The sequence below is a fragment of the Rhinopithecus roxellana genome, chromosome 10, assembly GCF_007565055.1.
Source record: "Rhinopithecus roxellana isolate Shanxi Qingling chromosome 10, ASM756505v1, whole genome shotgun sequence".
NCBI classification, from domain to species: Eukaryota; Metazoa; Chordata; class Mammalia; order Primates; family Cercopithecidae; genus Rhinopithecus; species Rhinopithecus roxellana.
Window position 1 is genome coordinate 92,423,181 of NC_044558.1, and position 64,777 is coordinate 92,487,957.

General features: G+C 50.5%; 2 protein-coding genes across 3 annotated transcripts; one reads left to right on the forward strand and one right to left on the reverse strand.

Moving 5' to 3' along the window:
• Nucleotides 1–1,342: 1,342 nt before the first annotated feature.
• On the forward strand, nt 1,343–12,633 carry SDS (serine dehydratase). 2 transcript variants are annotated; one of them, XM_030939888.1, is made up of 9 exons: nt 1,352–1,461; nt 5,145–5,195; nt 5,337–5,491; nt 5,879–5,918; nt 6,151–6,290; nt 6,391–6,482; nt 7,607–7,834; nt 11,083–11,207; nt 11,929–12,633. In XM_030939888.1, exons 2-9 carry the CDS (start codon nt 5,189–5,191, stop codon nt 12,135–12,137), a joined length of 996 nt encoding a protein of 331 aa, XP_030795748.1. In that variant the 5' UTR covers nt 1,352–1,461; nt 5,145–5,188; the 3' UTR covers nt 12,138–12,633. The 2 variants fall into 2 exon arrangements, with proteins under 2 accessions (XP_010367071.1, XP_030795748.1); XM_010368769.2 differs by lacking the exon at nt 5,145–5,195 and having other exon boundaries at nt 1,343–1,461.
• A 4,484-nt stretch (nt 12,634–17,117) lies between these two features.
• Nucleotides 17,118–44,769, reverse strand: PLBD2 (phospholipase B domain containing 2). Its single transcript, XM_010368773.2, has 12 exons — nt 44,448–44,769; nt 36,025–36,118; nt 32,125–32,283; nt 30,394–30,494; nt 29,970–30,184; nt 24,407–24,504; nt 21,917–22,077; nt 21,236–21,331; nt 20,898–20,969; nt 19,437–19,589; nt 18,622–18,784; nt 17,118–18,054 (listed from the first exon to the last, which is right to left on the reverse strand). Exons 1-12 carry the CDS (start codon nt 44,735–44,737, stop codon nt 17,887–17,889), a joined length of 1,770 nt encoding a protein of 589 aa, XP_010367075.2. The 5' UTR covers nt 44,738–44,769; the 3' UTR covers nt 17,118–17,886.
• Nucleotides 44,770–64,777: the final 20,008 nt, after the last annotated feature.

A 64,777-nucleotide genomic window follows, 5' to 3' on the forward strand; every position in this document is an offset into this window, starting at 1 on the left:
TAGCTCAAGGCCGGCGCGATGGCTCACGCCTGTAATCCCAGCACTCTAGGAGGCCGAGGCAGGTGGATCACTTGAGGTCAGGAGTTCAAGACCAGCCTGGCTAACGTGGTGAAACCCCATCTCTACTAAAAGTACAAAAAATTAGCCGGGTGTGGTGGCACATGCCTATACTCCCAGTTACTTGGGGGGTTGAAACAGGAGAATCGCTTGAACCCAGGAGATGGAGGTTGCAGTGAGCTGAGATCATGCCATTGCACTCCAGCCTGAGTGACAGAGCAAGACCCTGTCTCAAAGGAAAAAAAAAAAAAAAAAAGCTCAAGCTGGTACCAAGCACCAATAGGAAATTAGTCAAAGGTCAGGGCCACCTCCACCCAGCGTCCCTTTCATGAGTCTCCAATCTGTAAGTCAAAAAGAATCAAAAAGATTGAGACAGGTCTCAATCCATTTAGAAGTTTGTTTTGCCAAGGTTAAGAACGCATCTGGGAGACAGGTCTGTGCTTTTCTCCAGACATGACTTTAGGGTGTCAGTATTTAAACGAGAAAAGCAAGCTGGAGGGGAAAGAAGGAAGGTATGGTCACATTACCAAATCCACAGTTTGCAAGAGAAGAGGGGCAGATAGGGAAATAGTCAATTATGTATTTGTCTTGATCTCAATAAATCGTGGCTTACATAAGATAAGGTGAACATAGAGTAGCGACCTGTGGGGATATTTAACCTTTTTTGTTGTTGTTGTTGCTGCAAAGGCTAGAGTACAGTGGCGAGATCTCCTCTCACTGCAACCTCTACCTGCCAGGTTCAAGCAATTCTTGTGCCTCAGCCTCCTGAGTAGCACGTGCCACCACACCCCGCTGATTTTTGTATTTTTAGTAGAGATGGGGTTTCACCATGTTGGCCAGGCTGGTCTCGATCTCCTGACCTCAGGTGATCCACCCTCCTCGGCCTCCCAAAATGCCAGGCCAATATTTAACCTTTCATCTGATGCTATCTGCTTAGGAACTAAAGGATAGGCAGTTTCTTGCATGACTCAGCTTTTAGCTTAATTTTTTTTCTTTTCGTATAGTGAGTTGGGGTCCCAGTTTTTTATTTTTCTTTCACAAAACTGAGGACAGAAAGAGGAAGTGGAAAGAGGGAGGAGGAATGGGTTGTGGGAAAGGCAGGAGGAAGCTGCCAAAGAAGAAAGCTTGGCCAGATTCCCCCTCCCTTCTGAGAGCCCCAGTGGCCTCGAGCCAGGGGGGTGGATCCTGGCGGCGAGGAGGGAGGGTGTAGCCAGCCCCAGGGTCCCATTGGCTGCCCGGAGGTGCCAGGGGAATAAAGCCCAGGACTGGGTAGCCCCTGGGACCATTCAGAAGACTGCCCACCGGTCCTCAGCCCCCTCTCTTTGTGGACTATCTACTCAGTTGATCCCTCCCTCCCTCGCTGGCTTGGCTCTGTTTGCTGCTCAGACCCATCACCTTTGTCGGGTAAGTGGCCCCATCCTCAGTCCCACCTCAGGACTGGAGTGTCCTGGGCTAGCCTGTGGTTTCCCAGGGGAACAGAGAGGCATAGAAAGAGTCCATCAAGGCTGGGCATGGTGGCAGATGTCCATAATCCCAACACTTTGGAAGGCTGAGGCGGGAGGGTTGCTTGAGGCCACAAGTTCAAGACTGAGCTGGGCAACAGAGTGAGACCCCCGTCTCTACAAAAAAAAAAAAAACTTTTTTTTTTTTGAGACAGAGATCTCACTCTGTCACCCAGGCTGAAGTACAATGGCACAATCTGGGCTCACTGCAACCTCCGCCTCCTGGGTTCAAGCAATTCTCCTGCCTCAGCCTCCCGAGTAGCTGGGACTACAGGTGTGTGCCACCACGCCTGGCTAATTTTTGTATTTTTAGTAGAGATGGGATTTCACCATGTTGGCCAGGCTGGTCTCGAACTCCTGACCTAAAAAAAGAATTTAATTAGTAGAGTGTGGTGGTGCACGCCTGTAGTCCCAGCTACTGGGGAGGCTGAGTTGGGAGGATCGCTTTAGGCCAAGAGGTCGAGGCTGCAGCGAGCAATGATTGCACCCCTGCACTCCAGCCTGGGTGACACAGCAAGACCTTGTCTCAAATTTTTTAAAAAGAGCCAGTTGGGCCTAAACACTGTCTGAGTTTGTGTCCAGTTCTGTGCCTCAGCTTCCACATCTGTAGAATGGGGATGAGTGTAGCGCCTTCCTCCTCAGGTGGTTGTGGGGGTGAAAGGATGACCTGCACTTAAGGTGCCTAGCCCAGATTTCATAACAGTTCATACCGGCTGAATGCTTACTGCGAACCAAGTGAGAGGCAAGGCGGCTTCCGACTGCCGAAGTCGGGTGGGCAGACAGCAGCTTCAGGGCCTCCCTCCTCCTCTCCAGGCACAATGTCTTCTGAAGTCTTCTGATCCTTGGGGCAGGGTGGGACTGGCAGGCTGGATGCGGTTAACGGATGCTCGCTTCACGGAAAGCCGTGGCAGAGAAGGGGCTGCCTGCAGAGGGAGCCCTGGCCTTTTACCTGAAGATATCCCACGGCACCGCCTGGGACAAATGGTGCCCCAAATCCACCTGAAAAGGGTCTCCGTGGCCGGCTCCTCCGACTCCCACCCCGGTTGTCCCTGAGGCCAGGCCTTGGTGACCTACACCGGCCTTTAATGTCAAGTCAGTCAGAACTGGGTCCAGTGGCTCACGCCTGTAATCCCAGCACTTGGGAGGCTGAGGCAGGTGGATCACTTGAGGTCAGGAGTTCGAGACCAGCCTGGCCAACATGGTGAAACCCTGTCTCCATTAAAAATGCAAAAATTAGTCGGGCGTGCTGGTGCACGTCTGTGATCCCAGCTACTCGGGAGGCTGAGGCAGGAGAACCGCTTGAACCCAGAAGGTGGAGGTTGCAGTGAGCTGAAATCACACCACTGCACTCCAGCCTGGGCGACAGAGGGAGATTCTCTACAAATAAATAAATAAAAACCAGGATCCCATTGTTTGGGGATTAAGCTCCAGGAGCTGAAAGTTCATTCCGATTTGGGGACATCCTGTTTTGAAGTGTGCCCCAGTCTCTGACTTTTATTCAAGAGATCCAGCAGAGAGAGGGTATCTGTTCAAGTTCCCCTCCCAGGCCCCGAATGTCAGTTAATTCAGATAGAAAAGGGGTGACCTAGTTAGGGAATGCTAAGGCTGGTGGGGCAGTTGGGATCTCCACCCCTTATTCTCCCTCTGACCAAGGGATGTCTGGCTCATTCTGGGACGGGGGGATGGATGTCCAGTTCAGGAGTGCCCGGGACAGGGGGCTGGATAAGGAGGCATTGGAGATGGGTCTCTGGCTAGCCACCCTTGCCTGGCCTTCTGAGATGGTGGCAGGAGGGGGGATGGTGGCGGGAGGGGGAACCAGAACACCCCTCAGCCAACGCCTGCTGATCTCTTCTGGCCGGGCCCAAGTTGAAGAGAATCAAATCCGCCCTGGGACTCTCAGCGGAAGGTGGGGGAGATGGAAAGGTTGGGTGGGTAGATGTGGCTGTGGCTAGACCCCAGGCTACCCCAACTGCTTCATCCCCGAGAGCCCATCCCAGAAGTGGGAGCCTGAGCCACGCCCATGGGTCTCAGAGAGAGCCTGAGCCCTGGAGCCAACTGCTCCTGGGTGAGTTCAAATCCTGCCTCCCTGCCTCACTCACAGTGTGACTTTGGGCAAATTATGTTAATAGTCTGCTTCCTGTTGCTGTGTACCAAACTACCCAAAATGTGACTTAAAACAACAGCAAGCCAGGTGCTGTGGCTCATGCCTGTAATCCCAATAGTTTGGGAGGCTTAGGCGGGCAGATCGCTTGAGACCAGGAGTTGGAGACCAGCCTGGCCAACATAGCAAGACCCCACCTCTACCAGAATAAATAAATAAATAAATAAATAAATAAATAAAATTTAAAAGTTAAGTGATTAGTCAATGATAGAATAATTATGACAAAATTAGTAATTATGAAAGAGCTTTTCCTGAGTATTGGGCTTCCCAAAAGTTAGGGTTGTCTTTTTTTTAAATAAATATTTATTGAACATCTACTATGAGTCAGGCATTCTGCTGGGTCCTGGGATCGTCCATTTAAGCCAAGATACTTGGAATTGCATGTCAGAAGAGCCAGCTGCCAGGTTTTTTTTTTTTTTAATGTATGCATTTAAGTAAGTAATAGAGGCACATGGTAAAACATTCAGACCGTGCAAAAGGTGGGTGCTATGATCCCGAGGGCCAGCTCTCCTCAAAAGCCCCACCCTGGCCAGTCTGTCATGCGGTTTTCCAAGATGCTCTGTGCACATGGAAACATGTGAACAACAACAACAACAAAATTCAAATAAAAAAATTTAAAAACTAAAAGAAACGTGGACTATATGTGTGCGTGTGGATGGATTGTGTGTGTGGGGATGGATAAGTGTGTGTGTGGATGGATCGTGAGTGGTGGATGGATTGTATGTGGGGGTGGATCATGTGTGTGTGGATGGAGTATGTGTGTGTGGATGGAGTATGTGTGTGTGGATATGTGTGTGGGTGTCCCTGGATTTTTGCATAGATAGATAGCCTTTTTTTTTTTTTTTTTGGAGAAGCAGTCTAACTCTGTTGCCCAGGATGAACTGCAGTGGCTCGATCTTGGCTCATTACAACCTCCACCTCCCAGGTTCAAGTGATGCTCCTGCCTCAGCCTCCTGAGTATCTGGGATTACAGGCGCCTGCCACCATGCCTGGCTAATTCTTTTTTTTCTTCTTCCTCTTTTTTTTTTATCAAGACAGAGTCTTGCTCTGTTGCCCAGGCAGGAGTGCAATGGTGCGATCTTGCTCATTGCAACCTCCGCCTCCTGGGTTCAAGTAAGTGATACTCCTTTCTCAGCCTCCTAAGGAGCTGGGATTACAGGCACACACCACCATGCCCAGCTAATTTTTTGTATTTTTAGTAGAGATGGGGTTTCACCATGTTGGTTAGGCTAGTCTCGAAATTCTGACCTTGTGACCCACCTACCTCGGCCTCCCTAAGTGCTGGGATTACAGGCATGAGCCACTGTGCCCAGCCTCACCTCATGCATTTTGAAAGCTACAAGGTTTGAGTGTTATCTCTTCAGCCTCCCAGCAAATGTGTGAGAAGTCAGGAGTGGAAGGTGATACCTGTCCCCATTTTACAGATGACAGAGCTGAGGCCAAAGCGTGATTACCTGTCTGCTGTCACATGGCGAGTAGGTGGCCCACTTGCGATTAGAGCCCAGGTCTCCAGGATGCTGTCTGATCTGAGCCCTTGCTTGGCTTGCTGGGAAGCGAAGGAAGGGATCACTCTGGCCGGCTCTCCTAACCCTCTGGGTTTCCTTCGTTTCTGCCAGTCATGATGTCCGGAGAACCCCTGCACGTGAGGACCCCCATCCGTGACAGCATGGCCCTGTCCAAAGTGGCCGGCACCAGCGTCTACCTCAAGATGGACAGTGCCCAGCCTTCCGGCTCCTTCAAGATCCGGGGCATTGGGCACTTCTGCAAGAGGGTATGGGACCGGGTCAGCATCATCTAGACAGGGGTGGCAGGTCCTCCTTTCTCACCAGGGCAGGGCCAGTGCTGTGTGAAATTAAAGTCATTGTGGGATAAGCCTACTGACTCCCCACAATGACTGAGCGTCCACCATTAGGGCTTCCTCTGGTTGAGGGGTGCCCCTCCAGGAGGGTCCCTCAGGACTGATCCCAGAGCCATCAGTCACCTGTTTTCCTCCACCCCTTCCTGAGCCGGTCTCTTTGGAGAGGGGAGGTGCAGTCTCAGACAAGGGTAGAACGAATTCCGAGTGAAGGAAAGGTCTGGCAGGTATTCCAGGTGGACAGGAAGAGCACAGGCAATGACTGGGAGGTGGGCCTGAGTGCCTCTCCTGTTGTCTCCACAGTGGGCCAAGCAAGGCTGTGCACATTTTGTCTGCTCCTCGGGTAAGTGACCTGCTTCCCCATCCTGTCCTCTGCTGTGTGTCCTGGGGTCAGGTACTCCGCTTCTCTGAGCCCTGGTTTCCCCAGCAATGTGCCAGTGTTTTCAATGGCCAGCAGTCACCCAGGGTGGGGAGGTGAGGGGGGAACTCCAGAGCCCCCAGTAGAGGGCAAGCAGTCCTGCCTGGGCTCCCAGATGCTCCCGTACTGACACCCTCTCCACCCCTGACCCTGGCAGCGGGAAATGCAGGCATGGCGGCTGCATATGCAGCCAGGCAACTGGGCATCCCCGCCACCATCGTTGTGCCCAGCACCACACCCGCTCTCACCATTGAGCGCCTCAAGAATGAAGGTGCCACAGTCAAGGTGGTGGGTGAGGTGAGTGCCGACCCAGGGCAGGGCAGAGAGAGGGTACCTGGTGGCTGAGCAGGGTCCCCCCTGTGCCTCACCCCCTCCCATCTCCCCTGTGGTTTTGCAGTTATTGGATGAAGCCTTCGAGCTGGCCAAGGCCCTAGCGAAGAACAACCCAGGCTGGGTCTACATTCCCCCCTTTGACGACCCCCTCATCTGGTATGTGGAGTTCACAGTCACTCGGTGGGGGTGGCAGCCACTACCCTATATCACTGGGCAGGCATTGCTATGATGCACATCATCACATCCTCATGCACAGCAGCTGCACATGTGTGCACACACCACCATGTAGAAGCACACTGAGGCGGGGCACAGTGGCTCACACCCGTAATCCCAGAATTTGGGAGGCCAAGGTGGGAGGATCACTTGAGGTCAGCAGTTTGAGACCAGTCTGGCCAACATGGTGAAACCCCATCTCTACTAAAAATACAAAAATTACCCGGGCGTGGTAACACATGCCTGTAATCCCAGTTACCAGGGAGGCTGAGGCAGGAGAATCGCTTGAACCTAGGAGGTGGAGGTTGCAGTGAGCCAAGATCGCACCACTGCACTCCAGCCTGGGTAAGAGAGTGAGACTCCATCTCAAAAAAAAAAAAAAAAGAAAGAAAGAAGAAACACACATGTTCACATGTTACACCCAGGTGCAGCAGCAGGTGCACACACATGTGCACCAAATGCCCATTCTCCATGTCTGCACACACAACACACCCAAGGCTGAACATGCAAGCACGCAGGTGTCCAAGTGTCAGCAGTTGAGTCCTCCTGGAAGCAGACCCAGGGACAAAGGTTTCAGGGAAAGGAGTTTATTTGGGAGGCGATTCAGTGGGGGAGTGGGGGAGTGAGCCAGGGAAGGAAGAGGGCTTGCTTTTTTCTTTTTCTATCATCCAGCCCAAAATGTCAGGAAGGGGACTTTCAGGGGCAGGTGGCCACTGTGGGTGGCTGGAGCTTAATCCCTTGGGGACCCTGGGAGCCAGTATAGAAGGTGGGCCACAGTTTCCCTCTCCCTGGGAGAAGGAGCAGGGGAGTTTGTATGCCGACCCGTGGCCGTTGGTTGAGGGCTCCTCTAAGGGACTGCCATCTCCTGACTCTGTTTGCAGATAGCTCAGGTGGCCACAGAAAGTCCTCAGGTAGAGACACAGATGCTGGCAGCTGGAAGCCGAGGTGGCGGGTGGGGAGGGAAGTAGCTCCAGGTCCCATCAGCTGGGATGAGGCCGGTGCAAACCTGAGCTGGTGTCTCCAGGAAGCCTGGCCCTGACCCGCCACCCCCTCTCCCCACCCTCCAGGGAAGGCCACGCTTCCATCGTGAAAGAGCTGAAGGAGGCACTGTGGGAAAAGCCGGGGGCCATCGCACTGTCGGTGGGCGGTGGGGGCCTGCTGTGTGGAGTGGTCCAGGGGCTGCAGGAGGTGGGCTGGGGGGACGTGCCTGTCATCGCCATGGAGACCTTTGGCGCCCACAGCTTCCACGCCGCCACCACCGCAGGCAAGCTCGTCTCCCTGCCCAAGATCACCAGGTGAGCAGCTGGGGTGCCTCCCTCAGGTGTCCAGCAAGCACTGGGGAGTCCCCTTTAGGTCTGGCTTCGAGATAGATCCTGATGTTAGCCTGTTTTACAGACGAGGAAATGGAGGCTTTGATCACTTGCCCAGGGTCACATCCAGTGAGTGGTACAGCTTGGACTCAAGCCCAAGTCTGTGTGACTCCACCATGTCACACTTCCTCACATGAAAAGCCTCATATGAGGCTGGGCACAGTGACTTGTGCCTGTAATCCCAGCACTTTAGGTGACTGAGGCAGGAAGATCACTTGAGGTGGAGTTCAAGACCAGCCTGAGCAACATAGATTCCCACCTCTAAAAAAAGTTGTTTTTTTGTTTTTGTTTCTGTTTTGTTTTGTTTTTTAACTAACTGGGCGTGGTAGCACACACCCATAGTCCCAGGTATTCAGAAGGCTAAGGTGGGAAGATTGCTTAAGCCCAGGAGCTGATGCTGCAGTGAGCCATGATCATGCCAGTGCACACCAGCCTGGGTGACAGAGCAAGACCCTGTCTAGAAACAAAGAAAAAGGGAGGAAGGAAGGGGGGGGAAGGAAGGAAGGAAGGAAGGAAGGAAGGAAGGAAGGAAGGAAGGAAGGAAGGAGGGAGGGAGGGAGGGAGGGGGAGGGAGGGAGGGAGGGAAGGAGGAAGGAAGGGAAAGGAAAGGAAGAGAAAAGGAAAAAGAAAGAAAGAAAGAAAGAAAGAAAGAAAGACAGGAAAGAAAGAAAGAAAGAAAGAAAGAAGAAAGAAGAAAGAAAGAAAGAAGAAGAAAGAAAGAAAGAAAGAAAGAAAGAAAAGGAAGGGAGGGAGGGAGGGAGAGAGGGAGGGAGAAAGAAGGAAAGAAACAGAAAGAAAGAGAGAAAGAAAGAAGGAAAGAAAGAAAAAGAAAGAGAAAGAAAGAATAAAAGAAGAGAGGGAGGGAGGCAGGAAGGAAGGAAGGAAGGGAGGGAGGGAGGGAGGGAGGGAGGGAGGGAGGCAGGCAGGCCTCATAGGAATCATTTACTGAGTCCTCTGTGGCAAGGTTTTACATACCTCATTACTTTGCCAACTATTTACTGAGCCCCTATTGTGTGCAAGACACTGGCTGATCTGGGGAGAGAGTGGCGCATAAACCCAAGTCTTGCTCCTAAGGAGTTCATATCCAAGCCCCAAACCTTTGATAGATAGTTTTTGTTTGTTTGTATGTTTGTTTGTTTGTTTTGAGACGGAGTTTTGCTCTCGTTGCCCAAGCTGGAGTGCAATGGCATGTGCAAGTGCCAGTTGGAGTGCAAGTGCCATGACACTTGGCTAATTTTGTATTTTTAGTAAAAATGGGGTTTTACTGTGTTAGCCAGGCTAGTCTCAAACTCCTGACCTCAGGTGATCTGCCTACCTCAGCCTCCCAAAGTGCTGGGATTAAAGGCATGAGCCACCACACCTGACCGATAGATAGTATTTAATTAGGATTAGGCCTTGGCCCCATTACACAGAAGCCCCAAATAACAGTGGCTTAGATGAGATTGAACTTCACCATGAAAAGTCAGGTCCCCGGGTCCATTGAGTTTGTTTCCCCATTATCCTTAGCATGTAGCCTTTTGGTCCAAAATGGTTGCCTGAGTGCCAGCTATCACACCCACATTCCATGTGGTAGGGAGGGGGAAGCAAGGGCAGAAGGCTATGCTCCAACCTTCAAAGACAGACACAACACTTCCACTTACCTTTTGTTGGCCTGAACGTAGTCACATGGCCACATTCAGCTGCCAGAGAGGCTGAGAAATGTCTTTATAACAGGTGATCATATGTGCAGCTAGAAAAGACACCAGGGCAGACAACAGTCTCCACTACAGATAGGGAAGACTGAATCCAGCCAGATAAGAACTTCTTCCGGCTTTCTGAGCCTGGCATCTGGAGCTTCTGTGTCCCACACTGTAGGGACTGAAGACGTCATGGCTGAGTGCCTACTGTAAACCACGTGCTACTGAGGGTTGAGGTGGCCGAGGCCCTCAAGATGCTCCTGGGGAAGGGAGAGGGGGCAGTTGAGCTGGGAACAGAGCCAGTAGTCACCCCAGGGGGCTGGGGACAGCGCCAACACATTGGTTACCAGCGCAGGTCTTGAAGTTATACAGATCCTGCTTGCAGCCCCAGCTCCAGCACTCCCTAGGTGTGTGACCTTGGGCAAATGACTGTACACTCTCTGCCTCAGTTTCCCCTACCCAAAATCAAACCAATTAACAACAACAGGGTTCTTGTGTGAATTCAATAATGCTTGTAAAGTGCTTGGCACCTAATGCTTTCTCAAAAAGTAGTTGGGGCGCTTGTTACTATAGGGGAGTACCATTTGAGAATTCCACATAGGGCGGTGGGACTCAGTACTCTCCCGGGAGGACTCCTTGGAGGAGGTGGCCTTAATCCTGAGCCTTGAAGGACAGAGCAGGATGTGGGCAGGCAGAGTGGTGCTAAGCCTTATGAGGGTTAACCAGGTAGAGGTTGCAACCTGGAGCAAAGGCAGGGAGTCCTATCGGGGAACAACAAGGGTCCTCTTAGGCATTTGCTCCTGACTTAGTGTTGATCAGAATATGATGCTCTGCCAAGGCAGGAGGATCACTTGAGCCCAGGAGTTCAAGGCCAGCCTGGGGTTGGGCATGGCGGCTCATGCCTGTAATCCCAGCACTTTGGGAGGCCAAGGTGGGTGGATCACCTGAGGTCAGGAGTTTGAAGCCAGCCTGGTCAACATGGTGAAACCCCATCTCTACTAAAAATACAAAAATTAGCCAGGCGTGGTTGGGCACCTGTAGTCCCAGCGACTCGGGAGGCTGAGGCAGGAGAATTGCTTGAACCCAGGAGGCAGAGATTGCAGTGAGCCGAGATTGCACCACTGCACACTCCAGCCTGGGCAACAGAGCAAGACTCCACGAAAAAAAAAAAAAAAAAAAAAAAAAAAAAAAAAAACCAAAAATAACCATCCTGGGCAACATAGTGACACCCCCCAGTCTGAAAAAAATTAAAAATAGTGATAATAAAGAATATACTATGTGGTGCCAATTCAAACGCTCTCACATTAGAAGACCCCACTTGGTTGGGGGATCCCTGAGGCTTTTCAGGGCTTTGCGGCTGCAGAGGTGACACCTGTCCCCCTTGCCCAAGGATTCATTGCCTTCTCCATCTCACATCCATCTCCTTCTCTCCCTCCCTGCCCCCATCTCTCCTGTTTCCCCCACTCCCATCCTCTTCTGGGTTCCCACTTCTCTCAGTGTTGCCAAGGCCCTGGGTGTGAAGACTGTGGGGGCTCAGGCCCTGAAGCTGTTTCAGGAACACCCCATTTTCTCTGAAGTTATCTCGGACCAGGAGGCTGTGGCCGCCATTGAGAAGTTTGTGGGTATGTGCCAGGTCCTCTCGTGACCTGACCTGCTGACTCAGGAGCTAAGTGGCTGTCCACTTGGTGTGCCACTGGGGATCCCACTCACCCCAAATTTTCTCCACAGTTCTGTCTTCCATCTCTCTCTAGAACCTTCCATTAACGGAAGGTAATACAATGCAGTGTAGACATAGAAGAGCAAAAACCACACATAATAGAAAAGTAAGCCTGATAACCATAGCAGCAGAAAACAGTATTTAAAATCATGCTTCTGGGTTTTCTGGTAGCCAAAGTAAAAAAGGAAAACATGGGGCTCAGAGTTGGATTCATTCAGAGGTGGGTCTGTAACTAGGTTGGACTCTTTCTGGGTTCAGTCTAGGGCAGGGATGGCAAAAAAGAGAGAAAAAAATAGTACCATTTATGCTTCTGTACCTGCTGCACACTTGGCTAATCAACCATGGAACTCTTGCTCAGATGATGCCTCAGAATTCTTCTCAACACAGTGCTCACACAACCACACTCATTCTATCAGTGTTAGCACTCATAATGAAACCCAGGCCCTGGCTCAGGCTTGGAAGGGCCAATTCAGGGTGATAACGGGATGTTTGGTCCAGGACCTGCGTCTGCAGCCAGGGCTGAGAGCTGATTGGCTCAGTATTCCCAAGTCCTGCCAATGGCCTGTCAGCTCCTGTGCACCCTGGGAAACTCAGGCCATGCCCCTGTCACTCCCCTTCTCTGGCAGATGATGAGAAGATCCTGGTGGAGCCCGCCTGCGGGGCAGCCCTGGCTGCTGTCTACAGCCACGTGATCCAGAAGCTCCAACGGGAGGGGAATCTCCAAGCCCCGCTGCCATCCCTCGTGGTCATCGTCTGTGGGGGCAGCAACATCAGCCTGGCCCAGCTGCGGGCGCTCAAGGAACAGCTGGGCATGACAAATGGGTTGCCCAAGTGATGACGGACCCCTTACCGATCTGTCCTCTCCTAGCCAAGGAGACCCCGGAGGGGCTGGAGTTTTATCCAGCGCCTCGATGTATGTTTGGTTGAGCGCTTGTGGCCCGGGTGCAAGTTAACTTCTTGTTATCAGGAGCCCACTATACAGATGCCAAAGGTCGGCAGTCAATGAGGCTATGAACTGGACCTTTTTGGTATCTGTGTGACTGCTCTGTGCCCAACCTTAGCCAACTTGCTGGCGTGACAAGTGCCCACAAGTAACACACCAGGTCCCCAGAGGAGGGTGGACGGGACAGACCTGAATCACAGCAGTGAGGAATTCCTCGAAGCTGTGACCCTGCCCGAGAACTTGTTCCCAGGGAAGGTAAACAGGGCCACCATCCAGGGTTGAGGAACCATCTCAGCCATCCTCCCAGGAAGCCCACCCCTGACCCTTACAAATTTTTCTAATGTGCAAACTTTTTCATTGAAAAAATAAAATATATTTATGAAACAAAGATCCTGTGCGTTTTCCCATCATCAGCTGTCTTCCTTCCTGCTTTCCTTCCTTAGAAGGAAGACCTTGGGGTCTTCTAATAAGCAGACCCCAAGTCTGCTCTCAGCCCCAGTTCTCAACTGGGGCCCCAGAGTTAGGCCAGGAGCCTGACTCCAGCTGGTCTTGTGTGCCAGGAGAGGGGCATCCCTGTACCACAGGAAGCAGGTGTCTAAACAAGAGGGACTTGGGGTAGGACAAAGGCTGCCTCCGCCGAAGGCAGAAGCAGCTGAGGCGGCCAACTTCATTCTGATAGGAAGTCCTTCCTGGTAAGTCGAATTATTTCATCACAGACCCAATGGAAGTAAAGAAGTGAGGCCCCCTCCCCAGGGGGTGTGTGAGCTGACACTGGACAGCCATCTCTGGGAGAGGGAAGGGGTGGTTGGACTTGAAGTCAATGTCATGCAAACCCTCCTCAAACATGGAACCATCTCTTCCAACGAAAGAATGTGCTGAAGCCCATATCATACTTCAAAGAAGAATTACTGGAGCTGGCTCCAGAGCATGAAGGGAACCCCACCCTCAGGGCACTTTTTGGATGACCCCAAGTTCAAACTGAAGTTTAAGGGTCACTCAGAGCCGGGCACAGTGGCTCATGCCTGTAATCGTAGCACTTTGGGAGGCCAAAGCAGGCGGATCACTTGAGGCCAGGAGTTCGAGACCAACCTGGCCAACATGGTGAAACCCCGTCTCTACTAAAAATACAAAAATTAGCCAGGCGTGGTGGTGTCCACCTGTAATCCCAGCTACTCCGGAGGCTGAGACAAGAGAATCGCTTGAACCCACAAGGCAGAGGTTGCAGTGAATGAGATTGCGCCACTGCACTCCAGCCTGGGCAAAAAAAGTGAGACTCTGTCTTTAAAAAAAAAAAAAAAAAAATCACACAGATCTGAGTGATCAAAGCCTGCCTGGAATAGGACTGCCTCCAGCTTCCACTGTCCAGCCTGGGCACGAAGCCCCCAAAAGGGGTGAGGCAGACACCTCTGCCTGCTAGAGGAGGCACCAGGGCACTGTGGGCAGGGGCTGACCGGCTGGCCAGAGCCTTACCCTTCAGGGAGGCAGCAGCAATAGAGGTGCCTACAGCAGCCATCTTAAAGCTGAGGATTGTGGGAAACTCAGTGCTCAGAGTCAAGTGGCACTGCCTTCACAGCTGCCTCTGGAAAGGTGGGTCCCGCCTTTGCTGAGCTAGCTGATGTCCCAGTTGGGGACCATCTGCATGACCACCCCCCTATGCTCTGTGCAGAGTCAGCCTGGCTTCATGACCACCCCCACCTCCTGGAAAACAGAAAGCAGCCGGAATCATTCTAGGGAATAAGAAAGTGATCCTGGGTGAGCACCACCACCTGGGTGTCCACTCGCTCATCTGTAAAATGGGTCTCCCGGAAGCCCCAGCCTCAGGAGTGGCTGTGAAGATTCAGTGGCTGGAGCACAGTAGGTGTGGCCTGTTTCACCAAGGCCTGCACTATCACAAGGAGATGGGGAAGGCAGGCTGGGCTCCAATCCTGGCTCTGATGGGCCCAGGTCTTCAGACTTTGGGCACATTACCTCCCTGCCCCAAGCCTGCTTCCTCATCTGTAAAACATAAATGATAACCGCAGCCTCTCCCAACAGGGCTGTCCTGAGAAGTAAGAGAGACTCAGGTATGAAAACACTCTGAAGAACTGGGAAATGTACCAACAGAAAGTTAGTTTTTAAAACCACAAGTTGGCCAGGCATGGTGGCTCATGCCTGTAATCCCAGCACTTTGGGAGGCTGAGGCGGGAGGATTGCTTGAGCCCAGGAGTTCAAGACCAGCCTAGCTGGCACAGTGAGACTCTGTCTCTACAAAAAGGAAAAATAACTTGAACCCGGAGGCAGAGGTTGCAGTGAGCCAGGATTACGCCACTACACTCCAGTCTGGCGACAGAGCGAGACTCCGTCTCAAAAAAATAATAAAAAGGAAAATAAAATAAGATAAAACCACAAGTCAATTCCCAACCCCATACCCCAACCTTGCTTTATTTTCTCCACGCGTTTACCAGCACTGACACACTGCATATTTCATTATTTTTTTTTTACTATCTCCCCAATGTAAACTTCACAAAAGCAGGGACGCTTTTGTCCCTTTTGTTATAAAGTATCCCCTGGACCTCATAACAGTGCCTGGCATGTACTAGGGGTTCAATAAGTGTTTGCTAATGAAGAGATGCTGACTGCATGAGGCCCTGTGTGGGCTGCATCACATCCCCCAGGGAAACGCTACTCACACCATTACCCCATTTCACAGATGAGGTAATTGAGGCTCAGAGAGGTTGAGTCCATAGCTAGCTAGTAAGAGGTGGAGACAGAATTCAAACCCAAGTTTCTGACTCCAGGGCTGTGTGCTTTCCTCTCTCCAAGCACACAACACTGGGAGAGTCTTGTCTCCAAGGCAGGCTGCATGAGATCAGACAGGGAGACAGCCTTTTTTTGTATCAGTCTGTACACCACAATATGGCTTAGGAAGGTCTTGGTGGTTAACAAGGCTCCCAAATAGGACCCAGAACATAGGTGCTCCATAAACATCTGGATGAATGAATGGATGGATGGATATGAATGAATGGATGGTTATGAATGAATCTGCACAGATGCGTGTGTGGATGAATGGGTGATAAATGAATAGGTAGGTGGATGGATGGATGGGTGGGTGGGTAGATGAATGGATGGATGGATGGATGGATGGATGAATGGAGTGAGTGAGTGGATGGATGGGTATATAGGTGATAAATGGATAGGTGGATGGATGAGTGAATGGGTGGATGGGTAGACGGATGGAAAATGAACAGATGGAAATGGTTGGATGGGTGGATAAATGGTTGGAAGGATGGATGGATGGGTGAGTGTGTAGATGGATGATAAATGGATAGGTAGGTAGATGGATGAGTGAATGTGTGGGTAGATGGATGAGTGAATGTGTGGGTAGATGGATGGAAAATGAACAGATGGAAATGGTTGGATGGGTGGATAAATGGTTAGAAGGATGGATGGATGGATGGATGGATGGATGGATGGATGGATGGGTGAGTGGGTGGGCAGATGGGTAGATGGGTGATAAATGGATAGGTAGGTGGAGGAGTGAATGGGTGAACGGGTAGATGGATGGAAAATGAACAGATGAAAATGGTTGGATTGATGGTTGGATGGGTGATTGGATGGATGGATTGATGGGTGGATGGGTGACAAATAGGTAGGTGAATGGGTGGATAGGTGAGTGGGTAGATGACTGGGTGGGTGGATGGATGGATGGATGGGTTGGTGGATGGGTGGATGGATAGGTAGTTGGATGGGTGGGTGGATGGATGGGTGGGTGGATGGATGGGTGGGTGGATGAATGGGTGGGTGGATGAATGGGTGGGTGGATGAATGGGTGGGTGGATGAATGGGTGGGTGGATGAATGGGTGGGTGGATGAATGGGTGGGTGGATGAATGGGTGGGTGGATAAATGGGTGGGTAGATAAATGGGTGGGTAGATAAATGGGTGGGTAGATAAATGGGTGGGTAGATAAATGGGTGGGTAGATAAATGGGTGGGTGGATGGGTAATAAATAGATAGGTAAGAACTTCATAAGCCATGCTGTGGTGTACAGATCAATACATAAAAAGCTCTCTCCCTGTCTGATCTCATTGGTGGATGGATGAGTGAATGGCTGGATGAATAAATGGGTGGGTGGGTAAATGGATGGAAAATGGACAGATGAGGCCAGGCACGGGGGCTCACACCTGTAATCCCAGCACTTTGGGAGGCCGAGATGGGCGGATCACCTGAGGTCAGGAGTTCAAGACCAGCCTGACCAACATGGTGAAACCCTGTCTCTACTAAAAATACAAAATTAGCCACGCATGGTGGCTCATGCCTGTAACCCCAGCTACTCGGGAAGCTAAGGCAGGAGAATCACTTGAACCCGGGAAGCAGAAGTTGCAGTGAGCAGAGATTGCGCCATTGCACTCCAGCCTGGGCAACAGAGTGAAACTCCCTAAGAAAGAAAAGAAAAAAAGAAAAGGAAGGGAAAGGAAGGGAAAGGAAGGGAAAGGAAGGGAAAGGAAGGGAAAGGAAGGGAAAGGAAGGGAAAGGAAAGAAAGAAAATGGACAGATGGAGAGGCTGAATGGTTGGCTGGATGGGTGGATGGGTGGATGGGTGGGTGGATGGGTGGATGGGTGGGTGGATGGGTGGATGGGTGGGTGGGTGGGTGGATGGTGAGGTGGATGGATGATAAATGGATAGGTAGGTGGATGGACGGATGGAAGATGGATGGGTGGGTGGGAGGCTGTGCAGATGGATGGCGGGTGAGTATGCTGGCAGATGGATAGAAGGACAGACAGAGGGCTGTACAGGAGGCTGCATGGGGGATGATGGCACAGAACCCAAACCTGAGAGGAAAAAAGGCGCTGACCCCGGCTTCCCTGCCACCCCAAGAAGCACAGCACGGGGCCAGAGCCACTCTTGTTTAATGGTGGCACAGCCTGCAGCCTGGTTCCTCCATCAGGGCGCTGTGGGCACGGCCCTGAGGTGAGGGACAGGCCTGGGGTGGGGTGGGGTGGGGGCCTTAGGCAGAAGCATGGGGGCTGACCCTCTGCCTGACATGGAGAGAGGACATTCAGAACCCTCCAGCCACAGATGGCCAGAAACTTTGGTTTGTGTTTGTTTTCAAGTTTCTGTCCTCAAGGAAGCTGTCCAGAAAGGGAGTCGAAGGGACTGCTTCCTGAGGGAGCAGAGGGGCCAGAGCTGGGAGGAGCAACGCCAGCCGGAGACAATGCCCAGACAAAACTCACCAGCTCCAGGGCCACCCGTGGGAATGCAGCTGGGAGGAGGTGCTGGAAAAGGCTCCTCCCACCCCCATGGGAGCCCCAGAGTCTGACCCCAGGACCTTCCCAAGCCCCCAGGAAGGAGAAGCACGAGGAAGGGGTCCCAGAGGTGGGAATGAGATCGAGAGAGCAGCAGCAGGAAACAGAGAAACAGAGAGTGGGAGATGCAGGGTGGGCAGAGGAGACTCCGCGGTATCCACCCACCTCAGGGAAGAGAGGGAGTCAGTTCTGAGCCCCATCAGGTTCGTGCCCCACCCTAGGAGGAGATGATTCAGACCCCAGATCAGAGAACAAAGCCCCCAGAAGGGGCTGGGGTTGGAGGTCCGGTGGCCTTGAGACGGGGTGGCCCTGCCGAGGGTCAGCAGGGGTGAAAGCAGCAGAGCAGGGACAGAGCCTCAGTCCCACGAAACCTTGACAGGCGCAAACTTCCAGAGGTCTGGCTGGCCCATGTGCAGCAGGCCACTGAAGGGCGAAGTACTCCACTGGAACGGGGGCACCTGGTCCCACGTGGGACCGCTGGCAGCCAGCAGGCCCAGGATCCTGGCCAGCGACATGCTGGTCACCTGGGGACAGGGCAGAGCCGCAGCTGATTAGGCGCCCTGGCTTGCCCCAATCCAGGCGCCCAGCCTCCTACCCTGACCTTGACCCCACAGCCCAATTCGTTACTGTCACACTTTTTTTTTTGAGTCTCTGCTCTGTCACCCAGCCTGGAGTGCAGTGACATGATCTCAGCTCACTGCAACCTCTGCCTCCCGGGTTCAAGCAATTATCATGCCTCAGTCTCCTGAGTAGCTGGCATTACAGATGCCCGCCACCATGCCCGGCTAATTTTTGTATTATTAGTAGAGATGGGTTTTCACCATATGGGCCAGGCTGATCTCAAACTCCTGACCTCAAGTGATCTGCCCACCTGGGCCTCCCAAAGTGCTGGGATTACAGGTGTGAGCCACCATGCCCAACCCATACTGTCACCTTTACTGTGACCCCAACCACAGCCCAATTCCGACTGTGATTCCTGCCCCGCCATCAGCTTTGCCCCAACCTGTCTCCTCCCCCAAACTGGTGATGGTGACTCCCCCCACCCACAGCCCTCAGGTCCCCAGCCTCCAGGCCTAGGGAGGAGGCAGCACCTTCACGTCGATGCCCCCATGGGAGCGCTGGCGCAGGGCCTGGAAAGGGTAGGAGCCATTGGCCGGGTTGAGGTCGGAACGGGCAGAGATAGCGTTCTCCCCATTGGGCTGTGGGTCGCAGGCTTTGCACAGTGACAGAGGGTCATGGAGGAAGTCATTGTACCTGGATGGGGAAAAGGAGGGAACATCAGTCATCCCAGGAAGGAGAGGCTAAGACAGGGGCCCAAATCCTCACGGGCAGCCCAGTTAACAGCTGCCAGCCTTCAGCCTGATGAGCCCCTCCCACTGCACACTGCCCCCGACAGTTCCTCTGCCTAAGGCCCGGACCCTTCACCTAAGTCACTCTGCCTCCATTATTCAGCTCTCTGCTCAGGCACCCATCCTCAGGGAAGAACTCCATGCCACCACCCCAGCCAGGTGAGGCACCCGCTTGTCCCTGGATAGCCTCTCTTGGAACACAGCCATCTTTACACATTGACACCAGTGCAAGAACTTGATGGATTTCTGCACCACCCAAGAGACAGGACAGTGGGGCACAGGTTTTCTACCTGTTGTTTCTGGTACCAAGCATAGTGCCCAGCAGTACAGGTCACTCAAGAGATGTCTAGTATCCTCCCTTAGCTATGGGGACTGTGACAGGACCCAAGTGGAGCACGGCCACCGAGCTGCTGCACTGGTGTCCAACATCTGACCACCCCCTCCTGGCCCACTGGGGCTGGCGGCAAAGTTTGAATGAGTTGGTACAAAGAGCACACAGGAAGTTCTGTGTTCCTGTGGCCTCCCTCTCCCCAACCCACCACCCAACCAGCACCTACCTCATCAGCCTGACCATGGAGTCCATGTCTTGTACCAGTGACTGGTTCCGCCGGAAGATCTGGGCCCGGGGGCTCCCGTCATAAGAAAACCAGTCCCCATACTGGGCCACTAGGGCCTGCAGCCCACTGGCATTGAACACAGTCTCGAAGGACCTGCCGGGGACAAGGATGGTCACCCATGACCCCCACTGGCCTCACTTAGCCAAGGTTGTGGCCAGGGAGGGGAGGGGCAGTCACACCAGGACATTATCACTTACAACTATGACATTCGGACCCAGCGTATTGGCTCATGCCTGTAATCCCAACACTTTGGGAGTCCAAGGGGGGCAGATAACCTGAGGTCAGGAGTTCGAGACTAGCCTGGTCAACATGGTGAAACCCCATCTCCACTAAAAATACAAAAATTAGCCAGGCACGGTGGTATGTGCCTGTAATCCCAGCTACTCAGGAGGCTGAGGTAGGTGACTCACTTGAACCAGGAAGGCAGAGGTTGCAGTGAGCCGAGATTGCGCCATTGTACTCCAGCCTGGGCGACAGAGCGAGACTGTCTCAAACAAAACAAAACAAAACAAAACAAAACAAAAAAAACTATGCCATTTGAGATAAGAATAATGTCTTCCATTTGTGCTGGGGGGTGGCTTGGTGGAGTGGCCAAGCTTGGGTTCGGGGGCCCAAAAGACAGGGCTTCAAATCGTGCCTTCAGTCTGGGTGCAGTGGCTTACACCTGTAATTCCAGCACTTTGGGAGGCCGAGGCAGGCGGATAACTTGAGTCAGGAGTTTGAGACTAGCCTGGCCAACATGGTGAAACCCTGTCTCTACTGAAAATAGAAAAATTAGCCAAGCATGGTGGCTGGCGACTGTAAGCCCAGCTACTCAGGAGGCTGAGGCAAGAGAATCGCTTGAGCCCAGAAGGCGGAGGTTGCAGTGAGCTGAGATTGTGCCATTGCACTCCAGCCTGGGTGACAGGGCGAGACTCTGTCTCAAAACAAAACACAAATCCTGCCTTCACCATTCGCCAACAGGGGAAACTTGGGAAAGTGAGGTACTTTCTCAGGGCCTCAGTTTCATCATCTGTGAGATGAGAACAGGAACTCTAGTGACCACATGTGGCAGTTTTAAGAGTCAAATGAGAAAATGCAGGTAAAGTAAGTAAGCCTCAGGAGGTGACGGCTGTATAACCCAGTAAGGCAGATCCAGTCAGAGACCCTGGCAGGGGTCAGTCCCTGAGCCTGGCCATCCCACACCACCCTGCTCTGGGTGTTAGAACCAGAGGTCACATGGATGCTGACCTAAGCCACGCAACTACACTGCCAAACTGTCTGGGCTCTCCTGGCCAGAAAAGGGGGTAGGCTGGGATTCTTCGTTCTGTGGGTTTAAAAATATTGCCTAGGAAGGAGCTGGGCAAGGAGTAAGGTGGATGCCCTGGAGGGTGACGGGGAGCGGGGTGAGAAGGCACGCACGGTATGTTGTAGCTGGCCCAGTAGGTCTTCTGGTAGAGTTCCGAGGTTTTGTCGGCCACCACCACCATGCCGCTGAGACCGAGAAGAGAGATGGGGTGGAGGTGATCAGAAGAGGGGCTCCTGTGGGCACTGCCCTGCTCGGGGAGCCCTGATTGCTCCCCATTGGCTGGGGGAAGGATTAAGTCCTGAACTTCAGCCCCCACCAGGGACACCTTCTCTTGCAGCCACAACCTCCTGAGATCATTCCCTTACTGCACAGTGCCAGCATGGCTCTGGGCCTTCACCCTGGCAGTCCCCTCTGCCCCGAGCCCCCACCCCCTCCCTCCCAGGATACGCACGGGATCTGCTCCAGGATGGTGAGCACCCGGCTCCCGGGGCTGGGCCCACCCGGGATGAACGCCTTATAGTCCACAATCATCCACTGGTTGTTATACCTGCCGGGCAGGGGGAAGGAGGATTGAACGGAGCCTGGGGCCACCTCCCCAGCTTTCCCTGCCCCACAGTGTCCCACTCAGCTAGGAATCACAGGAAGTGGGCCTGGGGGTGTCCAGCCATTCAACTGACACCCTGACACTGCAGCATGACCAGGTATCCACAAACTCCTCTCTCGTCATGCTGCTTGACTGTTCCAGAATATTCTATGGCTCCCTAGGTCAGTTGCTCTGCTGGATGTTGTAAGACCTGCACTGCCCAGTTCCAGTGTCTCTGGCTCACAGGCCCTGCCACCCACCCACGTCCACCTCCTCAAACAGCCCTCCCCACTGTCCCCTTGAGAGTCTTCAGGTTCCAGGTGCTCTTCCTGTACTGCCACCAAGGCACTGCTTCCTAGGCTGAGGAGCCTGCAGGGGAGGGGCAAATCCTTTCCTTCCCTAGCCTCAGTCTCCCCATGTATGAAACAAAGGAGGGCATGGGGTGTGTGGCCCGGGTGCCACATCTGGTCCCTGGGGGTCTGAGTGTTAAAGGGGAGGTTGGTCTATTTCTTGGTGCAGGGGAAGCCACGGGGCCAGAAGCCCACTCACGTGCCGCTGTTGAACCTCTTGAAGATGTCTGCCCAGGTGGCCCCATCCGAGGCCAGGCGGTTGGCCACAATGTTGCGTACCCACTCCAGCACACAGCCCCTGGGCCGCACATACTTCCATAGGGCTGGGTTCTTGTTGCCAATGGTGGTCTCCAGTGTTACCTGTGGGAAGGTCAAGGGGACCGTTGCATAGCCTAGGCATGCTGCCACCAAGTGGCAGTACTTCATCAGTCATGGCTCATAGTTGTTTTTTTTTTTTTTTTTGAAATGGAGTCTCACTCTTGCCTAGGCTGGAGTGCCATGGCAATGGCATGGAGTGCCATCCTAGTTACTAGGGAGGCTGAGGCATGAAAATTGCTTGAACCTGGGAGACGGAGGTTGTAGTGGGCTGAGATTGCGCCACCGCACTCCAGCCTGGGAAACAGAGAGCCTATCTAAAACAAAAAACAAAAAACAAAACCCACAAAAAACAACAACAAAAAAACACCACCACCACCACCACCACCACCAACAACAACAACAAAAAGCTGAAAACAGCTCAAAGATAGCCATATCCATAAATGTGATTTTTAATTTTCTCTTTAAAGAGGAAAAAAAGGGCTGGGCACAGTGGCTCAGGCCTGTAATCCCAGCACTTTGGGAGGCCAAGAGGGGCAGATTGCTTGAGCCCAGGAGGTCGAGACCAGCCTGGGCAACACGGCAAAACCCGTCTCTACAAAAAATAAAAAAATTAGCCAGGCATGGTGGCAGGCACCCATAGTCCCAGCTACTTGGGAGGTTGAAATGGGAGGATCGCTTGAGGCTGCGGAGATAGACGCTGCAGAGAGCTGTGGTCATGCCACTGCACTCAGGCCTGCATGACAGTGTGAGATCCTATCTCTGAAAAAAAAAAAATCCTGAAATTTAGTATTTCCTTCCACTGTTAACGTGACACACCACAATGGTATTAGCAGTCACTGGGACTGTCACTATCAGAAATCACAGATGTTTTTCCATCAGATTAACAAGGCTGTACATACCTTAAAGTATCATTCATGCACCTTGCTTCTTCTAACTTACGGTATTTATCACACCTGCTACTGGATCTTATTATTCAGTGTGTTAATAAAGCAACACATATATACTAAAAGTTTACTTATGTTTTGATAACTATATTTCACTATAATTAGTTTCCTCCATAATCTTATACATTTTGGTTTATGCATCTAAAAACACTACTCTGCCAGGCACAGTGGCTCACACCTATCATCCCAGCACTTTGGGAAGCTGAGGCAGGAGGATCCCTTGAACCCAGGAGTTCGAGACTGGCCTGGGAAATATAGTGAGACCTCATCTCTACAAGAAATGTAAAAATTAGCTGAGCATGGTGGCATGTGTCTGTAGTCCCAGCTACTCAGGAGGCTGAGGTGGGAGGATCGCCTGAACCCAGGAGGTGGGAGGTTGCAGTGAGCTGTGATCACACCACTGCATTCCAGCCTGAGTGACAGAGCGAGACCCTATCTCTATGAAAAAAATTAATAAATAATAAAAATTAAAACACTATTCTGAGAAGAGGGTCACCAGCTTCCTGGACTGCCCAAGGGGTTTATGGCACAAAAACGGTTAGGGACCCTGATGGAAGTGAAGTTTCCTGCCTGGACCCTTTCCTGGTAATCAGGTGGAACCATTTCATGTGTCCCTCCCCAGCTGCCTCAGCCCCCTTCCCCACCTGGGCCACAGCATGGGGGTTACCTCACCCACTGCCTGGCCCTCTCTTGCCTCATTCCACACTCAGAAAAAAGCAAGGGATCAGACAAGAAGAAGAGTCCCTGCCCCTCCCGTCCCCGCAGGCAGCTGGCGTTCTCTGTGCTAAGGGTGTTTTTCAGAGTGATGTTTTTTCTCCTCTGTAGCGTTGCCCTGGAGATCAAAGGGTTCACTTTCTCAGCGAGGAGTTCCAGGGACAGATTTCTAAACAAGTCTGGACCCCAGCCAGGAAAAAAGATGAAAACAACACACTGTAAACAGCCTCTATTCAGCAAACCTGGTCAGGTCAGAGGGGCTCTGAGGAAAGCAAGAGGGAGGCAGGAGGAGAGAGAAGCGTTGGGGATGCAGGGGCACAGTTATCCTGAATACATAAAAACAAGGGAGGTCACTGAGGTCAGGGATAGTCCCAAACATCCCCAAGTCCAGCCTTTCCTGACAACCAGGGTTACATGCAGAGTCCCAGGCCATCTGCAGGTTCTGGGGGCCCTGTGCGGGGCCTGGGGGTCTACATTTAAACACGCCCTTGTGGTGGTCCAAGTCCCCAGAGCAGGGGAAGGGCGAGTCTGGGCTCTGAATGGCAGGTGGGGCAGCATCCACCTGGTCCTCCGCTGCACCCCTAGCTCCTACATGGCACCCAGCACTGGGCTGCAGCCTGGTCCCCACTTGCTGCAGGAATCAATCCTGCCGGCTCAGAGCCGCTGTGTGACAAACACCCCAGGAACAGAGGAGACGAGAGAAGGGGACTCACCAGCCCGTTGCCCAGGATGTAGAAGTCGTCACAGGAGAAGATGGTGCCGGGGTAGGAGGAGAAGACCAGCTTGTTGCCGGGAACCAGCGGGGAGTCCCCTGTGCGGGAAGAGCGAGCCAGGGACGCTGGTCAGACAGGCCCAGGTGGAGGCCCCTGTACCCTACCTAACAAGACTCAAGTCTCCAGGTGGGGCACAGGCAGGCCTCTGAGGAAGCCCCCACTGTGTCCTTTTTGACATTTAGCAAATGAGGTCATCGGGCATAGAAAAGTGTCTATGTGTGCAAGTAAAAATAAAAGCCAGCAGCAAAACTTCCACAGCTGGCCCTCCATGTCCTTGGGTACCACAGCCTTGGATTCAATGGACTGAGGACCAAAAATACTAGGGAAAAAACATGATTAAAAAGAAACAACACTAAAAAAGAATATAAATTTTAAAAATACAGTATAACAACTATTAACATAGCATTTACATTGTATTAGGTATTATAAGTAATCTAGAGATGATTATAGGATATGGAGGATACGCATAGGTTATATGTAAACAGTCGGCCGTGTTATAGAAGAGACCTGAGCTTCCACAGGGGCTCCTGGAGCCAACCCCCTCCCCAAAACCAAGGGACAACTCTGTGTGTGTGTGTGTGTGTATGTGCGCCCACGTGTGCGCGTGCATGTGTGCGCATATGTGTGTGTGTGTTAAATATATAGTCAGATAGATACATAAACAGATATTTTGTTCACTGGACCCTTTTTTTTTTTTTTGAGACAGTTTCGCTCTCATTGCCCAGGCTGGAGTGCAGTGGGGTGATCTCAGCTCACTGCAACCTCCACTTCCCAGTTGTAAGTGCTTTTCCTGCCTCAACCTCCCGAGTAGCTGGGATTACAGGCCCACCCCCTGCAGGTACCCTCACTCCTGCCCTAGAATTCCTTCTACCTGAAGCCTATCCCTTGACAAGTACTAGTCTGGTTTTACGCACTGTCTCCGGCAGGCCTCCTGTGACCTCACACTTATGCTGGGAGCTTATTACCCCTGTGATCTTATAAATTGACTCCTTACAACCGCCCTGCATACGGGGGTAGGGAATTATCATCTCCACTTTGCAGATAAGGAAATCTGAGACTCAGAAAGGCTAAGTAACTTAGCAGAGGCTAAACAGTTAAATGGCTGAAGAGGGATTTACCCAGGCTTCTTCCCTCCAGTGCTCCAGAGTTCTGTGTGTAGCTCTCTGAATTATCCTTTGTGTAATTTTTTTGGTTTGTTTTTTGTTTTTCATGTTTTTTTTTTTTTTTTTTTTTTTTTTTTTTGGAGACAGAATCTTGCTCTGTTGCCCAGGCTAGAGTGCAGTGGGGGGATCTTGGCTCACTGCAACCTCTGCCTCCTGGGTTCAAGTGATTCTCTTGCCTCAGCCTCCTGAGTAGCTGCAATTACAGGCATCCACCATCACGTCCAGCTAATTTTTGTATTTTTAGTAGAGACAGGGTTTTACAATGTTGGGCAGGCTGGTCTCAAACTCTGACCTCAAGTGACCCACCAGCCTCGGCCTCCCAAAGTGCTGCAATTATAGGCATGAGCCACCACATCCAGCCTGAATTATCTATTCTATATTAAGTCTTTGCACTTTAAAAGAAAGGGACCACTAGGCCGGGCACGGTGGCTCACGCCTGTAATCCCAGCACTCTGGAAGGCCAAGGTCAGGAGGCCAGGAGTTTGAGACCAGCCTCACCAATATGGTGAAACCCTATATCTAAAATTAGCCAGACAGGGGGGTGCGTGCCTGTAGTCCCAGCTACTCAGGAGGCTGAGGTGGGAGAATAGCTTGAACCCGGGAGGTGGAGGTTGAAGTGAGCCAAGATTGTATCACTGCACTCCAGCCTGGGCAACAGAGTGAGACTCTGTCTCAATAAATTAAAACAAAGAAAAGAAAAGAAAAAAAGCACAGTGGGACCCAGCACAGTGGCTCACATCTGAAATCCCAGTGCTTTGGGAGACTGAGGCAGGAGTATCACCTGAGGCTAGAAGTTTGTGACCATCCTGGGCAGCACAGCGAGACCCTATCTCAAAATTAATAAATAATTTGAAAATCAAAATGTGTAGTGGACCAAAAGGCAGTACCAGCAACTCTCCAAGGCAGCCTAGTGGTCAAAAGAAGGAAGTCGCAAATAATTCACATGGTATAATCTGAACTACGCTTTTTAAAAAACTCAGCAAACATTTTAGAGCAGTGAAACTCTTCTGTATAATACTACAATGATGGGTATAGCACCCCATTCCATGCATGAAGCCCACCCTTGCAAAATTTTTTGTTTTTTTGAAATGGAGGCCCACTTTGTTGCCCAGGATGGAGTACAGTGGCACCATCTTGGCTCACTGCAACCTCTGCCTTCACAGTTCAAGCAATTCTGGGGCCTCAGCCTCCCTAGTAGCTGGGATTACAGGTGTGCACCACCACACCGAGCTAATTTTTGTATTTTTAGTAGAGACGGGGTTTTGCCATGTTGGCCAGGCTGGTCTTGAACTCCTGGCCTCAAGTGATCCACCTGCCTCGGCCTCCCAAAGTGCTGGGTTTACAGGCATGAGCCATTGTGCCAGGCAAGGTACATTTTTTAAAGTCTAGGAGAAAACATAACCAAATGTTCACAGAAATTTTCTCTTTTGGGTTGTGGAATGTTCGAGTGATTTTCATTGTGAGAGTGTTTTGGTGGATTCTCCAATGTTCTATAACATACCTGTATGACTTATACAGTTTTTAAAAGCTATTAAAATTTTAATGGATAAATAGCAATGAGAATGATAGACCTATAGCTACACAGTAATACAGATGAATCTCACAGACATGCAGAACAAATGAGCACACACTACACAATTCCATTCACATGACATTCAAAATCAGGCAAACCTAACCTACACTGTGAGAAATCAGGATAGGCAGTTGGATCCCTTGACGTTGGCTGTTCAAGACCAGCCTGGCCAACATGGCGAAACCCCATTTCTACTAAAAATACAAAAATTAGCTGGGTGTGGTGGTGTGTGCCTGTAATCCCAGCTACTCAGGAGGCTGAAGCAGAAGAATCGCTTGAACCCAGGAGGTGGAGGTTGCAGTGAGCCGAGACTGCACTACTGCCCTCTAGTCTGGGTGACAGAGCAAGACTGTTTCAAAAAAAAAAAAAAAAACCAGAAATCAGGATAGAGATGACGCTGGAGTGGGGGTGTGTCTGGAAAGGGATACGAGAGAAGCTTCTAGGGGCAGGGAATGTTCTGTTTCTCCAGATGAATGCTATATACAGGTGTTCCATATGCAAGAAATTCAAGTTGTACACTTACAGTGTACACGATTTCCTGTATAAATGTCAATTTAGAGTTTACTTAAATTTCAATGAATGGACATTAGGTTGTTACCAAACCACTGTGACAGCAGGACTTGCTTATACACACCCCCCATGCAGAAGCTGAAATGTCTCTCTAGGGACAGACTGGAGTCGGAGAATTGCTGGATCACTGGAGTGACAGATTTTGAATTTTATTAGATGCCAGCTGGATTCCTCTTAAATGTAGCTGTGCCAATGCATACTCCCATCAGCAATGAATAAGGCTGGACACTTCCCCACCTCCTGGTCCCATCAAGTTTTTACATTTGGCCAAGAAGGAGATACTGCAAACATTTGGCAGTGGTATACCTGGGGTTGAGGCTGGGGCCTAGGATGAAGGATATGGCACTATAGAGGACTTTGACCTTGACTGTAAACTGTTTTTTTCTTTATTAGAGACAAGGTCTTGCACTGTCACCCAGGCTGGGGTGTCGTGGCGTGATCACTGTTCACTGAAGCCTCGACCTCCTGGGCTCAAGCAATCCTCCTGCTTCAAACTCCCAAGGCGCTGGGATTATAGGGATGGGCCACTGTGCCCAGCCAGTTTTCACATTTAACAGGAAGAATGTATTCATGCACTCCTTGCAATTGGTTGTTTGCAAAAACAGCTCTAATTCTTCCCATGCCTGCATCCAAGCCATGTGCAATGTGACTCTGCAGTTCCTCACAGCAAATGGTGGAGCCTTTTCTCCCATCTCTGGAGTCTGGGCTGGCCACCTGACTTGATTTGGGTAAAGAATGCTGTGTCAGCCAGGCACGGTGGCTCACATCTTTAATCCCAGTACTTTAGGAGGCCGAGGTGGCTGTATCACCTGAGGTCAGGAGTTCAAGACCAGCCTGGCCAACATGGCAAAACCCCATCTCTACTAAAAATACAAAAATTAGCCAGATACAGTGGCACGTTTCTATAATCCCAGCTACTTGGGAGGCTGAAGCAGAGAATCACTTAAACCTGGGAGGCAGAGGCCACAGTGAGCTGAGATTGTGCCACTGCACTCCAGCCTAGGCAACAGAGCAAGACTCTGTCTCAAAAAAAAAAAAAAAAATGCTGTGTCAAGCCAGGTGTGGTGGTTCACATCTGTAATCCAAGCACTTTGGGAGGCCAAAGTGGGCAGATCACTTGAGGTCAGGAGTTCAAGACCAGCCTGGCCAATATGGGAAACCCCTGTTTCTACTAAAAATACAAAAATTAGCTGGGCATGGTGATGCACGCCTGTAGTCCCAGCTACTCAAGAGGCTAAGGCAGAAGAATTGCCTGAACCCTGGAGGCAGAGGTTGCAGTTAGCTGAGATCACGCCACCGCACTCCAGCCTGGGCACCAGAGCAAGATTCTGTCTCAAAATGAAAAGAAAAGAATGCTGTGTCAGTTTCACCAAGGCCTCAAGAGGCCTTTACCACATCCTGCCCCGATGCCACACGAACAGGCCTGTGCTCACCTGCTGCTGATGAAAGACCACACAGCCCAGCTGTCCCCATCACCCTGGCTGACAATCAACCCTAGGCAGGAGAAGAGGCCATCCCAAGCCAGCCAGCCCACCCCAGCTGACCTGCCAGCAGACTGCAGATGCATCAGCGAGCCTAGCCAAGATCAGCCTGGCCCAGCCCAGAAAACCAAAACCACCCAGCTGACCCACAGAGGCAGGAGCAAAAAAATACATAGTGGTTATTGAAGCTGTTGTTTAAAATGTTGGGGTAACTTGGTAAGCAGCAATAGGTAAAATAAAAAAGGCAATAAACATGTAAAACAAGATGAACTGGTTGGGTGCAGTGGCTCACATAAGTAATCCCAGTACTTTGGGAGGCCAAGTCAAGAGGATTACTTGAGCCCAGGCGTTTGAGACAAGCCTGGGCAACATAGTGAGACTCCATCTCTTAAAAATAAAAAAATTAAAAAATTAGCTGAGTGTGGTGCTACACACTTGTAGTTCCAGATACTTGGGAGGCTGAGGCAGGAGGATAACCTGAGCCTGGGAAGTCAAGGCTGCAGTAAGCCACGACTGCCACTGCACTCCAGCCTGGGCACCAGAGCAAGACACTTGACTCAAAAAGAAAAACAACAAAAACAAGATGAACTCTTGGAATGTCCCTACAGTGACTCTGTGTGTTGGGAGGGTTTCCAAGGCCCACAACTCCTAGGACCACTCCCCACGTGCGTGCCCACCTACTCGTTCATCCCCCAGACACACCCACACCCACCTACCCCGGGGGCCTTCCCGGAACTGGAGCCAGTACTTCTTGATGACACGCAGCATGTGCTGGTAGTTGTTCCAGGTATTGTGGGCAACCAGGAGGTCACTCTGGCCAGGGAGCAGCTTGATGAGGGCGGAGCAGGAGCCGGAGCCCAGAGAAGATTTGATCTTGGTCTTGTTCAGAGCCAGCTCCAGGTCTTCCAGGTCCCCAGACAGCTGTAGCAGGCTGAGGAGGGCCAGGGCACCAGAGGGTTACCATGCCTGCTGTTTTGTACCCATTTTGTAGAGGAGAAAGCTGAGGCTCTAGGAGGTAAGCTGACTGCTCCAAGGCCACAGAGCCAGGCAGTGGCAGGGTTGATGCTGGAACCCAGGTCTGTCCGACTATGACTGTGTGGCCCTTCTTCCCACCCTGTCCACTCTGGGGGTGGCACTTACAGGAACCCCAAGGGTTTGATGGTGAACTTCCCAGCTGGGAAGCTCACACGGCCTTCGTAGCTGTCCTCCAGGCCTTTCAGCTGCAGGAGGGTCAGCCGCACCTAGGGGAGGGGCAGGGGCAGAGGGAGGGTGAGGCCTCTCCTCCAGGCTCACACCTTCTCCTTCAATGGGAGGGGCTCTGGCCTGGGGGTTCAGACAGAGCAGGAGGCCCAGGGGTACCCTCCAGACTCCAGCCAGCCTTGACTCCCCCAAACTACCACCCACCCCTCCATGATGAGCACTCTCCTGCTTTCAAGGAATTAACTCTATGTCTCTGCCCTGTGTTAACCCCAAATCAGCCCCACTTAAGAGCCTAGTTTAAAAGCCATCTCTTCTGGGATGCCTCCAAGCCTAGCCTGGCCTCTGGCCAACTGCTCCTGTTCTGAGTTCAGTACTGACTGTATTGCTGCCTCGGGCACCTATCTCATGCATCTGACTTCTCCCTATCATCATTCTTTTGCCTCAACACCCTATAACCATGAAGTATTATCAGTGTGTCCCTCATGGGGCCTTGGCCAGGCACACTGGGCACTTAGTAAGCATCTGCAAGATGGATGGGTGGGTTGTTGGATGGATGGGTGGGTGGACGGACGGATGGGTAGGTGGGTGGGTTGACAGGCGGGAGGTGGATGAGTGGGTGGATAGATGGATGATGGATGGACAGATGGGTGAATGGATAGATGAATGGGTGGGTAAATGGATGGATGGATGGATGGATGAGTGAGTGAATGGATAGATATGTAGATGAGTAGGTGGATGGGTGGGTGGATGGATGGATGGATGGATGGGTAAATGAATGGATGGATGAGTGAGTGAACAGATGGATAGGTAGATGGGTGAGTGGGTGGATGGGTGGATGCATGTATGGGTGGATGCATGGATGGATGGATGGATGGATGGATGGATGGATGGATGGATGGATGGATGGATGGATGGATGGATGGATGCATGGGTGGTGGATGTGCAGAAAGGACAAGTAGATGGGTTGGTGGTAGAAAAGCCTGTCTTACGGTGTGAGTAGGTGGGTGGGCGCACTGTGAGAAGTTCTACAGAGGAAAATGGTGCAAACCTGGCCTAGGCTAGGCAGACATGCTAACAGGCATTGATGGCCACTTTACAGAGACAGCCTGTCGTGTGTACCTCACAGTAAACACCTGACATTTTCCAGGGAATCCATAAATAACTGACTGTTCCAATGAAGGCCTGGCCAGTGGCCCAAAGGCAGAGCGCCTGCCTCGGCCTCTCCGTTAGCTGCCAGCTGATCAGCAGCTCGCTCAAGGAAAGAAAAACAAAGTTTACCGTGTCCAGACTTTCGGGGATTTTCTGGTTTTCCCCTTCCCCTCTTTCTCATACCGTCTTTACCTGCATCCAATGTAATCAATCTACCAAGCAAGTATACAAGTAAAACGCCATGTGTATGCAAGTAAAACACCGTGCTAACAATTGACTATTTGTTTTTGGTCATTCTTTGACAGTAGGTAGGCTAGGATGGATGGATGGAGTTCCAACAAGTGGACAGGTGGAGACTGGGCAGATGGATGAGTGGCAGGTCGGCTAGGAGGGATGGAGATGATGATGGACACAGGGGCGGTTGGGCAGCTGGACATGCCACAGGGCTGGCCAGGACAGCAGGGGACAGGATGGCTGGCCAGCTGGAAGGTCCCTCCCACCGAGCGTGGCAGCTGGGCTCACCTGGTGCCAGTAAGCTGAGTCTGGATTTGACTCCATCTCTTCCTGCATCCACTCCAGGTTGGTCTCCAGGAAGCTCTTCAGCCTCTCACAGTAGCCAACTTCGTACTCAAAGGGGCCGCAGTAATTCACCACCGTGTTCATCCAGTGCATGTAGATGAGCTGCGGGGTAGGGGGTGGGCAAGGTGGGGGTGGGCAGCTGGGGTGCTCTCTTCCCTGAGAGCCCCCACCCAGGCTGCCCCAGAGTGCAGGCTGCTGGTGTGGCCACCTGAGCCCTTGTTCACGCTGTCCTGTCCCTGGAGGCTCCTCTCCCTGCCCTGCTCTGCCCCCACTAGGGACCCCAGACCCCTGGAAGTTGCCCTGAGAGCCTTTAGCCTGGAAAGCCTATAACTGATGGCACTACCTCTGCTACTGGGGACCCCAATCTATATGCACGTTCAGTTAGTCAATCCATGAATGTTTTATCTGAGTACCTATTATGTTCCATTCTAAGCACTGAGGACACAGCAGGGAACAAAACAGCAATACCCCTGCGGACTCCACTGGGCAAGAGAATGCCGTGCCAGTTTCACCCAGACCTCATGTGGCCCTCTGCACTTCCCACCAAGATGCCACCTGCATGAGTCCAGGCTCGCCTGCTGGGGGACAAAAGACCACATAGCCTGGTCATCCCCGTGAGTGAGTGGCAGCATTCACTGTCTCAGGATTGATGGCTTCATGACCGCTGCTCCATCACCATCTCACTGAAACACATCCAAATCCTGTTCATCCTTCAAGGCCCACTAAGACACCACCTCCTCCATGCAGGCCTGCATGACTTCCACAGCATTTCCCCACTGCCTGTTCTATACCATGTTCTGGGCTGGGATCAGGGGACATAGCTGGGGACAAGACATATTACCACCCACAAGAAGCCCACAGGCTGGCGGGGGAGGCAGCAGGGCACACCAGTTAGGAGCGAGACATGGGTTAGACAGAGCTGAGGTTGAATGGTGCCTCCTCTGCAGACAGGCTGGCTGACCTTGGGAAAGTAGTTTCACCTCTCTGGGCCCAAGCCTGCCCATCCATCCAGGGAGGTACACATGCTTCCCTCAGAGGTTTAGGGTGAAGGCTCAGTGAGACATTGTGGGCAAAGTGCCTGGCACATGGGCCTGGGATTCCTGACATGAGAGCCACTTGTGCCCTTGCCTCAGTGTCCCCAGGAGGCTGTGAGCCCCTTGAGAGACTGAACCATGTCTCATTCACCACTGAGCACACAAAACAGCCCTGGCCCAGCATCTGACCACTTCCTCAGACACTAAGGACCCAGAGGGCCACCCACAGCTGTGACTGGGTGTCAGAAGGAGCAGCGTGAGTTTTATAAAACGGTGTCCCACTGGACGCTGTCCTCCGTGACGTGCTCTTTCCCCTTCACCTCCAGGCATCTCAGATTCATTCATTTCCACTGCTCTGTCATGCTGCACTGTGCACCTCCACCCGGTTAGCCATTCACCTGCCTGTGGTGTTTTAAGGACTCCCACTTTGGGGCTGCTTTGAGCACCTCATGCACATCCGTGGGTCACCTCTAGGGTATACACCCAAGTAGCAGGGCTGCTGGGTCCTAGGGCACATGCAGGTTCAACTCCACAAGTTGATGTCAAATTATTTTCTAACTTGGGTGACCCAATGCATGCCTCCATCTGCAGCATGGGAGACGGCTGTCACTCCACAGCTTTGCCTATTTCTTGTTTTGTTTTTTGGGTGGTTTTGTTTTGTTTTTTTGAGACAAGGTCTCATTCTGTCACAAGGCTGGAGTACAGTGGTACAATCCTAGCTCACTGCAGCCTCCAACTCCTGGGCTCAAGCAATCCTCCCTCCTCAGTCTCCCAACGTCCTGGGATTACAGGCAGGTGCTCTGCCTTTGGGCTGCTGGTTAGGCCATCAATGGAAAAGTCAGTAATTTATGCATTCCCTGGAAAATGTCAGGTGTTTACTGTGAGGTACACACGACAGGCTGTCTCTGTAAAGTCATCATCAGTGCTGGTTAGCATGTCTGGCTAGCCTAGGCCAGGAGGCTCGGTACCTGTAATCCCAACACTCTGGGAAGCCGAGGCAGGCAAATCACTTGAGGTCAGGAGTTTGAGACCAGCCTGGCCAACATGGCAAAACCCCATCTCTACGGGAAATGTAAAAACTAGCCAGGCATGGTAGTGCATGCCTGTAATTCCAGCTACTCCAGAGGCTGAGGCATGAGAATCATTTGAACCCAGGGAGGCAGAGATTGCAGTGAGCTGAGATTGCGCCACTGTACTCCAGCCTAGGCGACAAAGCGAGACTATGTCTCAAAAAAAAAAAAAAAGAAAAGAAAAAGAAAATTACACTAGGTACTATCTGATACACAGAAAAAATATATAACATATTCTAAGTTATGAAGCATGATAATAAAATGAACATCCAAACTAAAACCTAGAATGTTACTGATACCATTGAGCATCCCCTAAGCCCCTGCCTCCTCTACCCCTAGAGGCACCCACCACCCTAAATGTGGTAGCTATCATACCCTTTCATTCATTCATTTATATTGAGATATAGTCAGCATACCATAAAATTCACCATTTAAAAATGCACAATTTGAGGCCGGGTGCAGTGGCTCAAGCCTGTAATCCCAGCACTTTGGGAGGCCGAGACGGGCGGATCACAAGGTCAGGAGATCGAGACCATCCTGGCTAACACAGTGAAACCCTGTCTCTACTAAAAAATGCAAAAAAACTAGCTGGGCGAGTTGGCGGGCGCCTGTAGTCCCAGCTACTTGGGAGGCTGAGGTAGAATGGCGTAAACCCGGGAGGTGGAGCTTGCAGTGAGCTGAGATCCGGCCACTGCACTCCAGCCTGGGCGACAGAGCGAGACTCCATCTGAAAAAAAAAAAAAATGTACAATTTGGCTGGGCACAGTGTCTCATGCCTGTAATCCCAGAACTTTGGGAGGCCGAGGTGGGCAGATCACCTAAGGTCAGGAGTTTGAGACCAGCCTGGCCAACAGGGCGAAAGCCTACCTCTACTAAAAATGCAAAAATTAGGTGGGCGTGGTGGTACGCATCTGTAATCCCAGCTACTCGGGAGGCTGAGGCAGGAAAATCACTTGAACCTGGGAAGCAGAGGTTGCAGTGAGCCGAGATCATACCACTGCATTCCAGCCTGGGTGACAGAGGAAGACTCTGTCTCAAACAACAACAAAAAAAAAGTACAATTCATGGTTTGTAATGTATTCATAAAGTTGTGCAACCATCACCACTCTCTAACTCCAGAACCTCTTCATCATCCCAGAAAGAAACCCCATATCCATCAGCAGTCACTCCCCACAAGTCCCTGGCACCCACTAGTCGGCTTTCTGTCTCTGTAGATTTGCTTATTCTGAACATTTTATATAAATAGAATCACACAGTATGTGCCCTTTTGTGGCTGGCTTTTTTCGTTTAGCATGTTTTCAAGGTTCTTTCATGTTCTGGTATGTGTCAGTCCTTCATTCCCTTTTACAGCCGAATAATGTTGCATTGTATGATAGATCACATTCCATGTATCCATTCACCGGCAGCTGGGCATTCCAGTTGTTTCCACTCCCTTACTTTTGTTAAGCTACTTTTACTGCATGCGATGAGTCCCTGAATAACGTATTATTTTGCTTTACTTGTTATTGAGCTTTATAAGAAGTCAGACAATATCAGAAGTGGGTGAGAGCCAGGCGCAGTGGCCGGCCCCCTAATGTAATTTTCTAAAGAATACGTGTCCACTTTTTTTCCCCAAATAGATGGAGGGCTATGGCAGGAGCTGGGGGGCCTACTCTGCACACATCTCAAAAGCATGCTGGGGAACACGCTGGTGCGGGTGGGGGAGGGTGGGAGCCCCATGTCCCCACCTTGGCCCTTACCTCCTCCGACACAGCAGCCTCCACCACGCCGGCTGCGTAGGCCTGCAAGCTGTCATTGTATCCACCACTCGTGCCCAGCTCCAGAAAGGCCCACCTGGAGGGGAAGGAGGGGACAATCCGTCAGTGGCAGAGGCCCCCAGCTAGACACACGGCATCTCCAGGCTTACACTATGAAAATGACACAGTGGTCAGTAGACGCTCACGTGAATGTCCGCCTGTCCATCTTTGTGAGCTTGCAGGATTAAATCCCTCCAAGAGGAACTACTGACTCAAAGGGCACATGTATTTTTGATTTTTGTAGATATTGACCAACAGCCTCCCCCAAAAATGCAGGACCCATCTACTTTCCCTCACCCACAATAACACCAGCTATCATCCACTGAGGATGAGATGTTAGCTCTGTGTCAAGCCATGTTCTAGTCACTTTCATGTCTATTAACTCATTGAGTCCCTGTGATAATCCTATAATCCTATAAGGTGGGCAGAGTTATCGTCCCCATCTTGTCCCTCTTGCAGAAGAGGAAATTAACACAGACTTATGTCACATGCCACCACCACCCCTATGTCCATGCCCTTTGCCACGAGACTACAGTCCTCCACCAATGGCCAAGTATCCTTCCCTGCTCCTTCATTTGGGCTTGGTTGTGTCACATGACCTGCTTTGGCCAATGGGATGTGGATGGAAGTGACAGCGTGCTGGTTATAAGATTAGCCTTCGGGAAGCCTTACTTGCCCCTTTGTGCCTCTGCCATCACCATGGGAAGAACAAGCCCCAGCCAGCCCACTGGTCCCAGGGATATGAGAGCCACACAAGCACACCCGGTCTGTAGAGCTGCAGCGTGAAGTAGAGCTGCCCCAGCAGCCCCACGAATCCATGAGGATTAATGTTGTTGGGTTTAAGCCCTTGGGTTGGGGCTGGTTTATCACACAGCACTGCTGCCCAATACTAGCGGATACACCTGAAAGGTCACAGAGTTGGCAGGGGCAGGATTCACTTCCAGGCAGGCTGGCTCCCACTCCTCTAAGGAGCGCTTCTCAACCTCTGCTGCATATGCAGGTCACCCGAAGGCCTGGTTAGAAGGCAGATTCTGATCAGTTCTGCGATAGGGTCTGAGACTACATTTTTTTTTTTTTTTTTCCTGAGACAGAGTCTGGCTGTTCCCCAGGCTGGAGGACACTGGCATGATCTCAGTTCACTGCAACCTCTGCCTCCTTGATTCTATTGATTCTCCTGCCTCAGTCTCCGGAGTAGCTGGGATTTCAGGTGTGAGTTACCACACCCAGCTAATTTGTGTATTTTTAGTAGAGACAGGGTTTCACCATGTTGGCCAGGCTGGTCTTGAACTCCTGGCCGCAAGAGATCCGCCCACGTCAGCCTCCCAAAGTGCTGGGATTATAGCCACTTTGTTAAGCTACTTTACAGTAGCTTAAGGCCACTGCGCCACGGTGTTGTTTTTTTTGTTTTTTTTTTTTTTGAGACAGCATCTTGCTCTGTCACCCAGGCTGGAGTACAGTGGCATGATCTTGGCTCACTGCAGCCTCCAGCCTCCCAGGCTGGGTGTGGTGGTGCGTGCCTGTAGTCCCAGCTACTCTGGTGGCTGAGGCATGAATCGCTTGAACCTGGGAGGTTACAGTAAGCTAAGATTGTGCCACTATACTCCAGCCGGGGTGACAGAGTAAGACTCTGTCTAAAAAAAAAAAATTATTCCAACAACCCTACGACATGGGTTTTATTCTCCCCATTTTACAGATGTAGGGAACCGAGGCTCCCACATAACACAGTGAGATGAAGTGATTTGCCCAAGGTCACACAGCAGGTAAGCAGCAGAGCTGAGACTAACATTCTTGAGTGCATGCTCTGCGCCTCTAACTCAACTCAGGTTTGTGGGGGAGTGTTGGGGGCAAGGAGGTATAGTTCTTATCAAATGCAGGTGACAGCCATGAACTTTGGGCTAATGCTTCACATATCACAGATAAGGACAGAAAAAAACTAAGATTTTAAATTTCAAGGACAATGGAAGACAAAGAGTTTGGGTTTGGGGTCCCTCCAACTTGGTCTGAATCCCTGGGTAGATCCCTTCTTGGTTGTGTACCTTTGGGCAAACTGCTTTACCTCTCGGGGCCTCGGTTTTCTCATCTGTAAAACGGGCAGAGTGACTCCCCCTTCAGAGGACTGCTGTGGCATATGCCAGGAGAGAACACACATTATGCACTCACTAAGTATTTGTCTCATCAAGAATCTGAGAGGTGATGGCGCAGTGGCTCATGCCTGTAATCCTAGTGCTTTGGGAGGCCGACGTGGGAGGATCACTTGAGGCCAGAAGTATGAGACCAGCCTGGGCAACAAAGTGAGACCCCCCTCTCTACAAAAAATACAAAATAAATTAACCAGGTGTGGTGGTGCTCGCCTATAGTCACAGGAGGCTGGGGCTAAGGTGGGAGGATTGCATAAGCCCAGGAGGTCGAGGCTGCAGTGAGCTATGATCGTACCACTGTACTCCAGTCCAAGCAGCAGAGCAAGATGCTATCTCATTTAAAAAAAAAAAAAATCTGAGAGGGTAGGAGTTTGAGGAGACCCGATGAATGTGATGATGGGAGGAAGATTATAACAGGGCACAATATGCAGATCCCTCATGATAAAAGCTGGCAGTGGATCAAAGGAGACCTTGGACAAACTGCATAAAACCAAAAAAACTGCAGTCACGAGCTCCAGTAGTAACTGAGTGGCCAGTGGCCTCCTCCAGGGCACACCTTCTAGCAAGGGTAGGCTCAGCCAAGGCCTCGGCACTGAGGCCCCGGAGACGGGCAGCGAGCGGTTAGGAACCCATTCCCTGGCCGGATGCTCATACAGCCCTGCAGAGATGGGCATAAGGGCCCTTCTTCACAGCAGGACTTTTCTCCAAAGCCAGAAAAGATGGGCCTTCCGGAAACGCCCACCGTTAGGGGCCTGATACAATAATCACACACGCCGTGGCAGACTGATGTGCTGATGAGCAAAGAGGTCAGAGATGAAGTTCAAACAAAAGTAGAGAAGTCCAAATGGTAGCCACGGCTAAGCCCATATGTAAATGCATCACACACCACATATGCCTCTACATTTATATATATGGAAGAAGGTTTAGGCCTCTTTATGCACAGAAATTTCTGGAAGAACGAGCTAAAAGGCCAGGCGCGGTGGCTCATGCCTGTAATCCCAGCACTTTGGGAGGCCGAGGCGGGTGGATCACAAGGTCAGGAGATGGAGACCATCCTGGCTAACACGGTGAAACCCCGTCTCTACTAAAAATACAAAAAATTAGCCAGGTGCGGCGGCCGGCATCTGTAGTCCCAGCTACGCGGGAGGCTGAGGCAGAAGAATGGCGTGAACCCAGGAGGCGGAGCTTGCAGTGACTCGAGATCGCACCACTGACTCCAGCCTGGGCAACAGAGCGAGACTCCACCTCAAAAAAAAAAAGAAAAAAGAAGCTAAAAATGTTTATCTAGGAAGAACGGTAGGGAGAGGTTTTTACTTCCCATATCCCATCCCCTCTTTCTAAACTGCTAGAAATTTGTTTTCTTTTGTTTTGTTTTGTTTGAGATAGGGTCTCACTCTGCCACCTAGGCTGGAGTGCAGTGGCGTGATCATAGCTTACTATAGCCTCACCTGGACTCAAGCAATCCTCCCACCTCAGCTTCTGAGAGGCTGGAACTACAGGCAGGCACCACCATGCCCAGCTAATTTTTTATATTTTTTGCAGAGACAGGGTCTCACCAGGTTGCCCAGGCTGGTCTCAAACTCTGGGCTCAAGCAATCCTCCTGCCTCGGCCTCCCAAAGTGCTGGCATTACAGGTACAAGCCACTGTGCCTGGTCAGAACACTTTAGAGTGCATCTATAACTAGATGTACTTATTAAAGACTACTCTTCAGCCAGGCACAGTAGCTCACACCTGTAATCCCAGCACTTTGGGAGGCTGAGGTGGGCAGATCACTTGAGATTAGGAGTTCAAGACCAGCCTGGCCAACACGGTGAAACCCCGTCTCTATTAAAATTACCAAAAGAAAAAAAAATAGCCGGGTATAGTGGCGCACACCTGTAATCCCAGCTACCAGGGAGGCCGAGGCAGGAAGATCACTTGAACCTGGGAGGCGGAGGTTGCAGTGAGCCAAGATCATGCCACTGCACCCCAGCCTGGGTAACAGAGCAGCCTATCTCAAAAAAAATAAATCAAATGAAGACTACTCCTTATTCAGAGACTATATCCTTTCTGCTTGTTTGCTCTAAAATTGCCAGTCTTTTATGAGATAAACACTGACAGGGGTTGACAAATATTGCTCTTTGTTTTTAATGCACTTGCTTGACAAAAAGTTGGCAGCCGTAGATCTGTTTCCTCAATTTTTTTTTTTTTTCCTGGAAAATCTATGGGCTGCGATTTCATGCCAGGGCAGCTAATGTCTCGAAGATGACTCAAGAGTCTAATCAAGGTGCCTCTTGAAAGAAGCCACATTTGAAAAAGTCGGACCACTGATATGAGCAGGATGCCACAAATATCTCACAAATATCAGCACCCCACTTCCGCAGTGTAGTATGGCCTTGGACGCTCCCCATTATGTGGGATGCCCCCCGTATCTGTGTCTATCACTCCTATCTCAGCCTAAGTTTTCTTTTTTTTTTTTTTTTTTTTTTTTTGAGACAGGGTCTCACTCTGTTGCCCAGGCTGGAGTGCAGTAGCACAATCACAGCTGGCTGCAGCCTCAACTTCCCAGGATCAAACGAGTAGCTGGGACCACAGGCATGCGCCACCACACCCAGCTACTTTTTAAATTTTTTGCAGAGACAGGATTTCACCATGTTGCCCAAGCTGGTCTCAAAATCCTGGCCTCTCGCCATCCTCCTGTCTCGGTCTCCCAAAACGTTGGGATTACAGGCATGAGCCACAGTGCCCGGCCTCCTTTCTCATTCTCGATGGTATAGATTCATCTCTTGTGATTGTTCGAAGAAACAGCTGGGCCTGCCGGGCGCGGTGGCTCAAGCCTGTAATCCCAGCACTTTGGGAGGCCGAGACGGGCGGATCACAAGGTCAGGAGATCGAGACCATCCTGGCTAACACGGTGAAACCCTGTCTCTACTAAAAAATACAAAAAACTAGCCGGGCGAGGTGGCAGGCGCCTGTAGTCCCAGCTACTCGGGAGGCTGAGGCAGGAGAATGGCGTAAACCTGGGAGGCGGAGCTTGCAGTGAGCTGAGATGTGGCCACTGCACTCCAGCCTGGGCGACAGAGCGAGACTTCGTCTCAAAAAAAAAAAAAAAAAAAAAAAAGAAACAGCTGGGCCTTATTTATCCATTTTACTGGACTGGTTTTGCCTGCTGGTTGGTGGATTTGGGATGCTTCCCCGTTTACTAATCTGTTAATTCCCCCTTATTTTGATTCACTGCCTCTCTCAATGGGATGGTGATTTACTTTAAGCAACCTCATCGATAAGGTGCTGGTCAATGGGATCAGATCAGGGAAGGAAGACAAAGTAAGGTTGGAGGATACAGCTTCCCCAGGACCAAAGCCAGAGCTAGACTGAGGCAGGTTCTGCTCCTAATGACATCTCTGATCTCCAAGCACCAAATAAATCCTAAATGTTTCCAGGCTGTGTGGGGGTGTTGGCCCAAAGTCAGATATGGCACAACTGAAAGAAGGTACCGAGCACAGTGGCTCACATCTGTAATTCCAGCATTTGGGGATGCTAAGGTGAGAGGATCACTTGAGCCCAGGAGTTCAAGACCAGCCTGGGCAACATGACAAGACCCCTGTTACTAAAAAAGAAAATTTTTTTAATTAGCCAGGCATGGGGGTGCGTATCTATAGTCTGAGCTACTTGGGAGGCCGAGGTGGGAGGATTTCTTAAGCCCGGGAGTTCAAGGCTGCAGTGAGCCGTGATCACACTACCGCACTCCAGCCTGGACAACAGAGTGAGACCCTGTCTCAAAAAAAAAAGAAAAACAACAACAACAACAACAAACCTTTTTTAAAAACTAAAAAGACAAAGGATTATGGAGTAGGGAGAATTTATCCTGATAATCCCAGGATCCCCAGTGGCAAAATCTGGGGATTTCACCAGGAAGGAAGAGGCCTCCCAATTCTGAGTGAACAGAGGCATCAAATCCTTGCCCCCACCCTCCAAAATAAGACACAGAGTTCCCCACAGATCAGAGATTCTGCTCATCAGGAGCCAGGACACCCCCTATGACTTTCTTTCATCTGACCCTGAGTCCTCAAGCAGCTGTCTCCGAGGACTTCAGTTTCCTGCCTATAAAAAGGGGCTCGCTGTATGGTTTTCCCCACATCAGAGCCTCAAGTGCTGGCAAACTCAAAGGGAAAGGGGCATGTGAGCATAAGAGGAGCGGACGAGAGAGGGTGCCGAAAACAAGCCAGAAAGGCCGAGATGGGCACATCACCTGAGGTCAGGAGTTCAAGATCAGCCTGGCCAACATGGTGAAACCCCATCTCTACTAATACAAAAATTAGCCGGGCGTGGTGGCACACATCTGTAATTCCAGCTACTCGGGAGGCTGAGACACAAGAATCGCTTGAACCCAGGGGGCGGAGGTTGCAGTGAGCCAAGACTGTGTCCCTGCACTCCAGCTGGGCAACACAGTGAAACTATGTCTCAAAAAATAAAATACAAATAAAAATAAACAAACAGTGCTTTCTGTGACCCCAGTGAATTTCCATGAGCCTTTTGGCCCTACCTTTAGATGAAGGAACAGGCTCAGAGAAGTGAAGGGATTTGCCCAAGGTCACACAGCAGAGGGGCTGAGCCTGGAAGAACTTTCCATCCAGCACAATCAAGGAAGCCTTCTCTCCACTTCCATGTTTACCATAGTCAAGAGCAACACAGCCCAGCAGGGGCCTCCAGAGGCCAAAGCCCCCTGCCCATGCTGGGCCTCGCTCCTGCCCCTCCTCTCCTGCACAGTTCTGTCATGCCCTCTTGATTCTGCTATGCAGGGCCAAAAACATGAGTGAGTCAGCAAATAATGGGTCACCAGATCCCAGAGTCCCGGTGGCCCCCGAGGCCAGCCATAAAGCTTCAGTTCCCTCCACAGATGCCAGCTCACTCTGTGGCCTCATCTCTCTGGGAGCCTTCCCAGATTGACCCCCACCCAGCGCCCTTGTGCCTGCAGCTAATATCTCCCTCAAATCTCACATCTGTTTGATGTACCCCCCAAGTACCACCAGAATGGGGGTGTCCTCGGCATCCTGTGTCTCCCCAACACCTGCAGAGGTCAATGCATGCCAGCAAAATGCATAGGGGCTGCAGTGAGAGGAGGCCCTTTCTGCTGCAGGGGGCACAGTGGTCTGAGCACAGACCACATCCTGCGCATATCCTAGTGCTAGGGTTCCCTAGCATCATCTGGGCACTAGGATATGACGGATGCACGCTGGGTTCCCTAAGATCCCCCAGCACAGCCTGGATCCAGCACCTGGGCCCTGCTGACAAGGCTTTGAAGCTGATCCTTCCCACTCCCACTGACTCTGATTTCCCTTCTGCTGCTGTCTGTCTTTCCCACTGAGTAGGGACCCCCACCTTGCTCAGTTGTGTCCCTAAGGCCAACCATCAGGATAATAAATAAATGAATGGGCACAAGCCCTTGTACAGAACTTGCAGCACATGATCACCCAACTAGAGCGCATCCTCAAAATCTGGGCCACAGATGGGGAAACGGGAGCCCAGACAGGCGGAGGAGTTAGGTGAGACTCACACATCAGAATTGCCTGCATCCCAGCAATAAAGATGGAGAGCATGGCTGCCAAACACAGCATCCAGCCAAGGACTTCCCCTTGGACCAGGACACAGAAGACAAGGGAGGAGCAGAGCCCTAGCAAGGTACTAAATGGGTCTATGTGACTTTAGGGACCCTCTGCTTTTGGACTGGCCTGGAACCCAGGTTCAGTCCTGCTGCCCTGGCACTGGAAGGGAGGCAGAGGGCTGGCACCCACGAGCAAGCCACAGCCAAGCAGGTGAGAGTTAGCCTCCTGCTGAGTTCTCATCATCCCTCACGCCTGGGGACAGGCGCTGGCCTCCATGGGGTGAGGGGGCAAAGTCTGGGGAAGAGAGCTGGTCCCCGTGGGGATAGAAGTTACCCACCAGCCATGGACCTGGTCCAGATGCAGGCACTGCGACCTCGGTGGTGGGGAACTGGCCTCTTGGGGACAGAAGTACTGTCGCCACTGGATGAAGGCAAGGATAGGACCCATGAGGTGAGGGATGCCGCAGTGGCCCCCTCCCAAATAGGGGACCTGGTCCACAGGGCGGTGCTGCAGCCTCGGGAGTAGCTGACCCCCAGAGAAACAGGCGCTCCCACCTGGCAAAAGGCCGGTCCTGGTAACAGGAGAGGTCTGGCACCACGCACCCCCTCCCCCGATGGCCCCGCGTGAGGACAGGCCAACCCTTACCCGGTCTCGCGGATGGCGTTGGTGAGGTTGGCCCAGGCCACGGCATCAGGGTGGCGGCCGTCCACCAGAAGCAGCTGGCCCGTTGCGGCGTCCAGGAGCACCGAGCGGTTGCGGGAGGCTGGGGTGACGGGCCCATCGTGCGCCCAGCGGCCCCCCGGCGCCGGGATCGCCCCCGCCAGGCCGCTCAGGAACAGCCCTACCAGCAGGGCCAGCACCAGGGCCAGCGCCAGCGCCCGCGTCAGCGCCCGGGCCAGGGGGCTGCCGGAGGAGCAGCACATCTGGCCCACCATGACTGCTCAACGCTGCGCGCCGCAGCCTGGGTCACGTGACTGCGCCCCGCCGTGGGCGGGGCCGAGGGCGGGCGGGGCCGAGGGCGGGCGGGGCCGAGGGCGGGCGGGGCCGAGGGCGGGCGGGGCCGAGGGCGGGCGGGGCCGAGTCTTTCCGGGGTGGGAGGGGCTGGGGCGAGGGGAGGCCTACGGGGCGGGAGCCACCTTAAAGGGCCCGGCCGCCCCTTCCACCTACGCAAACCCAGTTTAGCACACTTCCCCCAACTTTTTTTTTTTTTTTTTTTTTTGAGACAAGACAAAATCTCCATCTGCCGCCCAGGCTGGAGTGCAGTGACACGATCTCGTCTCACTGCAACTTCCGCCTCCCTGGTTCAAGCGATTCTCCTGCCTCATCCTTCTAAGTAGCTGGGATGACAGGCGCGCACCACCATGCCCAGCTAATTTTTGTATTTTCAGTAGAGACGGGCTTTCGCCATGTTGGCCAAGCTGGTCTTGAACTCCTGACCTCAGGTGATCCACCCGCCTCGGCCTCCCAAAGTGCTGGGATTACAGGCGTGGGCCACTGCATTTGGCCAGATTTATTTAATGGTATTTGCCATTTATTTAATACAGTTATCTAATGCAGAGTCTTTATTCCAACTTTTCCTATTGTCCTTCAAGTGCCCTTTTTTACATGTGTGTGGGAAAAAGCTGTCTAACTACTACTCAAAACCTAGATGCCGTCGGGCGCGCTGGCTCACGCCTGTAATCCCAACAATCTGGGAGGCCAAGGTGGGCAGATTACTTGAGTTCAGGAATTCAAGACCAGCCTGGGCAATATGGTGAAACCCTGTCTCTACTAAAAATACAAAAAATTAGCCGGACGCAGTGAGGCGTGCCTATAGTTCCAGCTACTGGGGAGACTGAGATAGGAAAATCACCCGAGCCCTGGAGGTCGAGGCTGCAGAGTCGAGATTGCACCACTGCACTCCAACCTGAGCAACCAGAATGAGACCCTGCCTGTCTCAAAAACAAAAACAAAAACAAAAACAAAAACAAACAAAAAAAAAAACAAAAAACCTAGATGCAATGAAAGATTAATGCATTTGACTGTATAATTTTTTAACTTTTTCGTGTCAAAAAAACTCAATAAGCAAAGTCAAAAGACATCTGACAGACTGGGAGAAAGTATTTGCAACATATATCATATCCCTAATATATCAGGAACTCTTAAAATTTGAGAGGGAAGGCCAGATGAGTGGCTCATGCCTGTAATCACAGCATTTTGGGTGGCCAACGTGAGAGGAATGCCTGAGCCCAGCAGTGTGAGACCAGCCTAGGAAACCTGCCAAGACTCTATCTGTATAAAATATAAAAATTAGCTGAGCTCTGTGGTGCACACCTGTAGTCCTATTGCGGGAAACTGAGGAATGGAGAGACCAATATGAGAGAACAGGAGGATGTTTATTTTAAGGTACACACTGGCTCAGTGGATTCACATCCAAAAAGCTGAGCCTGGAATGAAGATATTGTGGGGCTTTTATAAGCAGACTTACAAAAGTAGTTAATCATATAGTGCGTAACATGTGGTCTTGCATAGCTGGTGGCCTTGTAGCTGCGTCAAAAGAAAAACAAGAACTGGCTAAATAGAGACGTTTGTAAAACATAGTCATGCTTAAGAGACCAAGGAAAGGAATAACAATAAAAGAATTTGTCTCTCTCTTTTTTTCCTTCAACCTTGCTCCAGAAGCAGGTGGCAGGGTGCGGGGGCGGTGTCTGGAGTCCATTCCTCTGGTCTTGGCTTTTCAGACAGCTTGTTCTTCTTCTTTTTTAACCCTTGCCTTGCCACATTCTGGGCCTTAGCTCTTACTTCTCTTGGAGTGAATACATGTAGTACTTCTCTTTTTTTTTTTTTTTTTTTTTTTTTTTTTTTTTTTTTTTTTGAGACGGAGTCTCGCTCTGTCGCCCAGGCTGGAGTGCAGTGGCCGGATCTCAGCTCACTGCAAGCTCTGCCTCCCAGGTTCCCGCCATTCTCCTGCCTCAGCCTCCTGAGTAGCTGGGACTACAGGCGCCCGCCACCTCGCCTGGCTAATTTTTTGTATTTTTTAGTAGAGACGGGGTTTCACCGTGTTAGCCAGGATGGTCTCCATCTCCTGACCTCGTGATCCGCCCGTCTCGGCCTCCCAAAGTGCTGGGATTACAGGCGTGAGCCACCGCGCCCGGCTCTTCTTCTTCTTCTTATTATTATTATTTTAATTCCTGCCTCAGTCCCAGCTACTGGGAGGCTGAGCGGGGAGGACTGCTTGAGTCTGGGAAGACGAGGCTACAGTGAGTTGCACTCCAGCCTGGGCAACAGAGCAAGATGTTGTCAGAGAAAGTAAGGAAGGAAGGAAGGAAGGAAGGAAAGAAGGAAGGAAGGAAGGAAGGAAGGAAGGAAGGAAGGAAGGAAGGAAGGAAGGAAGGAAGGAAGGAAGGAAGGAAGGAAAAAGGTTTGAGAGGGAAAATGTGAAAACCAGATAGAAAACATGGGCAAAAAGCATCAGCAAATAATTCATGAACAAAGATGTAGAAGTGACCATTATATTTATGAAAAACGCTTGCTTCATTCACTATAGGAGAAAAGCAAATTAAAGCTACACTGAAAATAAACATTCAGAGAAATATATGATGAGACAGCATGTACCATTCAGGGTAACATGAAGCAATGCTCCTGAGTGCCCAACCTCAAGTTTCGGATGAAAACAAACTCTATACTTAACCATTAAAAAAAGAAGAGGCCAGGTGAGGTGGCTCATGTCTGCAATCCCAGCATTTTGGGAAGCAGAGATAGGCAGATCACGTGAGGTCAGGGGTTCAAGACCAGCCTGACCAACATGGTGAAACCACATCTCTACTAAAAATACAAAATAATTTGCCAGGTGGTGGCATGTGCCTGTGGTCCCAGTTACTGAGGAGGCTGAGGCAAGAAATTCACTTGAACCCAGGAGGTGGAGGTTGCAGTGAGCCGAGATCATGCCACTGCACTCCAGCCTAGGTGACAGAGCAAGACTCTGCCCAGAAGAAGAAGAAAGAGAAGTAAGAAATATACAGGGAAAACAGAGTTCATGTAAAGACTGCTGAAATCTGTACAAGGTCTGCAATTTAGTTTTTTTTATTTTTGTTTTCTTGGGTTTGAGACAGGGTCTCACTTTGTCGTCTAGGCTGGGATGCAGTGGTGCAATCACAGCTCACTGCAGCCTCAATCTTTCAGGCTCAAGTGATTCTCTCACCTAAGTCTCCCAGGTAGCTGGGCTACAGGCATGCACCACCACACCTGGCTAATTTTTTTTTTTTTTTTTAGTTTTTGAAGAGATGGAGTCTTACTTTGTTGCTTGGCTGGTCTCAAACTCCTGGGCTCAAGCGATCCTCCTGCCACGGCCTCCCAAAGTGCTAGGATTTGTAATTTAAACTACCATATCAGGCCGGGTTCAGTGGCTCATGCCTGTAATCCTGACACTTTGGGAGGCCGTGGTGGGAGGATCACTTGAGCTCAGGAGTTCAAGACCAGCCTGAGCAAGACGGTGAAACCCCGTCTCTACTAAAAATCCAAAAAAAATTTAGCTGGGCATGGTGGCACACGCCTGTAATCCCAGCTACTCGGGAGGCTGAGGCACAAGAATTGCTTGAACCTGGGAGGCAGAGGTTGCAGTGAGCCGAGACTGCACCACTGCACTCCAGCCTAGGTAACAGAGTGAGACCCTGTCTCAAAAAGTTTTAAAAAGTTAAAAAAAAAAAAATTTCCGTATCAATTTCCTGATTTTGATGTTTGTACTCTGGTTACATAAGTTGTTATCACTGGGAGAAACTAGATAAAGAATACATGTTTTCAGAAACAAAAACTTTAAATAAACTACACTGAGATATCATTTCTTCCTATGAGATTAGAAAAAAAGTTTAGAAGCTTGACAACATACTCTGTTGGTGAGCCTGGAGAAACAGGCACATGCACGTTGCTAGTGGGTATGCAAAAGGGAGGAATAGTAATATCTAACAAAACACCATGGGCATCTACCTCTGACCCAGCAATCCCTTATCCATAAGGTTATTTATTGCAGCATTGTTTGTAATGTTAAACTATTGGAAACACTCTCAAGCTCATACATAGAAGCTTCATGAAATAAACCACACAACAGCTGGGAAATGGAATACTATGCAGCTGTAAAAAAGAATGAGGCCAGACACAGTTTTACACGCCTGTAATTACATGCCTGTAATCACAGCACTTTGGGAGGCCAAAGCCAGCCAATCACAGGGTCAGGAGTTCAAGACCAGCCTGGCCAATATGAGGAAACCCCGTTTCTACTAAAAATACAAAAATTAGCCGGGCATGGTGGTGGGCACCTGTAGTCCCAGCTACTCAGGAGGCTGAGGCAGGAGGATCACTTGAACCTGGGAGGCAGAAGTTGCAGTGAGCCGAGATCACGCCACTGAACTCCAGCCTGGGGGACAGAGCGAGACTCTATCTGAAAAAAAAAAAAAAAAAGGAATAAAGAGGCTAGGCGCAGTGAGTCATGCCTGTAATCTCAGCACTTTGGGAGTCTGAGGCAAGACGATCACTTGAGCCCAGGAGTTCAAGACCAGCCTGGGCAACATAGTGAGACCCTGTCTCTAAAAACAAACAAACAAACAAATCCATTCAAATCAACAGAATGGAGAAACCCCCTAAAGATGAATACAAAGAGAAACAAATAAACCTGACTGTATTTAAATAAACATAAACACACTAAAGGGGATGGGGGTCTGGGGAGAAATAACCCAACTATCTTTTTTTTTTTTTTTTTTAAGACTGATCTCAGCTCACCGCAACCTTCGCCTCCCGGGTTCAAGCAATTCTCCTGCCTCCACATCCCGAGTAGCTGGGATTACAGACATGTGTCACCATGCCTGGCTAATTTTTGTATTTTTAGTAGAGACAGGGTTTCACCATATTGGTCAGGCTGGTCTCGACCTCCTGACCTCAGGTGATCCACCTGCCTTGGCCTCCCAAAGTGCTGGGATTACAGGTGTGAGCCACCGTGCCTGGCCCCAAGTGACTTTTTAACACAGTTCTTCATCTGCATACTTTCAATCTAAGGTAGGAAGGGAGGGAGGGAAGGAGGAGTGGAGGAAGGGAGGGAAGAAGGGAAGGAAGGAGGGAGAGAAGGAGGAAGGAAGGACAACTGAATCTTAAATTCTTTTTTTTTTTTTTTTTGGAGATGGAGTATCGCTCTGTCACCCAGGCTAAAGTGCAATGGTGCAATCTTGGCTCACTGCAACCTCTGCCTCCTGAGTTCAAGCAATTTTCCTGCCTCAGCCTCCCAAGTAGCTGGGATTACAGGTGACCGCCACTAATTTTGTATTTTTAGTAGAGACGAGGTTTCACCACGTTAGCCAGGCTGGTCTTGAACTCCTGACCTCAAGTGATCTGCCTGCCTCAGCCTCCCAATGTTCTGGGATTACAGGTGTGAGCCACCATGCCCAGCCTGAATCTTAAATTTTATGTCATAGGTTTGTTTTTTCCACAGTAGTATAACAAGTTTGAAACCACTCTCTTGTATTTTAGGATTAAACAAATTAATAAATATAGTGCTGATTTGGGATCCAGGTGTATCATCATAGGAAAAGAAAAATACAAACGTGGAAAGCTACAAGCCCAGGAATAATACTGTGATATTAGGCTGGAATTGGAGGTATCAGTAGGAACTCATGACTTTTCATATTTACATGTGAAAATCTGGAAACATATCTGTCATTCCTGGCTCTGTCCACTGAGAGACACCAGGGGCAATGATACCCCAGAAACAATGAGTGTAGGCCGGGTGCAATGGCTCACACCTGTAATCCCAGAACTTTGGGAGGCTGAGGCAGGAGGATGATTTGAGGTCAGTAACTTGAGACTAATCTGGGCAACATAGTGAGACTTTGTCTCTACCAAAAAAAAAAAAAAAAATCAGCCAGTGTTGTGGCATGCACCTGTAGTCTCAGCCTCTCAGAAGGCTGAAGTAGGAGAATCACTTGGGTCTGGGAGGTCATGTCTGCAGTGAGCCATGGTTGCGCCACTGCACTCCACCCTGGGCAGCAGAGTAAGACACTGTTTCAGAAGAAAGAGAAAGAAAGAGAGGAAGGAAGGAAGGAAGGAAGGAAGGAAGGAAGGAAGGAAGGAAGGAAGGAAGGAGGAGGGAGGGAGGAGGGAGGGATGGGAGGGAGGGAGGAGAGGGAGGGAGGGAGGGAGGGAGGGAAGGAACGAAGGAAAGAAAGGCAGAACGAAGGCAGAAAGAAGGCAGAAAAAGCAGAAGAAAGAAGAAGCAGAAAGAAGGCAGAAAGAAAGGCAGAAAGAAAGGCAGAAAGAAAGGCCAGAAGAACGCAGGCAGAAAGAAAGGCAGAAAGAAAGGCAGAAAGAGGCAGAAAGAAAGGCAGAAAGAAAGGCAGAAGAAAGAAGGCAGAAAAGAAGGCAAAAGAAAGGCAGAAAGAAAGACGGGATGGGTGAGGGGAGGGGAGGGGAGCGGGGAGGGGAGGGGAGAGGGAGGGAGGGGAGGGAGGGGAGGGGAGCGGGAGGGGAGGGGAGGGAGGGAGGGAGGGGAGGGAGGGTGAGGGAGAGGGCCGAGGGGAGGGGAGGGGAGGGGAGGGGAGGGGAGGGGAGGGGAGGGGAGGGAGGGAAGGAAAGGGAGGAAGGGAAGGAAAGGAAGGAAAGGAAGGAAAGGAAGGAAAGGAAGGAAAGGAAGGAAAGGAAGGAAAGGAAGGAAAGGAAGGAAAGGAAGGAAGAAGGAAGGAAGGAAGGAAGGAAGGAAGGAAGGAAGGAAGGAAGGAAGGAAGGAAGGAAGGAAGGAAGGAAGGAAGGAAGGAAGGAAGGAAGGAAGGAAGGAAGGAAGGAAGGAAGGAAGGAAGGGAGAAAGAAAGAAAAAGGAAGAAAGAAGGAAAGAAGGAAAGGAAGGGAAGGAAGGAAAAGAAAAGTGGGGGAGGGAGGGAGGGAAGGGGTGACGAGGGGAGGGAAGGAAGAAAGAAAAGAGAACATAAAGAGAAACAATGAATGCATCCAATGCCCAGATCCTCATTTCCACTCAAGGGATCCAGGGCTCTAGGAGAAATGGTTGACTCCAGGGTCGGAGAAAGTGCAAAGTGGGCTTGGAACATCTTGTTTTGCCCCAAAGCAAGGAGGTGCTCAAAGAATGATGGGAATGTGTCAGAAAGGCCAGCAACCTACTTGAAGAAGCTCCCACTGGCTAAAATTGGGACAGTTTGAGCATAAAAATAACACTAATGCATTTAGAAACACTGACTTAAATAAAAATCTGTGAGTGCTAACTGAGGATAAATAAGTAAAAGGAAAGTGATTGGCCAGGGGGTGGAGGGAGAGAATGACCCCAGGATGACTCTGTTCTTCCTTTCTGGAGAATGCCAACTATCAATATCAAAATAATGATAGTACCAGCCTGGGGAACATAGTGAGGCCCCATTTCAAAAAACAAAGAAAGAAAATGATAGAGTTAGAAAAATCATTTTGCAGCCAGGCACAGTGGCTCATACCTGTAATCCCAGCACTTTGGGAGTCTGAGGTGGGAGGATTGCTTGGGGCCAAGAGTTTGAGACTCTGTCTCTACAAAAGAATTAAAAATTAGCTTGGTGTGGTGATGTGTTCCTGTAGTCCCAGCTACCGGGGAGTCTAAGGTGGGAGAATCACTTGAGCCCAGGAGTTCTAGGCTGCAGGCTATGATCGCACCATTGCTTTCCAGCCTGGGTGACAGTGTGAGACCCTATCTCAAAAACAAAAAAAAAAAGAAAAGAAAAACCATTTTCCAGTTGTAGTAATGACTGATACAGCTGAGAATTGTCATGGATGCTAAATCAATTTTCATCATGACAGCCAGAGGGATCATGTTAGACTCAAGTTGGATAACGTACCTCCCCTGCTCTAAACCCTCCCATGGCTCCCCATATCTCTGAAAACTAAAGTCCTTACCATAACCCAGGAGCCTACAGATCTGATCTCCTCTTCCTTCTCTCTGACTCAACTGCCATCATCTCCCTATCACTTGCTCTGTTCCATCCACCCTGGCCTCCTTTATGTTCTTAAAATATCCCGAGCATGGTTCTGTTGCAGGACCTTTGTACTTGCTGTCACCTTCTTTGGAAGGCCTTCCTAACCACTCCATTACTATTATAATTTTAGAGGTATGGTCTCACTGCCATCCAGGCTGGGACGCATGTCGATCATAGCTCACTGCAGCCTTGACCTCTTGGTCTCAAGCAATCCTCCCACCAAAGTCTTTCAAGTAGCTGGGACTACAGCACACACACCACACCCAGCTAATTTTAAAATTTTTTTTTTTTTTTTTTTTTTTTTTTTTTTTTTGGAGACGGAGTCTCGCTCTGTCACCCAGACTGGAGCGCAGTGGCCAGATCTCAGCTCACTGCAAGCTCCGCCTCCCGGGTTCACGCCATTCTCCTGCCTCAGCCTCCTGAGTAGCTGGGACTACAGGCGCCGCCACCTCGCCCGGCTAGTTTTTTTTTTTTTGTATTTTTAGTAGAGACGGGGTTTCACCGTGTTAGCCAGGATGGTTTCGATCTCCTGACCTCGTGATCCGCCCGTCTCGGCCTCCCAAAGTGCTGGGATTACAGGCTTGAGCCACCGCGCCCGGCCTTTTTTTTTTTTTTTTTTTTGCGAAAGGGTCTTGCTATGTTTCCCAGGCTGGTCTCAAACTCCTAGCCTCAAGCAATCGTCCCACCATGGCCTCCAAAGTGCTGGGATTACAGGCGTGAGCCACCAAGCCTGGCCCTGATCACCCTATTTAAAACTGAGTCTTCTCCCCTAGCTCCCAAGTGGCACACCTTACCACCCTCCACCCGCCATAATTTATTCTCTCCATAGCATCTAACACCATCTAACTCTTTATTTATTTTGCTTATTTTTTTATTATCTGTTTCCCCAAAATTGAGTCTGAACTCCATGAGGCAGGGGTTTAGGGCTATGATATGCAGTGCTGTGTCCTCAGTGTCTAGACCAGGACCAGACACACAGTAGGTGCTCCTTAAATATGCATAGAATGAACAGAGCTTTTTCATTCTGACGATGCAAAAAGACAATAAGCACATAGACAAGCTGAGATGCAATGTTGGAAAAGGACAAGTGCCGAGTTAAAACAGAGCAGCCCGAGTACATTGAAATGATGTGTGCTGCTCCACACAAGGCATGCACCAGCCAGAGCCCTGAACACTCAGCTGGGTTGTTTTGTTTTGTTTTGACACGGAGTCTTGCTCTGTTGCCAGGCTGGAGTGCGGTGGCATGATCTCAGCTCACTGCAACCTCTGCCTCCTGCGTTCAAGGAATTGTCCTGCCTCAGCCTCCCAAGTAGCTGGGACTACAGGCACACACCAGCACACCCCGCTAATTTTTGTATTTTTAGTACAGACAGAGTTTCACCATGTTAGCCAGGATCGTCTCCATCTCTTGAACTCAAGTGATCCGCCCGCCTCGGCCTCCCAAAGTGCTGGGATTACAGGTGTGAGCCAGGGCACCCGGCCTCAGCTGGAGTTTTAAAGAACCTTTAGGGGCCGGGCGTGGTGGCTTACGCCTGTTGTAATCCCAGCACTCTGGGAGGCCGAGGTAGGCGGATCACTTGAGGTCAGGAGTTCAAGACCAGCCTGGCCAACATGGTGAAACCCCATTGCTGCTAAAAATACAAAAAATTAGCTGGGCATGGTGGCACCTGTAATCACAGCTACTCAGGAGGCTGAAGCAGGAGAATCGCTTGAACCTGGGAGATGGAGGTTGCAGGGAGCCAAGATCTCACCATCGTACTCCAGCCTGGGCAACAGAGTGAGACTCTGTCTCAAAAAAAAAAAAGAAAGAAAGAAAGAAAGAAAAGAACAAAAACAGGTCTATGCTGTTAAGTAAAAGATTGACACAGAGGTCAAAAGAAATAGCATTTATATAGGAAACAAAGAAATACGACTCGCATACACTGAATCAGAGAGGGCTACTCAGGGCAGCCCTGAATAGCATCCCGTGAGGCAAGGGCAGGAGAGGTTTTTTATAAGGGATTTCCACAAAAAGTTGTTTTCGGAGGCAGTTCATTGGCTGGGCAGAAATCGTCTATCGCAAGCCCATTCTAATTGGTTAGTTCATTAGGGTACTCCCAGCTAAGAGATGTTGAGGTGGATTCTGACTTCAGTTGTTAGCCAAACCGAGTGGCACATTCTGCGATTTGACCTTCAGCAAGTGTGAGTGCGATCCTCCCACAGTCTCCCGACTCCACTTTAAAAAGCCTTAGCTGTAGCTGCATCATTTTCTTTCACGATCTTTACATAATTCCTTCCCTCCCCTTCTCCTCCTGCACACTCACCAATGAAAGCTGGGGAAGTGCAGGGAGCTGGGGTTTTGGGGTGGGAGGTGTTGTCTCCTCCTCTGAGGCCTGATGAGATAACTGACAGCTGGGGCGGGACAAGGTCAGGGCCAGGTGTTGGGCAAGGTTGGGTAGGCGTCTATGTCCCTGGAGGTCAGGAACAGAGGGAGCAAGGGAAGGAGGGAGGGGCCTGGCCTTGGAGGAGTAGGTGGAGGCCTCTGGAGATGGCCAGGGACACTGGGGAGTCACAGCTGGGCAGAGGACAGGCTGTGATCTGAGGACTGCTGAGGCAAATCCCAGCTGACCTAGCTGGCCCGGTGGCCCCGGCACTGCTGGAAGCTCCCCGGAAATCATTCTTTCCTTAGCCTCTCCTGGAGGGTGAAAGGAAACCGGACTCCCCCAGACAACGGATACACAGTGGTCCTCAGCTGTGCTGGTGGTCAAGAGCTGCATTGCTCCCACATTTGATGATCAAAACTTAAATTATTTTCTGGCCAGCTGCAGGGGTTCACGCCTGTAATCCCAGCACTCTGCGAGGCCGAGGCAGGTGGATCATTGAGGTCAGGAGTTCAAGACCAGCTTGGCCAACATGGTGAAACCCTGTCTCTACTAAAAATACCAAAATTAGCCAGGCATGGTGGCAGGCACCTGTAATCCCAGCTACTCGGGAGGCTGAGGCATGAATATGGCTTGAACCTGGGAAGTGGAGGTTGCAGTGAGCCAAGATTGTGCCACTGTATTCCAGCCTGAGCAACAGAGACAGACACTGTCTCAAAAAAAAAAAAAAAAAAAAAAAAAAAAATTACCAAACAAGCTGGACACAGTGGCTCCATACCTGGAATGTCAGTGCTTTGGGAGGCTGAGGCAGGAGGATCATTTGAGCCCAGGAGTTCAGGACCAGCCTGGGCAAGATGATGAGACTGTGTTTCTCAAAAAAAAAACAATAGAAATAAAAAATAAATCACCAGCCAGAAGCAAGGGCAATCAGCATTTTCACCAGGTAGCGGTGTGGGGTGATGGTTAGGCATGTGACAGTTGATTATATACAAAGTGAGTCATTGTCATACCCAGGCAGAGAAGGCACTCAGAGCACATCACACCTGCTCCAAGATTTAAATTTTGCAGAAGCCCAGCTGCTGAAACTGCCTGTTGTTACTCTAAGACCATTTTATCTCATAGCTACTGAAACACCCTGCTGCAACTCTAAGAGTAGCTTTACCCACCACCATAACGCACCAATCACAGTTTCCAGCTCCCCAGAACTTTGCTAGTGCCAACGAACTTTTTTTTTTTTTTTTTTTTTTTTTTTTTTTTTTTTTTTTTTTTTTTTTGGACAAGGTCTTGCTCTGTTTCTCAGATTGAACTGCAGTGGTGTGATCATAGCTTACTGCAGCCTCAACCTCCTGGACACAAGCAATCCTCCTGCTTCAGCCTCCCAAATAGTTGAGACTACTGGTGTGGGTCACCATGCCTGGCTAATTTTTATTTTTATTTTTGGTAGAGTGGCGTCTCACTGTGTTGATCAGGCTGGTCTCAAACTCCTGGGCTCAAATCATCCTCCCGCCTAGGCCTCCCATAGCACTGAGATTACAGGCATGAGTCACCAGGACCAGCCCCTTTCTCCTTTTTATAAAACATCCAACCTTCTCTTTGTTCTTCAGACATACTGAAAACCACCCAATCTATGTGTATGCCCCAAATTGCAATTCTTGTTTCCCAAATAAAATGTTACATTTAGAGGCCGGGCGCGGTGGCTCAAGCCTGTAATCCCAGCACTTTGGGAGGCCGAGACGGGCGAATCACGAGGTCAGGAGATCGAGACCATCCTGGCTAACATGGTGAAACCCCGTCTCTACTAAAAATACAAAAACTAGCTGGGCGAGGTGGCGGGCGCCTGTAGTCCCAGCTACTCGGGAGGCTGAAGCAGGAGAATGGCGTAAACCCGGGAGGCGGAGCTTGCAGTGAGCTGAGATCTGGCCACTGCACTCCAGTCCGGGCAACAGAGCGAGACTTCGCCTCAAAAAAAAAAAAAAAAAAAATGTTACATTTAGAGAGTCATCACTGTATTTTTATTTTTGACTTCAGCAGGAGCATGGAGTTGTGGAGTCAGACAGAATTGAGTTCTAAATCCAGCTCCGTTATTTGCTGACTTTGTGACCTTAGGAAAGTGACCTTCCCTCTCTAAGCCTGGAAGAAATGAAAGCCTCTGCACACTGGCCCCTAGGTGCCACCTCCTTAGACCTTAAGCATGCTTGCAGTCGCAGACAAAGGGCAGACTTCATGTCTCAAGATCTTGGCCTGTCTACCTCCTTTCCCCAGTCCCTGTCCAGGGGCCACCCCCACTTCCAGCCAGTTTTTGAGGTCCCCACCATCCAAGGCCACCAGGCAGGCTGAGAAGTTAGAGCTCCCCAGGCAGAAAGCACCCTGCATTAGTCTGTTTTCATACCGTCATAAAGAACTGTCAGAGACTGGGTAATTTATAAAGAAAAAAGGTTTAATTGACTCACTGTTTGGCATGGCTGAGGCCTCAGGAAACTTACAATCGTGGCAGAAATCGTGGCAGAAGACACCTCTTCACAGGGCGGCAGGAAGGAGAAATGAATGCAGAAGGATCTACCAAACACTTATAAAACCATCAGGTCTCGTGAGAACTCATGCACTATCACGAGAACAGCACGGGGGAACCAGCCCCCATGATTCAATCACCTCCACCTGGTCTCTCCCTTGACATATGGGGATTATAGGGATTACAATTCGAGATGAGATTTTGGGAGGGGACACAGCCAAACCATATCCCATGCAGACCCACGTCAGCAACCACCCACTCAGTGCTAAGTGCGTCCCACTGCTGTAACAGCATCACCCCAGGGCATGGCCTTTGACCCTCCCTTCCTTCAGATCATATGACCCCCTGTGGTCATTGCTGTGCCTCACATGTGACCAGCCGCCCAGGGTGTGCTGTGTCTGACGACTGAGCAATCTGTGTTCCCGTAGGTTCCACCCCTGAGAACAATATCTAACCTCTAGCTATTGAGCATGTATGTGTCCCAGGACCTTACGTGTACTTCCTCATTTAATCTTTACAACAACCCGAGAGACCCAGGAAATCCTTAGTCCCATTTAAAGATGGACGAGATGACATGTGACTTGCCCAAGGTCAAACTGAAGTGAGTAGTGAAACTGGGTTTAGCTCATCCAAAGACTTAATTCTTTTTTTTTTTTTTTTGAGACAGAGTCTCACTCTGTAGCCCAGGCTGGAGTGCAGTGGTGCGATCTCCACTCACTGCAACCTCCACATCCCAGGTGTAAGCGATTCTCCTGCCTCAGCCTCCTGAGTAGGCAACCTCCACATCCCAGGTGTAAGCGATTCTCCTGCCTCAGCCTCCTGAGTAGGCAACCTCCGCATCCCAGGTGTAAGCGATTCTCCTGCCTCAGCCTCCTGAGTAGGCAACCTCCGCATCCCAGGTGTAAGCGATTCTCCTGCCTCAGCCTCCTGAGTAGGTAACCTCCGCATCCCAGGTGTAAGCGATTCTCCTGCCTCAGCCTCCTGAGTAGGCAACCTCCGCATCCCAGGTGTAAGCGATTCTCCTGCCTCAGCCTCCTGAGTAGCTGGGACTACAGGTGCCCACCACCTCGCCCAGCTAATTTTTATATTTTTAGTAGAGACGGAGTTTCACCATGTTGGCCAGGCTGTTCTGACCTCAGGTGATCCACCCCCCTTGGCCTCCCAAAGCACTGAGATTACAGGCGTGAGCCACCACACCAAGCCCCAAAGACTTAATTCTTATCCACTACATATAGGAGACCCCAAAATGAGAAATGCTCTAATGTGCAGAGTCTTCCCAAAACTGATTTAATGATTTTGTTAATGGCAACAATGGTAACAGCCCATAGAAAAGTACTCAAAGGCTGGGCGAGGTGGCTCACGCCTGTAATCCCACCACTTTGGGAGCTGGTGTATTCCAGCTACCGGGGAGGCTGAGGTAGGAGGATGGCTTGGGAGGCTTGAGGCCTTCTCTCAAAAAAAATAAAAGATAGAAGAAAAGTAAACATATATACACACACACGCACACACACTTGGGATTATACTGTATAAATGAGTCTCAACTGTGTTTTTTATTTATTATATATAGTTTGTGTAGTTTTCTTAAAGAGATGCAGGTCTCAATATTTTGCCCTGACTGGTCTTGAACTCCTGGGCTCAAGCTATCCTCTTCCTTCAGCCTCCCTAGTAAGCTGGGACTACAGGCTTGTGCCACTGCACCCGCCACTTTGTGTAGTTTGTTTATTGGTTGTTGGTTTTTTTGTTTTGTTTTGTTTTGTTTGTTTTTTTCTTTTTGAGACAGAGTCTTCCTCTGTTGCCCAGGCTGGAGTACAGTGGCGTGATCTTGGCTCACTGCAACCCCTGCCTCCTAGGTTCAGGTGATTCTCCTGTCTCATCCTCCAGAATAGCTGGGATTACAGGCATGCACCACCACACCTGGCTAATTTTATTTATTTATTTATTTATTTATTTATTTATTTATTTATTTATTTAATTGAGACAGAGTTTTGCTCTGTTGCCCAGGCTGGAGTGCAGTGGCGCGATCTCAGTGCTTTGCAACCTCTGCCTCCCCGGTGCAAGCAATTCTCCTGCCTCAGCCTCCCAAGTAGCTGGAATTATAGGCACATGCCACCACACCTGGCTGATTTTTTGTATTTTTTTTTTTTTTTTTTTTTTTTTTTTAGTAGAGATGGGGTTTCACCATGTTGGCCAGGCTGGTCTCAAACTCCTGACCTCATGTGATCCACTTGCCTTGGCCTCTCAAAGTGTTGGGATTACAGGCATGAGCCACTGCGCCTGGCCAATTTGTGTGGTTTTAATGTCATTGAAACAGGGTGTTAAATGGCTGCATAGGAAAATATTTCATAGGAGGTCCCGTGAACTATTTGCTCACCCCGTTGCTGAACACCTACGTTGTTTTCAACTGTTGCACAATTGTGAAGATCGCTGTGGTAAACATGCTGATGCTTAAGTCTTCTTTACTTTAGAAAAGCTCCAAGAGCAACATTGGTGGTGCAACGCGTACATGTGTTTTCAAGGCTCTTAAGATTGACATTTATGGCCAGGTGCGGTGACTCACGCCTGTAATCTCAACACTTTGGGAGGCTGAGGCAGGTGGATCACCAACCTGACTGACATGGTGAAACCCTATCTCTACTAAAAATACAAAAATCAGCCGGGTGTGATGACAGGCACCTGTAATCCCAGCTACTCGGGAGGCTGAGGCAGGAGAATCGCTTGAACCTGGGAGGTGAAGGTTGCAGTGAGCCGAGATCGTACCACTGCACTCCAGCCTGGACAACAAGCGAGACTCTGTCTCAAAAAAAAAAAAAGATTGACATTTATCAATTGCCAAGTCTCCTTCCTTCCTTCCTTCCTTCCTTCCTTCCTTCCTCCCTCCCTCCCTCCCTCCCTCCCTCCCTCCCTTCCTTCCTTCCTTCCTTCCTTCCTTCCTTCCTTCCTTCCTTCCTTCCTTCCTTCCTTCCTTTCTCTGACAGAGAGCAGTCTTATTCTGTTGCCCAGGCTGGTCTGGAACTCCTGGGCACAAGCAATCCTCCAGCCTTGGTCTCCCAAAGTGTTGGCGTGAGCCGTGGTACCCAATGGCTAAGTCACTCTCCAGGAAGATTATTCCAATGGAGATGCCTGCAGGCAATGACAATGAAAAACTCCCTCACAACTGCTCCTGTGTGCTGCTGTTAGTTGGGCTGCCATGAGAGGTAACGAGCACCCTGTCTCTGGGGGCATTCGAGCAGGTGCTGCATGAATGTTTTCCAGAGCTGCCATGATTGGGAGAGAACAAGCATTGTTGGAGGTGAGACTTGTGCTGTGTTAAGGAAACTTCCAAGTCTCTGGGCCTCTTAGACTAACACTGAAAGTTCTGATTCTCTTTCCTTTTTTGAGTTCCCCCTGAAGCCTCACTACTTCTGCTCACAATGTCCCCAGGCAATTGTGTTGTGCCCAGAGCTGCCACCCGCACCCGGGGCCTCTTGAACAGGACTGCCAAGTGTCGGGCAGATCTGGCCTTACCTTCAGGTGCAGCAGGGCACTCTCCTTGTGGTGGTGAGGGGGACTCAGCTGGGGTCACTCAGACCTAGGTACAAATCCAGTCTCTGCCATTTCTCAGTGGGTGCCTCTGGGGCAGGCCATTTCATCTCCCTGAACTTAAATTTCCCATCTGTGAACTGGAGATCATTGTAGCTCTCACTCATTGGTCTATTAAATGAGACAAGCAAGTGCAACTCAAAATAAACGTAAGTCTTCAGTAGTTATTTACAGCCGGTGCAGTGGCTCACACCTGTAATCCCAGCACCTTGGGAGGCCAAGGCGAGCAGATCACTTGAGTCCAGGAGTTCGAGACCAGCCTGGCCAACATGGCGAAACCCCATCTTTACTAAAAATACAAAAATTAGCCAGGCATGATGGCAGGCACCCATAGTCCCAGGTATTCAGGTGGCTGAGGCACAAAAATTGTTTGAACCCCAGAATTGGAGGTTGCAGTGAGCCAAGATTGTGTCACTGCACTCCAGTCTGGGCGACAGAGCAAGACTCTGTTACAAACAAACACAACACAAATAGTAATTTGCTTCTTATTGGTTTGGGGTTTGTTCAGAGATTCTGAGGACAGGATCAGCCCACATGTGATGCTGTAGGCAAATGTCCACCCAGTGGGATTTGAGGGTCCTGGCTCTTCCTACCCCCTAAATACAGTTCCCCTCTGCTGCCCATCATGCTGCCTAACACCCCACCATGTGTCACCTCTGTAGAGGAAGGCATGGAGGCAGATTGTATTTGGGATCTTGCTTTGTCGCCCAGGCTGGAGTGCAGTGGCAGAATCCTAGCTCCCTGCAGCCTCAAACTCCTGGGTTCAAGTGATCCTCCCACCTCAGCCTTCTGAGTAGCTGAGACTACAGGTGAGTGCCACTATGCCTGGCTAATTTTTGTATCTATTGTCAAGATGGGGGTGTTGGTATGTTGTCCAGGCTGGTCGTGAACTCCTGGCCTCAAGCGATCCTTTCACCTTGACTTCCGAAAGTGCTGGGATTATAGGCATGAGCCACGCACCTAGCCTTATATGCTCTTCTTATGATGAGACTTTGACAAACCTCCCACTGCGGGGGTTGGGGGGAGTGGTCTACATTTCCTCTCCTTGAATCTGGGTGGGCCTGTGACGATGGAAGATATGACAAGAAGTGACACAGTCTCATTTCCACAATGAAGTCATACAGGGCAATTCTACTTTGATGCCTGGAACCCCAGAACTGGCACCCTGAGATGCCGTGTAAGCAGTATGTCTGCCCCGGGATGGCCATGCTCTAAGGAAACCCAGAAACCAGCTCGCAGGGAAAAATCCCGTGCAGAAGCCCTGAGGCGACAGGAAGAACGAGAAACATCTGGGCAACCAAAGGAGAGACTTGCGCCAGAATTGCCTAGCTGAACCCTTCCCTCATTTGTTTTTTTTAAGTATATAAGAGAGAAGATCTCCCTATGTTGTTTTTGTTGTTGTTGTTTGTTTTTGAGTTGGAGTTTCACTCTTGTCACCCAGGCTGGAGTGCAGTGGTACGGTCTCGGCTCACTGCAACATCTGCCTCCCAGGTTCAAGTGATTCTCCTGCCTCAGCTTCCCGAGTAGCTGGGATTACAGGTGCCCACCATCATACCCAGCTAATTTTTGTATTTTTAGTAGAGATGGAGTTTCATCATTTTGGCCAGGCTGGTCTTGAACTTCTGACCTCAGGTGACTCACCCTCCTTGGCCTCCCAAAGTGCTGGGATTACAGGTGTGAGCCACCACGCCTGTCCTCCCTATGTTTTTTTAAGGCCAAGCGATCCTCCTGCCCTGGCCTCCTGACTTCCCAAATTCTTGACCAATGGAAACCCAGATAATGAAATGCTATTGTATTAGGCCTCTAAATTTTGGCATGTTTTGTTATGCAGCAATAGGTAACTGATACAAGCACAAAATCCTTCTTAACTTTTTTTCTTTTCTTTTCTTTTCTTTTTGAGAGGGAGTCTTGCTCTATCGCCCAGGCTGGAGTGAAAGGGCACAATCACAGTTCATTGCAACCTCGACCTTCCGGGCTCAAGTGGTAGATCGACATTTAATCTACTCTCTGCCAGACACTGTGTCAGGTCCTTTTACTTTCAGTAATAATAATGAATAATAACAACAGCAGCTTCAATTTATTCAACTTTAACAAATGCCAGGCACTATGCTATGGGTTTTATTATATACTCTCCTTGTTCTTTAAAATTATAATAGTAGAGACAGGGTCTTGCTATGTTGCCCAGGCTGGTCTCGAACTCCTGGCCTCAAGCAATCCTCCCACTTCTGCTTCTCAAAGTGTGAATTACAGGTGTGAACCACTGTGCCCAGCCTACATATAAAATCTCAATCCTCACTACAACCCAATGAGTGCCCTATAGGCGCTGTTTTCATCCCCATTTTCCAGGTGAGGAACTGAGACTCAAAAAGACAAAATAACTGGTCCAAGGTCAAATAACCGTAACTGGCAGAGCTGGGACTTGAACTCGGATCTGGATGGCTTCTGAGGCTGCTCCTACCATGTTAAAATGGCCTTTCTCAGCCTGGGGAATAGGCCCTAACCCTAACTACTGTCTACCAGAGCAGGGGTGAACCAGGGGCTATCCCAGGCCCCATCTATCTTCCTTCTCTGTCCCCAGGGGTTCCTCTCTCTGCCTGGATCTTTCCAGGAGTCTCTCAACAGATACTCATACTCTCCCCCAACACTCCTTGCCAGCTGCTCTACCCCAGTCCTGGGAGACAGGGAGGTAGTAACCCATCTGCTCTGCTGACCCAGAATGGTGATATCTAAGCCTCACCCTAGCTACCAGGGTCAGGCCCCTTGGGGAAGGAGGACTTCTGTTTCAAACTCAGCAATTCCGGAGTTACTTCCTAAGCAGCAGATGACCTGGGGAAAAGCTGACCCTGGAGCAGGCTTGGAGATTGTGACACACAGATACTAGCTGTGAACACCCCTGTGCTGGCAGCCTGGACATGGGGATGAACCTGGCCTGGTGCTGCTTCGAGGTGCTCCCAGTCTGTGGGGGACACAGAAAGGTAACTTAATGCATTGTTGTAACAATGGAATAATTTTTATTTTTTATTTTTCTTTGAGATGGAGTCTCACTGTCACCTAGGCTGGAGTGCAGTGGCATCATCTGGGCTCACTGCAGCCTCCACCTCCCAGGTTCAAGCAATTCTCATGCCTCAGCCTCCCAAGTAGCTGAGATTGTGGGCTTGTGCCACCATGCCCAGCTAGTTTTTGTATTTTTTAGTAGAGATGGGTTTTCACCATGTTGGCCAGGCTAGTCTTGAACTTCTGACCTCGGGTGATCTGCCCACCTCAGCCTCCCAAAGTGCTGGGATTACAGGTGTGAGCCACCACATCCAGCCAACAATGGAATAATTAATAGGGACAATAAACCCTTTCACTGAGGGAGTGTTGGCTCAGCATCCAGCATGGGGTTTGGGACTCTTCACAGTGTCCTACTTCAGCCAGGCATGGTGGTTTAAGCTTGTAATCCCAGCACTTTGGGAGGACAAGGTGGGGGGACTGCATGAGCCCAGGAGTTCAGGACCAGCTTGGGCAACATAGTGAGACCCTGTCTCTAAAATGAACAAAACCAGCCAGGCAGGGCCAGGC

Coding starts and splice junctions, on each gene's coding strand:
- PLBD2 (XM_010368773.2), bottom strand. CDS start 44,737: ATGGTGGGCCAGATGTGCTGCTCCTCCGGCAGCCCCCTGGCCCGGGCG. Junction 32,284..36,024: donor AGGCTGCTGTGTCGGAGGAG/GTAAGGGCCAAG, acceptor CCTACCCCGCAG/CTCATCTACATGCACTGGAT. Junction 30,185..30,393: donor ATCAAACCCTTGGGGTTCCT/GTAAGTGCCACC, acceptor GGCCCTCCTCAG/CCTGCTACAGCTGTCTGGGG.
- SDS (XM_030939888.1), top strand. Junction 5,492..5,878: donor TTGGGCACTTCTGCAAGAGG/GTATGGGACCGG, acceptor TTGTCTCCACAG/TGGGCCAAGCAAGGCTGTGC. Junction 6,483..7,606: donor TTTGACGACCCCCTCATCTG/GTATGTGGAGTT, acceptor CCCACCCTCCAG/GGAAGGCCACGCTTCCATCG.